General features: G+C 40.3%; 1 long non-coding RNA gene across 2 annotated transcripts; it reads right to left on the bottom strand.

Moving 5' to 3' along the window:
- Positions 1 to 7,574: 7,574 nt before the first annotated feature.
- LOC131380861 (uncharacterized) lies at positions 7,575 to 63,472 on the bottom strand. 2 transcript variants are annotated; one of them, XR_009209102.1, is made up of 3 exons: positions 62,850 to 63,472; positions 18,082 to 19,847; positions 7,575 to 7,853 (listed from the first exon to the last, which is right to left on the bottom strand). It is a non-coding gene; the product is annotated as an uncharacterized LOC131380861 (long non-coding RNA). The 2 variants fall into 2 exon arrangements; XR_009209101.1 differs by lacking the exon at positions 7,575 to 7,853 and adding an exon at positions 13,732 to 15,617.
- Positions 63,473 to 67,226: the final 3,754 nt, after the last annotated feature.

Below are 67,226 nucleotides of genomic sequence, written 5' to 3'. Positions count from 1 at the left end.
TTTCTTAATCCTGAGTTCTAGTTTGATTGCACTGTGGTCTGAGAGACAGTTTGTTATAATTTCTGTTGTTTTACATTTGCTGAGGAGAGCTTTACTTCCAACTATGTGGTCAATTTTGGAATAGGTGTGGTGTGGTGCTGAAAAAAATGTATATTCTGTTGACTTGGGGTGGAGAGTTCTGTAGATGTCTATTAGGTCCACTTTATGTAGAGCTGAGTTCAATTCCTGGATATCCTTGTTAACTTTCTGTCTCGTTGATCTGTCTAATGCTGACAGTGGGGTGTTAAAATCTCCCATTATTATTGTGTGGGAGTTTAAGTCCCTTTGTAGGTCACTGAGGACTTGCTTTATGAATCTGGGTGCTCCTGTGTTGGGTGCATATATATTTAGGATAGTTAGCTCTTCTTGTTGAATTGATCCCTTTACCATTATGTAATGGCCTTCTTTGTCTCTTTTGATCTTTGTTGGTTTAAAGTCTATTTTATCAGAGACTAGGATTGCAACCCCTGCCTTTTTTTGTTTTCCAGTTGCTTGATAGATCTTCCTCCATCCCTTTATTTTGAGTCTATGTGTGTCTCTGCACGTGAGATGGGTTTCCTGAATACAGCACACTGATGGGTCCTGACTCCTTATCCAGTTTGCCAGTCTGTGTCTTTTGATTGGAGCATTTAGCCCATTTACATTTAAAGTTAATATTGTTATGTGTGAATCTGATCCTGTCATTATGATGTTAGTTGGTTATTTTGCTCGTTAGTTGCTATTGTTTCTTCCTAGCCTCGCTGGTCTTTACAATTTGGCATGTTTTTGCAGTGGCTGGTACCGGTTGTTCCTTTCCATGTTTAGTGCTTCCTTCAGGAGCTCTTTTAGGGCAGGCCTGGTGGTGACAAAATCACTCAGCGTTTGCTTGTCTGTAAAGTATTTTATTTCTCCTTCACTTATGAAGCTTAGTTTGGCGGGATAGCAAATTCTGGGTTGAAAATTCTTTTCTTTAAGAATGTTGAATATCGGCCCCCACTCTCTTCTGGCTTGTAGAGTTTCTGCTGAGAGATCAGCTGTTAGTCTGATGGGCTTCCCTTTGTGGGTAACCCGACCTTTCTCTCTGGCTGCCCTTAACATTTTTTCCTTCATTTCAACTTTGGTGAATCTGACAATTATGTGTCTTGGAGTTGCCCTTCTCGAGGAGTATCTTTGTGGCGTTCTCTGTATTTCCTGAATCTGAATGCTGGCCTGCCTTGCTAGATTGGGGAAGTTCTCCTGGATAATATCTTGCAGAGTGTTTTCCAACTTGGTTCCATTCTCCCCATCATTTTCAGGTACACCAATCAGATATAGGTTTGGTCTTTTCACATAGTCCCAAATTTCTGGAGGCTTTGTTCATTTCTTTTTATTCTTTTTTCTCTAAACTTCCCTTCTCTCTTCATTTCATTCATTTCATCTTCCATCAGTGATACCCTTTCTTCCAGTTGATCGCATCTGCTACTGAGGCTTCTGCAATCTTCGCGTAGTTCTCGAAACTTGGCTTTCAGCTCCATCAGCTCCTTTAAGCCCTTCTCTCCATTGGTTATTCTAGTTATCCATTCTTCTAATATTTTTTCAAAGTTTTTAACTTCTTTGCTATTGTTTTGAATTTCCTCTCGTAGCTCAGAGTAGTTTGATCGTCTGAAGCCTTCTTCTCTCAACTCATCAAAGTCATCCTCCATCCAGCTTTGTTCCGTTGCTGGTGAGGAACTGCGTTCCTTTGGAGGAGGAGAGGTGCTCTGTTTTTTAGAGTTTCCAGTTTTTCTGCTCTGTTTTTTCCCCATCTTTGTGGTTTTATCTACTTTTTGTCTTTGATGATGGTGATGTACAGATGAGTTTTTGGTGTGGATGTCCTTTCTGTTTGTTAGTTTTCCTTCTACCAGACAGGACCCTCAGCTGCAGGTCTGTTGGAGTTTACTAGAGGTCCACTCCAGACCCTGTTTGGCTGGGTGTCAGCAGCGGTGGCTGCAGAACAGCGGATTTTCGTGAGACCACAAATTCAGCTGTCTGATAGTTCGTCTGAAAGTTTTGTCTCAGAGGAGTACCCAGTTGAATGAGGTGTCAGTCTGTCCCTACGGGGGGGGTGCCTCCCAGTTAGGCTGCTCAGGGGTGAGGGACCCACTTTAGGAGGCAGTCTGTCCGTTCTCAGATCTCCAGCTGCGTGCTGGGAGAACCACTACTCTCTTCAAAGCTGTCAGTCAGACAGGGACCTTTAAGTCTGTGGAGGTTCTTGCTGAGTTTTTGTTTGTCTGTGCCCTGCCCCCAGAGGTGGAGCCTACAGAGGCAGGCAGGCCTCCTTGAGCTGTGGTGGGCTCCACCCAGTTGGAGCTTCCTGGCTGCTTTGTTTACCTAAGCAAGCCTGGGCAATGGCGGGCGCCCCTCCCCCAGCCTCGCTGCCGCCTTGCAGCTTGATCTCAGACTGCTGTGCTAGCAATCAGCGAGACTCTGTGGGCACAGGACCCTCCGAGCCAGGTGCGGGACACAATCTCCTAGTGTACCGTTTTCCAGGCCCGTTGGAAAAGCGCAGTATTGGGGTGGGACTGACCCGATATTCCAGGTGCCGTCTGTTTCCCCTTTCTTTGACTAGGAAAGGGAACTCCCTGGCCCCTTGCGCTTCCCGAGTGAGGCAATGCCTCGCCCTGCTTCGGCTCGTGCACAGTGCGCTTCACCGACTGTCCTGCACCCACTGTTAGGCACTCCCTAGTGAGATGAAACCGGTACCTCAAGCAGAAATGCAGAAATCACCCGTCTTCTGTGTCGCTGGGGCTGGGAGCTGGAGACCGGAGCTGTTCCTATTCGGCCATCTTGGCTCCACCCCGTCATGTTTCTAATGACATAAAAGTTTGAGTCAGAAGTCCATGTGAAACAGTGTCCTGTGATTGTACCTTAATCTTAGCCAGTCAATGTATGATGCATGAGGGCGTTAATTAGGGAGACAGGGAAGGAATCTGTGATGAATTCAGTGGGAATCCACACCCATAAGTAGAAATCCAGGCTCTAGTACTGGTGTAAGATAATATCATCTTCTTACATTCTTCTTTGGTTTTCTTTTGCACACCTACCTTTATAATCTTGTTAATAAATTCTAGCAGATCATGATAACCAGGACATGGCAGGAAATAATGATTAACTAGTCTGTGTTTATCCTGTCAACTGTACGCTATCTGGGAACATAAGTCCTCATGGAAAAATTTGGCCTTTGTTTATTTAAATCTGCTCCCACAAAGGAAAGGTAATGTATGAGTTTTGCCAAGGCTGCAGGGCTTTTTATTCTTTCCCTGCCCCACCTCCCCCACCCTTCCAATAGAAATCTAAGGGCTGCAGGTTTATTGCTTTTTATTCTACTCAATGCAAAATGAGTTGTCCTTGTTGTCCTTCAGCCTTGTTTTGCCAAGTTTTCATTTGGACTAATAGATGGTCTATTTCAAAAAATAGTGCTCAAAAAGTGATATGGCACCATTAGCTTTGGACTGCCACAGAAAGTTTGGAGAATTTCCTGGGGCCTATGTGTTAATTTAAAGTCGCAGAAAAGAACATGGGAAGGAACAAGAATAGCTGTGGTTATACTCTATCCTAGAGCTGCCAGGGAGGTTAATATTAATGATAATGGCCTCATGCAGGGCTGCATTATGGGTATTTTCTTATCTTAGCCATTAGAACGGTGCTGGGGTTAGGTTTTAATAACAGAAAATATACTCATTTATCTTTCTTGCTATTGAAAAATGTAAGAAAACTCCTAAGAGAGATCATTCTTCTGAGAGTCAGGAAAGGTGCCGAGATGCAAATTACTCAATTTGATAAAACAGTATCTAGTATGTTTCTTATTTATTGTTTATTTTTATTTTTTACAGACAGGATCTCCATCAGCAGTGGTACAATCATAGCTCACTGCAGCCTTGAGCTCCTGGGCTCAAGTGATTCTCCTGCCTCAGCCTCCCCGAGTAGCTGGGAAGACAGGTGCACCACCATGCCTAGCTGTTTTTTTTAACTTTTTATTTTTTGTAGAGATGGGATCTTATTATGTTGCCCAGGCTGACTTAATTGTTTCTTTGATTGAATTGTTCCTTCCTGAGGGTAGGAGGATACCTCTCTGCCTAAAGGTAAGGGCCAGCAGAGGAAAAAAGGCAAACTCCAATGCTTTAGAAGAAACAGCTGAGGTGTTTGGGATTTCAGGTAGTCCTCTTAGTGGGCACTCAGAATCTACAGATAAGAAAGAAAGACAATAAGATTATTGTCAGGTTCTGGGACTTTCATAACTTTTCCATGTTTGTTATTGTGGTCATTCTTTGTGCCTGTGATGAGTACCAGCAAAAGGCTTAAAATGAAAATCTTGGCCGGGCACCGTGGTTCACGCCTGTAATCCCAGCAGTTTGGGAGGCTGAGGTAGGTGGATCACTTGAGGTCAGGAGTTCGAGACCAGCCTGGCTAACATGGTGAATCCCTGTCTCTACTAAAAATAGAAAAATTAGCCGGGTGTGGTGGTGCACGCCTGTAATCCCAGCTACTTGAGAGGCTGAGGCAGGAGAATTGCTTGAACCTGGGTGGTGGAGGTTGTGGTGAATCGAGATTGCACCACTGCACTCCAACCTGAGTGACAGAGAGAGACTCTGTCTCACAAAAAAAAAAAAAAAAAAAAAGAAGTGTCCTAAAATGAAAATCACTGTGGATAGTGTGATAGATAAGTAGATATGGTGAATTAATTCATCCACTCAACCAGTTTTCATTGAGTGCCTATTCTGTGCCAGGGGTTCTTCCAGAGACTAGAAATACAATGATGAACATTGCAAAGACGTGTGACTTCACTGAGCTGACATTCTAGTGTGAGACAATGAAGGAAATTAATAAAATGTAAAGAGTATTGGATGGTGGTAAGTGCTACAGAGGAAGAAAAATGAAGGAGTATATACAACGTTAAAGATGACGCTGGGAGTGGTGGCTCATGCCTGTGATCCCAGCACTTTGGGAGGCCTAGATGAGAGCATCACTTTAGTCCAGGGGTTTGAGACCAGCCTGGGCAACATAGCAAGACCCTATCTCTTAAAAAAAAAAGTTAAAGGTTTTAAAATTAAAAAAAAAATTTAAATATGGTAGTCAGGAAATGCTTTGTTGAAAAGCATTTTATTTAAAATAAAGGTCTGAAGGAAGGGATGGAGCTAACTGTGTGGTTATTTAGCAGGGAGGGTGTTCCAGCCAAAGGAACAGTAAGTGCAAAGGTAACTTCTGAGACTAGGTTAGAAAAGGAATTTATTCACTCAATGTATCTGAAAATTCAAGGGCTCAAGGCTGGCTTCAGGCATGGCTTGATAAAAGGATTAAGAAAACATCCTTTGCTTTGCTTTCCCCTGTGTTGTTTTATTCTGACACAGGCTAGCCTTTTGTGACTGTAGGATAGCTATAATACCTCTGGTTCTTACATCTTTGTACTTCATCTCTGTGGGTAGAGTGAAGGGCTTTGTCTCAGCATTGCCAGTAAAGTCTCATTTTCTCTTTTTCCCTCTGATTGAGTCACTGCCCACTTCTGCACCAATCACTATGGTCAGAGCAAATGCCATGTGCTGATTGTTTTATGTTTGCGTCACTTACTGTACCAGAATGGCATAGACTGAGAGGGTATCTATCTATGTGTCCATTTTGGTGCATAGTTTACAGAGGAGTGGGGTGAAGGGAGGCAAGAGTTCCCTTGAGAAAACTGAGGCCCAGTAGAAGGGTAAATGGATTTTTGGATAGCAAAAACAGCAAGACTGTACCATATCATGTCTTTTAGCTTAAATAAGATCCTTGGCAGAGTGAGATGTATCACAGACAACCTATGAAAAGCATTTCATCTCCATCGAATATAGTTTACTTTTCTCTAAAATGAAGAGGTTAGACTCAGGGTTTTTAAGATTGCATTCTAATTTATGGGCTATGACTCAGTGTATTTTTAAAGATTTATTAAAGGTAAAAAATCAGAATGGCAAATACAGTCTGTTAAAGTGAAGTCAAAATGGAGTATTTGGCCTTTATTATGGCTGTTGATACTTGGCATAAGGGCCAGCATTGAGTATCGGCCTAAAATGCGAGTTTCTTTTTTTCATTTTTCTGAACCTATGGATTATATTGAATTAAAATGCAAGCTTCTTAAAAGCTGATGTGATCAATCTCAGATGCTTCTAATTTACTGTTTCCTCTACTTGATAACCTATAGGAGGAGAGACAAAGAAAGGGTACACCTCATGATCTCTGCTGGGTCAATACGCCACCCGCAGTGGGGATACTGAGTTGTAAGCCGGCTCCAGGAGCACATGTAGCAAAGCTTCTATGTGTTTAGGGGAGAATGGAAGCTCTTCACTCTTTTGTATTGGCCTCTGTGACATTACAATAGCGTCAGCATAGAGTGTCCTGAAGTTAGAAGGCAGCTCTGGGGATTCATTTCTTGGACTTTCTTTTTTTTTTTTCTTTCTTTTTTTTTTTGAGAGGGAGTCTTGCTCTGTCGCCCAGGCTGGAGTGCAGTGGTACGATCTCGGCTCACTGCAAGTTCCGCCTCCCGGGTTCACACCATTTTCCTGCCTCAGCCTCCCGAGCAGCTGGGACTACAGGTGCCTGCCACCACACCCGGCTATTTTTTGTATTTTTAGTAGAGACGGGGTTTCACCATGTTAGCCAGGATGATCTCGATCTCCTGACCTCGTGATCTGCCCGCCTTGGCCTCCCAAAGTGCTGGGATTACAGGCGTGAGCCACCGCGCCCGGCCCGTTTCTTGCACTTTCAAGATCGTGCAGCCCTTCCTTAGTGGTAGATTGGATGGAGAATGGCTGAAGTACATGGCCATTCCCACATGAAGTGTCTTGAGCCTTAGCCTCTCCTCAAGTAGTTACTTCCAACAGCAAGTGACCTTTATAAATATGTTTAATATTTTATATTACTATCAGAGCTCAGCACTTTATATTAAATTTGGAGATGTGTATGTCTGATATTTGGCATTGCATAAGAGAGTAAGGTATCTTCTTCAAGCTTCCTGCGTGATTTGGGCAACACCTAAGCTACCTCCATGTACAATTTCACGTGTCAGCAACAGTGCACTTAGGTAACCCAAAACCTACTTTTGTGCATAATATCTCAAAAATTTCCGTGTTCTTCAGCACAGTACGCGAAGACCACGCCAGACTCAGACTACCCTCCTTCTATGACAGATTCAAGGATTTGTGCACTCTTGTCTTCTTAACCAAATAAAGATACATTTTTATTCAGATTCAGGAAGCCTTCAGGGCCCCACAAAGACCCCTTGCGTTTCCCCAGGCAGTTTTTGTTTTAACTTGGAAGGGCAACACTGCAGCCCTCCAGGAGGAGGCAGGGTCCCTTGAAACTCCCTCCCATACCCATGCAAAACATTCTCTTTATCATGGATTTTATGTGCTTGACTCATCAGAATGGTATTTGTCTCTGAAATAGTTCCCTAAAATAAATTATACTTAATAATCTCATACTACACTGTGATCAATATTGTTCCTATGCTCTGTTATCACAGGCAGTCAGGGGATTCCAAATTGAGTAATAATGACATACTATGTCCGGAATTGGTGGGTTCTTGGTCTCACTGACTTCAAGAATGAAGCCGCGGACCCTCGCGATGAGTGTTGCAGCTCTTAAGGTGGCGCCTCTGGAGTTTGTTCCTTCTGATGTTTGGATGTGTTCGGAGTTTCTTCCTTCTGGTGGGTTCGTGGTCTCGCTGGCTCAGGAGTGAAGCTGCGGACCTTCGTGGTGAGTGTTACAGCTCTTAAGGCGGCGCATCTGGAGTTGTTCATTCCTCCCGGTGGGCTCGTGGTCTCGCTGGCTTCAGGAGTCAAGCTGCAGACCTTTGTGGTGAGTGTTACAGCTCATAAAAGCAGTGTGGACCCAAAGAGTGAGCAGTAGCAAGATTTATTGCAAAGAGCAAAAGAACAAAGCTTCCACAGTGTGGAAGGGGACCTGAGTGGGTTGCCACAGCTGGCTCCGGCAGCCTGCTTTTATTCTCTTATCTGGCCCCACCCACGTCCTGCTGATTGGTAGAGCCGAGTGGTCTGTTTTAACAGGGCGCTGATTGGTGCGTTTACAATCCCTGAGCTAGACATAAAAGTTCTCCACGTCCCCATCAGATCAGTTAGATACAGAGTATGGACACAAAGGTTCTCCAAGGCCCCACCAGAGCAGCTAGATACAGTGTCGATTGGTGCACTCACAAACCTCGAGCTAGACACAGGGTGCTGATTGGTGTGTTTACAAACCCTGAGCTAGATACAGAGTGCCGATTGGTGTATTTACAATCCTTGAGCTAGACATAAAGGTTCTCCAAGGCCCCACCAGAGCAGCTAGATAGAGTGTCAATTGGTGCATTCACAGACCCTGAGCTAGACACAGGGTGCTGATTGGTGTATTTACAATCCCTGAGCTGGACATAAAGTTTCTCCACATCTCCACCAGACTCAGGAGCCCAGCTGGCTTTACCCAGTGGATCCTGCACCGGGGCTGCAGGTGGAGCTGCCTGCCAGTCCCACGCCGTGCGCTCGCACTCCTCAGCCCTTGGGTGGTCGATGGGACTGGGTGCCGTGGAGCAGGAGGTGGCGCTCGTCGGGGAGGCTTGGGCCACACAGGAGCCCATGGAGGCGGTGGGAGGCTCAGGCATGGCGGGCTGCAGGTCCCGAGCCCCACCCCATGGGAAGGCAGCTAAGGCCCAGTGAGAAATCGAGTGCAGCGCCAGTGGGCTGGCACTGCTGGGGGACCCAGTACACCCTCCGCAGCTGCTGGCCTGGGTGCTAAGCCCCTCATTGCCTGGGGCTGGCAGGGCCGGCTGGCTGCTCCGAGTGAGGGGCCCGCCAAGCCCACGCCCACCCGGAACTCCAGCTGGCCCGCAAGCGCCTTGTGCAGCCCCGGTTCCCGCTCACGCCTCTCCCTCCACACCTCCCTGGAAGCTGAGGGAGCCGGCTCCCGCCTTGGCCAGCCCAGAAAGGGGCTCCCACAGTGCAGCCGTGGGCTGAAGGGCTCCTCAAGTGCTGCCAAAGTGGGAGCCCAGGCAGAGGAGGCGCCGAGAGCAAGCGAGGGCTGTGAGGACTGCCAGCATGCTGTCACCTCTCAATACCACTACACACCTATTAGAATAGACAGAATCTAAAACACTGACAACATGAAATACTGGTAAGAAGGGGAACAACACCAACTCTCATGCATTGCTAGTGGGAATGCAAAATAGTACAGTCACTTTAGAAGAGTTTGGCAGTTCTTACCCAACTAAATATCCTCTTAGCATGTGGTTCATATGATCCAGCTATTGCACTCTTTTACTTACTTAATGAAATTGAAAACTTATGTCCACACAAAAACCTGCAGCTGGGTGTTTATAGCAGCTTCATTCATAATTGCCAAAATTTGGAAGCAACCAATATGTCCTTCAGTAGGTGAATGAATAAACTGTGGTATATCCAGACAATGAACTAATATTCAGGGATAAAAACAAATGAAGTTGGCTGGCTGCAGTGGCTCACACCTGTAATCCCAGCAATTTGGGAGGCCAAGGTGGGTGGATTGCTTGAGTCCAGCAGTTCGAGACCAGCCTGGGCAACATGGTGAAACCCCATCTCTAGAAAAATGCAAAAATTATCTGGGCATGGTGGCGTGCACCTGTGGTCTCAGCTGATAGGGAGGCTGAGGTGGGAGGATCATTGAGCCCAGGAGGTCGAGGTGGCAGTAAGCCGAGATTGCACCACTGCACTCTGGGCTGGACTATAGAGTGAGACCCTGTCTCAAAAACAAGCAAACCAGCAAACAAAAAACAAAACAAATGAACTACCAAGTCATGAAAAGACATAGAAAAGACTTAGATGCATATTACTAAGTGAAAGACACCAATCTAAGGAGGATAGATACTGTGTGATTCCATGGAAACATCAACAGTCAAAGATTAGTGGTTGCTAGAGGTTAGGTGGAAAGGAGGAATGAATAGACAGAGTATAGAGGATTTCTTGGGCAGTGAAACAACTCAGTATGATACTATAAAGGTGGATACATGTCATATATTTGTTAAAACCCACAGAAAGCACAGGTTAAGTGAACTCCAATGTAAACTATAGACTTTGAGTGATACTGCGTCATGTGGGTTCATCCATTATAACAAAAGTGCCACTTTGGTGGGGGATGTTGACGGTGGGGAAGTCGTGCATGTGTGGAGGCAGAGGGATTATGAAAACTTTCCATTTAATTCCTCTGTGATCCTAAAACTGCTCTCAAAAGAAAGCCTATTTTAACAATGCAAGTTTTATGGTTCAATTGAGGTGCCTATGAGGACTGTGCTGTGCCATCTCAGCCTGTTCACAGCCTTTCAGACAAGCTTTCCTGGCCCTTCCTTGTGTCTGTTTCTTGAAGACTAGGGAAAGAAAGTGGAGAGGGATGCTTCTTATTTGAGTTTCTAGAAGGTCTTCGTTGAAAATCATTCCCCTTCCTTTTCAGAGTTGGGCAGTAGCAAGGGCAGCCTTCTCGGGGAGGACGGCTAGATAACAGTGGAAGCCCTCTTTACCAGCAGGGCCGCTGCAGCAAGAGTCTACTGCCTGCTGCTGCCAGCCCTGCCCCTTGCTGGCTGAACAAGGAGAAGGATATGTTAAGTGACTGGCTAATAATTGTGGTAATGGCCAACATCTAATGTTCGTACACATTGAGCCAGGCAGAATGCTAAGTGTTTTACAGGGATTGTCTCAACTCGCAAAAGAATAACAGCTAGTAGCGCTGACTGTATGCCAGGCACTGTTCTCAGAGCGTTAGATACATTATATTGATCTAATCACAAGAACAACCTAATGAGACCGTGCCGTTCTTTTTCCTGTTTTACAGATGAGGAAACTGAGGCTTAGAGAAACCAAATAACTTGCTCATTGTCACACAGCTGCTAAGTGGTATAGCCAGTAATTACACTCAAGGACAGCATGACTCCAGAATAGTCTTTTAGTCATAGTTGTGCAGGACACACATAGTTGTACAGGACACTGAATATATATTTTGCCCCCATGTTCTTTGTATACCATATGTTCTTGGCTAATGAGAGCTGGCACAACAGGCTATCCTACTCTCTTTTTTTTTCTGTGAACTTATGGATTGTATTGAAATATCATATACTCCTAATCAATTCAGGTGACTGGATCCCATTATGATTGTGATTGTTAAAAGTTTAGAACAGAAAGCATGAGGCAATGGCCGGGCTCAGTGGCTCATGCCTGTAATCCCAGCACTTTGAGAGACTGAGGTGGGTGGATCGCTTGAGTCCAAGAGTCTGATACCAGCCTGGGCAACATAGTGAAACTCCATCTCTACAAAAAAATACAAAAATTAGCTGGGCATGGTTGCGTGCACCTGTGGTCCCAGCAACTTGGGAGGCTGAGGTGGGAGAATCGCTGGAGTCCAGGAGGTGGAGGTTGTAGTGAGCTGAGATCGCACCACTGCATTCCGCCCTGGGTGACAGAGTGAGACCCTGTCTCAGAAAGAAAAAAAAAAAAAAGCAAAAAACAAAACAAAACGAAAAAAGAAAGCACGAGGCAAGATTGAAGAAGTGGAAGGAGAGGTGAGGTGGTTATTCGAAGGGACTTTATAAGTTGCCACAATCTTGAAAAGTTTGCCCTGTTCAGGAACTGGCCTATAAGTTTGCAGAAACCTCATTTGGCCAGTCCACTGGGAGGCTTAGCTTCTCTGGAATGGGCTGTTAGAAACACCATTGAAAACCCGAGAAATGAAGTCTCTATCTTGCATAGCCAAATAATCTGCCAAAAATCAGGGTCTTTATCAGCATGGACAAAGTTGGGAATGGGATCATTGTCCAAGACTGATCTCCCCAGGTTTAGACCCCAGTTCTCATCATTCCAGGGAGAGGTGAGTGCATCCCCATCCATGAACATAGATGTGGTGAACCCTGCTGCTACTGTGCTACATTATACAGAACACTTGCAAGGCTCGTGCCCCAGCTTCTGATCAGTTTAGAGTCCCAGGTCTTCTATTCCATATTGCTATTTTTTCCTGGTCCCTGATCAGGTAAGGAGAGGGTTCAATATTAATCATGTAATGTAAAAGCCTCCCACTCAAGAGTTGGGGGTCTCTCTCCTGGAGTCTGATATCCGGTCTTTTCAATTTGCTAATTGATGAGCAAGAGAATTCCACACTACCTGCTACCATTGCTGTTCCTGTGAGTTCTCCCCATAATGTGCCTCCAGCAGGTCTGAATGTGAACTCTTCCCCCATTTGCCCTTGTTTGCAGGACATGGGACACCTAGCAGTATTGCTACATATCAAATTGGATTATTATTATTTTTCTCTTTCTTTGAGATGGGGTCTTGCTATGTTACCTGTGCTGGTTTTGAACTCCTGAGCGCTCAGCCTCCTGAGTAGCTGGGATTATAGGTGTGTGCCACTGCGCCCAACTAGTATAGGATTATTTTAATCCCTCTGACTTTCTTTTTTCTATGCTTCTACTGTTGTTCCAGCCCCATTTTCTACAATATATTCTTTCCTGTGTGTTGTAATGCTTCTAATCAATTATACCCCAGTTTTGCTGGCCTCGGGCAGGCTTTCTCTATTCTAGTGTTTTAAGTGCCATTTTTTCTTTTCCAGTTTACTTTGGGTCATATGATTAAACTATTTTTATAACAGAAAAAAATGAATATAATAAAGAAAAACATTAGGGAAAACACTGCTTGAGATGTGTATGCCTTAGAATTAGGAGAGTCAGGCCATTTCATCACTTCTCTCTACTTTGGTTTAGCATTGACATAATGATGAAGAGATATATAATGTTTAAACCCAGCGTTTATGCAAGAAAGAACTTGCTGATTGTGCATCTGGGCATAGCAGTACACATGGAATGCATTAAACTTTGTTTTCTGGCATTGAAGAACTAAACTTTGCTTTTTAACTGTTTATTTCTCTGTCCAAAGGAAAGCTTTTTATATTCCAGCAATTTTGCTATGTACCACAGCAGGAAACTAAAAGGCACCTGAGAAGCTGCAATATGTAAGTAGGAAAATGGAAAGAAATTAAAATTAGCAAACAAGATGTTTTTCTCTGATCCATCTTTCTGCATGTTTCACCATCTTCTTTAGAAACACTGAATTCCTCTTATTACATGACCCCTAACTATAGTGCAACAAGAAGAGTACATTGCAATAATTTTAAACAAGAATAGAAAAGAAAAATCCTAACCAAAAAAGAAATCTACCCAGCAATAATGAAGGAAATCCTTAGAAATCTTGTACTTGCCTAAAAGAACATTACCTTGTGAGCTAAATCTCGTTGAAAATGGAACTTTGATGGAAAAAGTAAACATTGTTTCAAAGCTAACCACATTCGTGTCTTAGCCACATAGCTATTCTTTAAAAATGTACAGAAATGGGGATATCTATCTAACCAGAAATACCAAAGCAGAATGTAGCTATTTCATTGTTTTAGAATTTGATATCTTTTATAAAAGATTTTCTAATAAGATTTCTGAAAAACAAAATCAAAATTAGACACACAACTAGGACTTCCGTAAGTGAAGCAAATGTCATTTAAATCCATTTCTGCCTGTTCTTTTATATTAATTCTTCCTAGACTTATTAAATGCCTTCTTTTGCTTGATTTTCATTTGCTTTCTCTTTTCATCTGTTCTGTTTTCATTTTCTGTCTGAGCTAGATTGGACTTGTGGTCTCTAATTTTAGTATAAGCCTCTCATCTCTCCCTCCTAAATCACTCTATACGTAATTGCTAGAATTTTCCCCCTACAGTACTAGGGCATTCAATATAATAGTCTTCGTGGTCTAATCCAGGTTGTCCTTTCTAGCTGCCCTTCCTCCCACTCTGCATCTGGTCCCCTAAGATCAAGCACAGCCAGTTACTTCCTAGTCCTCAAACTCACCACGCCCACCTTTGTACCATTGCACAGAGCTTTTCTCCAGAGCACTCCTGGTCCTGCATAGAGAGCTCCTTTTCATCGTTCAGTCATAAAGTTAAGCTCCCTTTTCCGATTCTTCCATCTCTTCTGTGGAATTCTGTGATCCTGGACACACCTTGACCTTACTGCAATAGGTACACATTTCAGCTCACAATTTTTTTCTATTGCCCAGTTGAATTTGCAGTTGGAACCCTCATTCTACCTCTTGCTATCTAAGCTCAGACAAATCAGGGTATATTTTTCTATCTTTTCTCTGGAGTTATGTCTAAACCCATGCAGCTTAAAGGGCTTCTACAGACCCAAATGAGATAGGGAATGTGTTCTCAGTCATCACCTATTCTTGGTAGCCTCCACTTGATGCCCATTCTCTGCCTTCTCTCTTCTTTTGATTGTTGGTCCAGACAGGTGACGATAGCATCAGTTTTTTTTTTTTTTTTTTTTTTTTGAGACGGAGTCTCGCTCTGTCGCCCAGGCTTGAGTGCTGTGGCGCAATCTTGGCTCACTGCAAGCTCCACCTCCCAGGTTCACACCATTCTCCTGCCTCAGCCTCCCGAGTAGCTGGGACTACAGGCACCCGCCACCATGCCCGGCTAATTTTTTTGTATTTTTAGTAGAGACGGGGTTTCACCGTGTTAGCCAGGATGGTCTCGATCTCCCAACCTCGTGATCCGCCCACCTCGGCCTCCCAAAGTGCTGGGATTACAGGCGTGAGACACCATGTAGCATCACTCTTATTCTCAGCTTTGAAAGAAAGACCTTCATATTCAGCCAAACTCCCTACTTTGGTGCCCTTCCTGAGCACATGGAAGTGTATATTTCCAGGCAGTGTTGGAAAATGGGAATGTTCAGAGTGCTAGGACTCTTGTCTCTTTTCTGGATTGCTCTCAGAAATAAGAGGCCATTCTGTTAACTCAATGAGGCTGTCTGAGGCCTCCCCGCCCCACCCTGCCCCCCAGATACAGCATGCTGACATTTCTTTTCTGGGGTTGCATTCTTCTATTCTGGGAGCTCTTCATTTTTTGGGGAGTTCATGTCATTCCCCCTTCCCCTGCATACGGACCCTTCTTACAGACCTGGCTGCGTCTAAGTTCCTCAGTTTCTTCTGACTCTTTCTCCTCCCCATACTCTGAGCAGTGTTACTTAGTAGAGAGTGAGACAAGTGCAGGATGGGAGGAGGCATATGGGAAGTCTGTGTCTAACCCCATTTTGTTGTCTCTGAGTTCCCTTGGGGCTACGCTTTTGAAACTCAAAAGCCTTTCCTCTGCTTTTTACTATAATACTGTCTTGCCAAAACCCCATAATACTAAAATGGGGCAAAAGAATGGGGTTCTAAATAAGAAATGGTGTCAATATTTCAAAATATCATCACACTGCAATAGTACTTATTATATTGTTTTAATATAGATTATTTATTTTTAATTTTTATTTTTCTCCTTCCCCAGACCATGAGCTTACATCTTTCCTTTTATTACTCTGTAAATCATGTAATAACACCAGAGAAAAGATGGAAAGTTTGATTTACCGGAATTAGGTATCTTCAGTAGGTAGAATGAGGGTACAGAATATAAACTAAGGCCAGGTGGGGTGGCTCACACATGATGCAAGGAGGGAGGATTGCTTGAGGCCAAGAGTTCAAGGTTACAACGAGCTATGGTCATGCCACTGCAGTCCAGCCTGTCTCTAAATAAAATAAGATAAATTTAAAAAATATAAATTAAGCCGGGCACGGTGGTTCACATCTGTAATCCTACACTCTGGGAGGCCGAGGCGGGTAGATCACTTGAGGTCAGGAGTTCAAGACCATCCTGGCCAACATGGTGAAACTCCGTCTTTACTAAAAACACAAAAATTACCCAGGTGTGATGCACGCCTGTAATCCCAGGTACTCAGGAGGCTAAGGCAGGAGAATTGTTTGAACTTGGGAGGTGGAGGTTGCAGTGATCTGAGATGGTGCCACTGCACTCCAGCCTGGGTGATGGAGTGAAACTGTGGCTCAAAAACAAACAAACTGTATATATATAAAATAATATATATATATAAAATCTACATATATGTAAAATCTACATATGGATGATAGATATATATATAAATTAAATTGAACAATAGAAAAAAATGTGAGCTGAAATATATACCATTGCATTAAATCAAAGTATATTCAGGGTTCCATCAAGGCACAGTACCAGAGAGAGAGAGAGAGTAGGATCTCAGCATCTGGTGAATGAATTGATCAATTACATGATTAATGCTAACAGTTTTCATTTACCCATTGCCTACCATATGCTAGGTACAAGCAAGTCTTCTCGACACTCTTACAAGAAGGCATTTTTTCCCCATTTATACTTGAGGAAAACAACCAAGGCTCAGAGGTAACACCTTTTGTCCCAAATCAAACAAACAGCTGGTGAGTAGCAAATATAAAATTCTAATCCAGATTATGGGTTCGTTTGTGTCCAAATCCTTTATTCTTTCCTCTCGCTCATATTATATAATCAATTTTGTTGAATGTATGAGGTACTTATAGGTGCAAGATCCAGTGTGAGATACGTGTGTGTGTGTTTGTGTGTATGTGTATATATATGTGTGTGTGCATATATATGTATATGTGTATGTATATATGATGAAGTCTCTTGCTTTCTAGGGAATTAAATGTCTTTTCCAATCACCAAAAAAGATTGTTTAAATATATATTTTTGCTGGGGTATTCTTAGAATTTTGGTATTGTCATTTTCTGCGAGGCTATTGATGTTATCTAATATTTACTGCCTTGCTTATTAATAAAAGCCGAATGCACTCTCACAATTTTATACTTAGAATAAGTATGTATTAGAATAAGTAAGTATCTTGGTATATTTATGCCAAATGATGTGATGTAGTTATCATTTAGGCCACTTAGCCATTGGTGGAGATGAAGAAAAGAATAGCTGTGTAAGTTATGTAGGGATAGATGTTTGCTTTTTCTACTGCCTAGCAAGATGGTGGTAGCGATTTTTACAAATAGGTTATATAATTGTGTGTATATTCCAAGCAGCTTGTTTATATTTCCCCCCAGGGTTTAACTTTCTTATATGTCTAAAATACTCTGAGGGGAGAGAGGGAATGCCATAAACTTTTACAATCAGACATTGTCCCTGTTTCCCAGGCAAATTCAATGCACCTTCTGTTGGGTAATTGGAACCTGAGAAGTAACATGAAGTGTTTTTAACAAAACATGAATGAGCTGTATTTATAATGGAATGGCAGAGATTTGGAAACCCAAACTATTTATGTGAGAAAAAGTGATAAAAAGACACAATGAGAGATCAGCATATGTTGACTCAGTTGTAGAATTTGGCATTCGACACGTTAAACATAGGTCAATGTGAGTAAATATTTACAGAAAACTGGTCTCACACCCTTTCTGTTTCTGGGGTAGAGTTCCATTACATTGGCCAGTAATGCACTTTCTTCTTTTCTGGGGCTACTGCTGCTGTTGGGGGTGGTAAACTGAATCATTAAAAATGAGCTGTAAAAAAGTATCTCAGAGTGGTATTTTCTTTTTTCTATTTTGGGTTAATTTGACAGGAAGAGTGCATTTGGGGAGATGTGAGTAAATAGCAATAGCTCATTTTACAACAGGCTGTGAGTCTGCATGTGTGTATTTGTGTGTGTGTGTAAATGTGTCTTTAGAACATCTGCACTCCTCATGTTTTATAAATGCAGTGACCCCACACTTGAAGACACAATAATGAATGATGTCAAGAACCAAAAGCAAAAGCCAAGTTCCATGTTGCTGTGAGGATCCGGTGGCTGTGCTGGGCTGTGCAGTGTGGTAGAAAAGAAGAAGACAACGAGTGATGAAAAAAATCTCTGTGAGCTTTCCCTGCTCATAGTCATTCTTGAAACAATGATTTAGTGAACTTTTTTTACTCATATGAACATATAAATATGCCTTCTGCCCTCTCCACTTCCCTGCCAATCATTCTCATTTCCCACTTTATTGGTTGATTATCATATCTCTAAGAATTCTTGGGTTAGTTTTTTTTTCTTTTTCGTGTGAGAACAGTGGTTCTTAATTTTTTTGGGAGTCACATACTTTTGAGAATCCCATGAATAGTAGAATTTTTCTCTTAAGAAAAATTCATAGGCTGGGTGTGGTGGCTCATACCTGTAATCTCAGCATTTTGGGAGGCTGAGGTGGGAGGATTGTTTGAAGCTAGGAGTTCAAGATCAGCCTGGGCAGCAAAGAAAGACCCTGTGTCTAAAAAAATAAAAAAATAAAATAAATTAGCTGGGTGTGGTGGCACACACCTGTGGTCACAGCTTCTTGGCTGAGGCAGGAGGATCACTTGAATACAGGAGCTCGAGGCTGCAGTGAGCTATGGTCTTGCCACTACACTCCAGCCTGGATGACAAAGGGAGACCCTATATCTTAACAAAAAAAAAAAAAAAAAAAAGAAAGAAAAGAAAAAAGGCAAATTCACAAGGACTCAGAATATCAGGAAGTCCAGAGATTCCCCAGAAGTTCAATCCCCACTGTTCCTTGCCTGCTTATAACACCTTTCACTTGCTACTTGGCAAACTGCTTCTGTTTCTAAGGTCGATTGAGCAAAGATGTCCTGTTTCTTCTGTATGATAAAGAAGCAAAAGAACAGAGCAGGAAAAGTGAGTTCTTTCAGGCTCAGAGTCCCTTGGTAAGAGTCTTTCTCCTATGTTATTCTATGAAGAGTTGTCTAATGGACTCTTCTTTCTACCAGGTAATGATGATACTGATACACTGGAGTAAAAAATGATTACTGAGTTGGTTTTCCAGAAATGAGAATACATTGTGTATAATGCTATGTACCCTTTACCATAGACCATCTTGAACCCAAAGTATATATTTGCAAGATGGCATCCCTATCAGATGAGGTCTGTGGTGACAGAGCTGAAAAAATTAACTGTTTCCTATGGGAATCTTATCTCTGAATAGACAACAGGTCTAGAACTAATAGAAAAAACTAAATGTCTATGTTCCTCAAATAAAGAAACATCTTAAAAATATCATAGGTATTCAAGATTGCATGTCTACTGACTCCAGTTTGAAAAATGCTGATTTATAAAGCCAAAGTATTATTCCAAGAAACTGTTTTTTTGTTCCAATTGTAAGTGGTGAGAGTTCTTTCGTTTTGTGCAATAATGGCTCCCCAAAGACATCTATATTTTAATCTATAAACATGTTACCTTACATGGCAAATGGAACTTTGCAGATGTGATTACGTTTAAGGATCTTGAAACAGGGAGATTATTCAGGTGGGCCCAATCTAATAATCTGAATTCTTATACTTGGAGAATCTTTCCAGGCTTTGGTCAGAGAAAGAGATGTGACGATGGTAGCAGAGTCAGACATGTGCTTCATCACTGGCTTTGAAGAGGGAAGAAGAAGGCTGCAGGCCAAGGAATGCAGCTAGCCTCTAGAAGCTGCAAAGGCAAGAAAGTGGTTTCTCCTCTAGAGCTTCCAGAAAAAGCCCAGGCTGGCTGACACCTTGATTTTAGTCTAGTGAAACCTGTGTCAGGTGTCTGACTTCCAGAACTGTAAGATAATAATTTTTGTTGTTTTAACTCACTAAGTTTGTGGTACTTTGTTAGAGCAGTAATAGAAAATTAATACAGTTTTGTTGTTAAAACTGTACAAGATTTAAAAATATATATTGTTAACATGCAAAAAATAAATAAATAAAATTTACAAAATTCATTACCTCTGAAACGATGTCTCTGGATATTCCAACAGTCCTTGGTTCTGAGAGTGAGAGACACTGCTGTATTTAAATATTTAAGGAGATGCCAGGCACGGTGGCTTACGCCTGTAATTCCAGCACTTTGGGAGGCCGAGGCAGGGGAATTGCTTGAGTCCAGCAGTTGGAGACCAACCTGGGCAACATAGCGAGACCTCCCCTATAAAAAACAAAAAATTAGCTGGGTGTGGTGGTACATGCCTGTAGTCCCTCTGCTCGGGAGGCTGAGGTGGGAGGATCGCTTGAACCCAGGAGATTGAGGCTGCAGTGAGCTATGATCACACCACTGCACTCAGCCTGGAAGACAGAGTGACAAAATTAAATTAATTAAAAATAAACAAATACTTAAGAAACAATTGATAAAAGGATTCATAGATCTTTCTTTTTACCTATGCTTTTTTTGAGCAGATTTGTAAATTATTTAATTCATTGTCTCAAATTTGGTGGGCTTATTTTATGAAATAGGTATCTTTCCTCATATGCCAAGCCACTTTCCCTTATAGTTATTTAAACTAATCATCTCTCAGAGCTCAGATTTCCAATAGTAGCCTATAAATGATGCATCATAGCCTTTAGTAATGCATTTTATAATCATCAGAAGCTGTGCATTTTTTGCATAATTCAAAGTTTTTCTGTTTAGTATTAAAGTAGCAGATTGGTTTATTTGCAGTGAGATTCTTTCATCTAATAAAAACATAGCTAGTTTTTCTAAGTAATACTTTGAACTCTAGCTGTGTTATATCTTGGAATATTTTACTTGTACCCTGTGGAAAAATATGCATCTCATTCAATCATGTTGTCTTCTCTCTGTCTAAATTTATTGATACATTGATTTTAAAAACACTCATACACACACAGAAATAGGGAGAGAGAGAGAATATATACAATAGGTCAAGAAAGAATTTGAGAGGTTACCTCTTTCTTCAGGCAGGACTGTATCTGAAGGATTCTGAATAGCTAAATATCTATCCTAGGAATGGAAATGAAATTTTTTCCCCTAAGGGAGCTCTAAATATATTTCAGTCTGCTCATTTGCAAGAGTCATTTACATTGATTTCCATGAACCATTCCTAGGTCTATTCTTCATATAACCCTTGACTTATCAAAACCTCTCTCCCTCTCTTTCTCGCTCTCTTTCTCCTATTTATTATTCATTCAATTCATACTGAGTGCCTACTCTGGGAATGGTCTTGTGCAAGGCATTATGAGAATCTCTGAGAAGTGAAACATATAGTTCTACCCCAAATAACTTACACTCTACTGGGGAAGCCAGAGTTTGGGCGTAAGGAAAAGTTAAATGACTCCACAAGAGATGCTTATAAGATATCAGACAGTGAAGTGCAAATGAAGGATAATAATAGATAGATATGAGTAATGATGATGGCAGAATAAGCATCTGTTGAGTACCTGCTGTATGCTAGGCCCCTGTGTGTGTTGTCTCTTTTTAATCCTCAACAAACTTTTGAAATAAAGATTTTTATACCCATTTATATAATTACAAAATATTGGATTTGAGTATTCAAACTGACTCAGCTTTATCTGAATCTAAAACTCATGTTCATTTCACTGGGCTACACTTTCTTTGACCTTCACAGAAGGCAATGCAATGCTCCCTGTGGACTGAAATGTTTCTGGAGGAAGTAGCAATTGTTAGATTCCTATATCAAGCATCTACTCTGTGCCAGGCACTTGCTAGATCTGTACTCCCATTGTTAAAAATGAGGAAACTGAGGCACAGAAAGGCCAAGTAACTTGCCCACAGGCACGTATTAAGAAAGTGGTACAGCCACTATATAAATCCCAAATAGTCTGATTCCCAACATAATTCTGCCTCCGCTTTGTGCTGGATATCAGAGACATAATTTTGAGTGGCACAAGAAGGTTTTCTTAGTCCTTATAGAGTAATATGGAAAGAAATGTATATGATGAAGTGTGATAACTATTTTGACAGAGGAAGTAGAATGCTATGGGGATACAGAAAAGTGTTCGTAATCTAGACAAGAAGAAAACAGAGAATGCTTCCAAAAGAGGTTTTAAGTCAAAACCTGAGGGATAACTAGAAGAGAGCCAGGGAAGGAAGAAGGGAAGATGGGCAGTTAGTCACAGCCTATACCCTAACTCAGTGATTCGTTCACAAAGCAGCCAACTGCTTCTATTAACTTCTTCCCCCAATATCCACTGGGTTCACTCCTTAATTTCATTTAGGTCTTTATTCAGATGTCACCTTCTTACTGAGATCTCACCACCCTATTTAAATTACACCACACCCCCACGCTACCAATTTCTCTCCATGGCATTCATTTAACTGCCTATTTTATTTATTTGTTGTTTTTTTAAATTGTCTCTTCCCTCCCATATGAGTATGTGCTCCCTGAGAACAATTTTCTTTCTATTTTCATTGCTATATCTTAAGCACCTAAGACAGTGCTTGCAACATAATAGGCTGTCCATAAATACATTTGGGCTCTCCATAAATACTTTCTGAGTGAATGTTGAGTGGATGAACTAAGAGTTCCATAAATTCCTGACTTCATGATTGCTGTCGCATGTGACTCAGGCATACTTTCACTCAGGTTTCTCAGTAAACACTTCCTGATGTCCTTAGAATGTCATGCTCCATTCCAAATACTCTGGGAGGCCCCAGGCTATGTGGTGGGCAGGTCCCTTTCACCAGGGTGCTTTTTATCTCCCTAAACTCAATAAAACACAAAGAGAATTTTCTCCAACTTTGTGTAGTACAGTGGCTTTTAGTTTCTGTTTCTATCCATCACCTGCACAGTGACAAAGACTCTCTTCTGTGCCAACTTTAGTCAGGGTCCTTTGAAACTTCTTCTCGTCTAGGCTTCTAATTTGGCCTATTGAGCCCCATTTTTGCAAATAGTCCTGCTAAGTCCTTCAAGAATCTCTCATCCTTACCAATTGTTGATTCACTGACCTCCTCACTCTCCTCATTGGGTATAAATCTCCAGCTGTCTTTGCAATAATTAGGAGTTGAGTTCAATCCCTCTCCTCTTTTGCAATAGTCTTGAATAACATCTTGGCTGTTTGTAACAAGTGTGTGGTGCAAAAATTTTTTATTTGGCAATGTTCTTTTTTCAATTTTATTTCCATAAAGTTTATTTCTGCTGGGCATGGTGGCTCACGCCTGTAATCCCAGCACTTTGGGAGGCTGAGGGGGGCGGATCACGAGGTCAGGAGTTGGAGACCAGCTTGGCCAACATGGTGAAACCCCGTCTCTATTAAAAATACAAAAATTAGCCAGATGTGGTGGTGCACGCCTGTAGTCCCAGCTACTCGGGAGGCTGAGGCAGGAGAAACACTTGAACCTGAGAGGCAGAGGTTGACAGTGAGACAAGATCACGCCACTGCACTCCAGCCTGAGCGACAGAGCAAGGCTCCATCTCAAAAAAAAGAATAAATAAATAAATAAATAAAGTTTATTTCTAGATCTCTTTGCTCAATTAGTCCTCTGAATCTCATCCCTGTGGTACCTTCCTGTGTTATGGTGTTTGTCACACTAAAATTTAATAATATGCTTTCTGATTTTTGCTTAATTAATAAGAACTTTGGCGTTTGGTTGACTATATATGTTTAAATATGAGTATACTATAAAAATATTTAATATATCAGAGCCACTATATGTAGCCTTGTTTGTCTATGTCAATAAACTTCTATTATTTTCTCAGGTAGTTTGCTTTATAAACATAGTCTGACAGTTGGTACTTTGCTTCTTTTTTTAATATTCAGATGAAGGTACTGAAGCAGAGATTCCAAAGCCTGTTTTCTGATTGCAACAGAATCTAAAGACCTTAGAGGAGGCTAGAGTAACTCATTTGATCAGAGAGAAAGAGGAGAGAGGAGACAGAGAGAGAGAGAGAAAGAGAGAGAGAATGAGAGACAGACTGAGTAGAATGAGAATATTAGGTGCCTGACTAGGAAACTGCAGAACAAGGTGATTACTCCTTCACCCTTCCCCTCCCCTCATGGAGTTGCCAAAGAGACTTGAAGTTGTATTGTCCTGGTGATGGACCACTGTGGTTATGGTTACTGTATAACTTTTGAAAATAATTTTTGGAATCATTGGTTTGCCAAGTAAAGTCCATTCATGTGCTATTATGTCATTATACCAGCAGAAGAATGGCATACTAGAAATAAAAACTGGAAAGAAAACTTGAAGTTAATGTCTAATTTCTGCCCACGTGATGTGATTGGACCTTCTGTATAATGATGACCATGCTTACAGCAGACTGGGCAGACCAAGGTCAGAACAGCAACCTGCTCCCTGCTATCACTTCTATTATAGTCACCTCATTTCGGCCCTTGGACACAAAGCAAACTTTATCTGGAATTTTCCTAGCTGGTGAGACATCCACTCAAGGATTTTTTTTAGGTCATCTATTTCTTGTTTCTCCAATATGGAGTCAGGAAAAAAATGAATTTAATTATGAGCCTTTTGATTAATCAATTAGATGTTTCCTTGGTCTTTGAGCAGAAAGTTAACATGGAATTCCTGAAGGTCAAATGCATAACTCTGAATAAAATATTGAAGCGGGTTTCAAGTTTCATAACTATTGAATTTTGAGATAAGTGTTTCCATATGTAAAGAAGGAATAACAAGGGTGGAGTGCACAGTAGGAGCAAAAAGTTGCTGAGTCACATAGAGGCTAATGTTCCCACACTAGGATAGGAAGATGTTGGTGCATAGACAACAGTTTGTCTGCGAGTCTTTTCCAGGGTTACTGGGCTGCCTAAACCAAACCACCCCTTCAGGCTTACAATAGTATGATGTTCAGCGATTCAACTCTTAAGACTCTTCCTTTTGACTCATGTCATGCCTTCCCCATAAAGATCATTTCATGAATGGTTTGTCTGTGGTTCAGAGAGAGACATGTAAAAAGCTTAAATAGTACTAGGTAGGGTGTAGGATTAGTGAATTAATTCAACACATATTTATTGAACATACATTATGTGTCAGTCATGTTTTTCTCTAGGAATTGGAAATAGAGTTATGGGTCCCTGCTCCATTGAGCTTCTATTCTAGTGATAACTGGGGAGTGGTGAAGAAGTCAGACATTCAGCAGATAAGTCAATGAACAAACATGATTATTTCTGAAGGTAATGTTTACCAAGGAAATAGGCCTGGGGGTTACCACTGAAAGTGATGAAGGGAAGGTGGAAGTGAAGCATTCCAGGCGGAGGGAGCATCATGTGCAAAAATAGCATGTGCAGATGAGAGTGGCTTCCATCCTTTTTTTGGCAGCTTCAAAGGCTTCTAGGAGCCATGGCAGAAGCTGTGAGACAACCAGAGGGCCCTGAAGTCAGTTGATGTTTCAAATCTAGGGAAACACGAGGGCCCTAGGCAGCATAGCCCTAACTTAAGAAAAAGAGGGTGATTAAACATCTTGTGTCTTCTTTTGCCATTTTTGCTATTTTACCTCCTCTCTCAGTCTCTACCCACTTCTAGGACAATCTCATCTTTAGAGGTAGCTGCAAACAAGTCCCCATGGAAATGCTGAATAAAAGTATTTGAGGAACTTCTGTAAATAACTTTGAGAAATGATACCATAATTTCACTGGGCTTAGAAAAAAGTGCTACACTGTGGAATAATGAGTTTTATTATAGTACGTTAAGCAACTGATTCTCAACTGGGGGTGATTTTGCTCCGCTGTCTCCTTCCCCCAAGAAGGCATTGGTAATGTCTGAAGACACCTATGATTGTCACAACTTGGGACATGAGACATCTAGTGAGTAGAGACCAGAGAGACACCACTAACCATGTGATAGCACACAGAACAGTCTCCCTACGACAAAGAATTATCTAGGCCTGCATAAAATGTTGAATCAAAGCTCTTGTAGTTCTTCTTACCAGCATAGATTTAATCTTTCACATCAGTCTCCGGTGTTGTCAGACTACAGAATGGGTTCCGTTTCTGGAGATTATTAGTCTTCTGGATCCATTATTGGGGCTCAAACCCCGGCTCCTGACTTATCAGAGATGTGACTAAATGTCTGTGTGTGAGACCTTGAGCAAGTTGGTGAGCATTCTGTGTCTCCATTTCCTTATCTGTAAAATGGAGATAATAATAGTCCCTACCTCTCAAAGTTATTTTGAGGAAACTGTGAAGTGATGTATTTGATTATTAACAGGGTCTAGCATACCACGGTCACTCAATAAACATTAAATATTATTATTATTTCCTGCTGCCAAGGCTTGCTTACTGAGATCATGACTGGCAACTATCAGATTTGGGTGGAGATCATCAACATTAGCATACCCTGTCCCACAAATTCATTCTGGATCCTTTATCAGCTAGTGGCAGCAAGTATTTATGGACTGCCCAAATGTATTTAGGAAAAGCCTGTTATGTTGCAAATACTGTCTTAGATGCTTAAGATATAGCAGTGAAAATAACAGAAAAAAATTGTTCTCAGGGAGCATCTATTTGTATGAAAGATAATAGACAAAAAATAAACAACAGTCAAAATATGTAGTTAGGTGAATGTTGGGGAGAGAAATTGGTAGTGTTGGAGGTGTAGTGTAATTTAAATAGGGTGGTGAGGAAAGACCTCCGTAAGAAGGTGACATCTGAGTAAAGACCCAAGTGAAATTAAGGAGTGAACCAAATGGATATCTGGGGGAAGAAGTTAATAGAAGCAATTGGTTGATTTGTGAACCAATCAGAATTAGGTTATGGGCTGTGATTTTGTTGACTAATTGCACATGCTCCTTTCTTCCTTCCCTGGCTCTCTTCTGCTCATTTGGAAACATTCTCTGGTTTTCTTTTTTTTTTTTTTTTTTCTTGTCTAGATTAGAAACACTTTTCTGTATCCCCACAGCATTCTACTTCCTCTATCAAAATAGTTATCACACTTCATCATATAACTTGTTGAATTTTCTTTCCATGTTATTCTAGAAGGACTAAAAAGGGCTTCTTGTGCCCCCAGAAATTATATCTTTGATATCCAGCACAGTTCCAGTAACCTGCCAGGCATCCTGCTGGATAGGGAGAAGGATGAAAAATATGGAGTGGACAGACCTGGTGGAAGTTTCCCCTTGAGTGCAGCAACCTGATGACCCCAGAGAAAAGCAGTAGACACATTTATCTTTGACTTGAAAATAGAGCTGATGTTTTAAAGCCTCAGTAAAGTATCTCAGCTATTTGAAATTTGCATGTGTTGTTGCACCACTGTCTGCTGCAGCTGATTCCTGAAGCATGATTCAAAGTGAATTTGAATTGCCTTTGGTATCTGCTATAAGGCTTATTAGACAGCTTTTGGGGACAGGCCTCAAAGTGAAAAAAGAAGTATAGTCCATTGCTGAGCAAGGAAGAGTATTTGAAACTGGCTTGGTTCAGAAACAGTGGCTACCTCTAAAGTGTCCTTCTCAGAGGCATGCTTAGAGTGACCAGCCATGCAGCAAAGACTTGCCTTTCAACAGCACATGTTATCTGGCAGAAGAACTCTTCATTACAAAGAGCAACAGCTTCCAGTGGCTTTTTCTAGAACTGTCCAGAAGCTTGAGTTTTCTCATTGAAAGATCAGGATCCTAATCTTTTATTAACTCTATGCCTATGCAGTATTTTTTTTCTGTGATTTTTATCATGGAAAGAAAGGAATACGTCTTCTCAATATTTGGATCTTTTTCTTAGATTCCTGCCATCTTTTCGAAGCTTAATGATATGGACAGTTTAAGCCCCATTGTCATATTTGAATTTTCTACTCTCTGAGAATAGTGATTTAAGAGGCTCAACTCTCACAAGAAAAGTCTCTGAGGAAATTGAGCAGAGATATGAAAAATAAATTGTCATTTGTTTATAATAAAATTCAATTCACTTTAATAAATTTTGTATTAGAAGCTGCCAAATCTAGTCTCAGCTTCCTGTTTCTCCTGCAACCTGGACACAAAAGCATTCCATTCAACCTCCCCTTCTAGTGACTGACTTTTTGCCAGGAACTCCCAGCATGCACTGCCATCTGTTCACCTCTCAGCTGTTTGAACCCACCTTCCTTCCTAAATTAATATGAGAAAGCATCTTCTCTATGTCAGTCCTTTCAGCTACTCCTTTATGCAACAGCTAACTCCAATCTAATTCTAAGTATCAGGATTCATCCATAATTCTCTAAGAAGACACAACAGTAACAAAACTGGAAAACCAAACCTATCTAAATATATGTCCCAATCAGCTGCTTAAAAACAGTGCAGCTATCTTAAAGCATGTATTGCAAGCAGAATATCTGAATCCAATTAGATTATTTGATATCAGACCTGAACTGAAGGACTCTTTAGAGGCAAATCGTTTTTCTGTTCTTTTCTTCAACTACTACTGGGCCATCCAGGCCCAAGAGTTCTCAGCTCAAACGTTTTGGGGAGATAAGTTCCGAGATCAATTCAATAGCTGCTCTTTTTTTTTCTTTTCTTTTCTATTTGGCCGTTGGGTAAAATTAGCCACTTGGTTTTTTTTTTTTTTTCTTTTTTTTTTTTTTTTTTTTGAGACAGAGTCTCACTGCGTCATCCCGGCTGGAGTGCAGTGGTGCAATCTCAGCTCACTGCAAGCTCTGCCTCCCTGGTTTATGCCATTCTTCTGTCTCAGCCTCCCAAGTAGCTGGGACTACAGGCACCTGCCACCACGCCCAGCTAATTTTTTTTTTTGTATTTTTAGTAGAGATGGGTTTTCACCATTAGCCAGGATGGTCTTGATCTCCTGACCTCATGATCTGTCTGCCTCGGCCTCCCAAGTGCTGGGATTATAGGTGTGAGCCACTGCACCTGACAGCCACTTTTTTTTTTAATGTCAGGAGCTTCTTATAAATATATCTCTTTCGTATTGTGTCTCTGTCAGGTTTTGGTATCAGAATGATGCTGGCCTCATAGAATGAGTTAGTGAGGACTTTTATTTTAAGGCCAGGCATGGTGGCTCATGCTTGTAATCCCAGCACTTTGGGAGGCCGAGGCAGGCAGATCACCTGAAGTCAGGAGTTCAAGACCAGCCTGGCCAACATGGCGAAACCCTATCTCTACTAAAAAAATATAAAAATTAGCTGAGCGTGGTGGTGGGTGCCTGTAGTCCCAGCTACTTGGGAGACTGAGGCAGGAGAATTGCTCGAGCCTGGGAGGCAGGGGTTGCAGTAAGCTGAGATCGTGCCACGGCACTCCAGCCTGGGTGACAGAGTGAGACTCTGTCTCACAAAAAAAAAGAATGAGATCATATCCTTTGCAGCAACACAGACAGAGTTGGAGGCCATTATCCTAAGTGAATTAATGCAGGAACAGAAAGCGAAATACCACATGTTCTCACTTCTCAGTGGGACCTAAACACTGAGTACATTTGGACACAAAGAATGGAGCAACAGCCACTGGGACCTACTTGAGGGTGGGGGGGTGGGAGAAGGGTGAGGATCCAGAAAACTGCTTATTGAGTACTATGCTTATTACCTGGGTGATGAAATAAACTGTTCACCAAATCCCCGTGATACACAATTACGTATCACTGAACCTAAAAGTAAAAAAAAAAAAAAAGTCTCTTTGGAAATTAGAGAAGACAAGACTGAAGGAAAAGAAAATGGAGGAAAAATCCAACTCTTCTTGGATATTTCTGTCTTCTCTAGAGACACTGTGCAAATAAAGATGAGAAAGGAAAGACACGCAGTTGTAGAAACTGGCTGGGAGAAAACCTAAGTGTATTAGTTTCCTAGGGCTGCTGTAACAAAGTACATGTGGTTCTTGACATCGTTTGGCTGTGTCTCCACCCACCCAAATCTCATCTTGATTTGTCGCTTCTATAATTCCCACATGTTGTAGGAGGGACCCAGTGAGAGATAATTGAATCATGGGGGCAGTTTCCCTTATATTGTTCTCATGGTAGTGAATAAGTCTCACAAGATCTCATGGTTTTATAAGGGAAAATCCCTTTCACTTGGTTCTGATTCTGTCTTGCTGCCTCCATGTAAAACGTGCATTTCACCATCTGCCATGATTGTGAGGCCTCCCCAGCCACGTGGAACTGTGAGTCCATTAAATTTCTTTTACTTTATAAATTACCCAGTCTCGGGCATGTCTTTATCAGCAGTGTGAAAACGGATTAATACAATTCCCAACATATTATGGTTCCACTTACAATTTTTCAACTTTATGATGGTGCAAAAGTGACACATTAAGTATCTACATCTGGATAAATCCTTTATAGGTTGAAAATATTGTGACATAACCCCATCATAAGTTGAGGGGCATCTGTGCTACAAACTGGGTGGCTTAAACAACAGAAATGTATTGACTCACAGTTCTGGTGGCTGGAAGTCCAAGAGCACAGTATTGGCAGATTTGGTTCCTTCTGAAGCCTGTAAGGGAGAATCTGTTTCATGTCTCTTTCCTAGCTCCTGGGGATTTTCTGTCGATTTTTGGGATTCTTTGGCTTTAGATACGTCACCCCAATTTCTGCATTGATATCCACATGGCATTCTCCCTGTGTGTGTGTATCTTCTTCTGTGTGCAAATTTCCCCTTTTTAGTAAGGACACAGTCCATCGTCCTATTGGATTAGGGCACTCCTTAATGACCCCATGTTAACCTGATCATTGGCAAAGACCCTATTTCCAAGTAAAGTTACATTTGCAGGTATTGGGAGTTAGCATGTCAACATATTTTAGGGGGAAATAATTCAATGCATAACACTAGAATTGACTGGAGCTGAATAAGGCCATTGTCTTCTTTCTGAATTGAAACTTTAATAATGGAGGAGGTTTCAGGCTGCTTAGTTGTATAGATTGCAGCATGAATGTCTTTCGTTGCTTAGCATTCTCATCAATCCACCAAGGCATACTCTGCTCTCTTCTACATGTCTTACATTGCATTGTTTCTTATATAAATTTAAAAAAATTATTTTGTTGCTATCAGTGTAATTTTTTCCCAGAAAATGGCTACATATGGGATGTGGCAAAGATAAAATAAAACGCAATTTTAAGCACAAGAAATTGATCCAAGTCTTATAGTACTTAGGAGTGTAGAAAATAGGAGTTGCTTTGGGTCTTCACTGGCTATTTTTCCAGAGTTTCCCTACCCACTGTCATGCACACATCTACAAGACGCTAAAGCACTCACATGCATTCACGTGCAGAAACTCATACATATACCGAAACGTGTAGTTTTCCAACAGAAGTTCTTACATTGGCTCTAGACAAGACTACCTGAGCATTGGCTCCAATTCCTCCTATATGGCAGTAACTCCCTTCATATTTCATTTGTTTTTAATTTAAAAAATAATTACCTCTTACTGGCAGATGACTAAATGCCCAACCACCTGTATGCCAGCAGTAGAGCAAGAACAAGATAAATTGCTACTGGCTTCCCCAAAAGAAAATCTACTTTATCTCAAACAGCTGAATTGCCAGGTGGAGTTGAGTAAACTGTGGGGTTGCAACACAGTTGAGGCACAAAGTTCACCACTAACGTAAAACAGCCAACTCAGTTCTGCTTTTTAATGTCTTCTAAACTGACGGAACTGAGCAATATAAACAAGAGTGAAGCAATAGCCTCAGACAACTAATGAGTGAACAGCTATTTTATCATGTTTATGTGAAGAATACAATTTTATCTACTTGCCCCCAAATTTATTGGGAAATAAAGGCCAAGAAGAGAAAAACTTTGTGGAAATTATTAAAGAAATATTGTTTATTTCCGGCTAGGTGAAATGATTCACAGTCTTACAGAGTTAGAAAGACCTTTTAGAGAGCAACTAATTCCAGCTGCTTGTTTTCTTAGGTAAGGACACAGGAACTTGGGTAAATTAAATGGCATGAAGCTGGTTTAATGCAAAGTTTAGAGAGTTTTGGATTTAAGTCTCTTTGTATAATGGAGATAAAAATACATAGGTTATATGTTTTTATGAGGATTAAGTGAGAGAACACAGAGTTCCCAACTTGTCACTTTGTGAGTTACCTTCCCTCCTTTGACCAGGTTCACCTAGCTAATTAGTTACAGAGAAAAGATAATCTGTCATTTCTTAGTTCACTGTCACCTCTGCCTACTGTTATCTTGGTGTATGTAGGACAGGATTCCTGAAATCCTCAAACGAATGAACTTTATGGTTAAACTAAAAACATCTTTTCAGTTTGTTGTTACCAACGGCCCTACCAACAACTTTTACCAGAGCTGCTAATAATTAACCGAAGGGAATGACTGGATGGAAACTTTGTTCTGGCATCCCCAGAGTGTACCTTGCCAGAAGTGGCGTGAGAGGCAGCCAGATTAAGAAAGAGAAGGAAAAGCCAGAAGCCTGCAAACACACGCATGTGCAATTGAACATCTTGGCTCTTGGACACTCAGAGCTGCAAGACATCGAAGTGCTTTCTTCATTTGTATATTTACAGATTCGGGACTTCATCAGGGCCCAAACTCAGAGCGGTAGACCAGTGCCCTGGGTTTTCTCAGTGGCATCTTTTGCTCAGTAAATTCATTAGTGACTTTCTGTAGCCTTACCCGGATCACAATCTCTGTTTTAACACTGTGACCTTAGTAGGGGGTCTCACAAAGTGGATTTTGGAAGAGAATGGAGAGAAATGGAGTGGGGAATCATGGTGTTTGAGCATCAAGCATTGTACTGTTGATGATCTGGTGCTTGGCATCTCTTTGTAAAGGTGGAAGATCAAAGAATACTTAAATTAGATATGAAAATAGAAGGAAAAACTAGCAACCCCTAACTTCTCTCTAAAACACTAGTGATGAAGAAATTATTTGCTATGTGCCAGTCATAGGCAGCTAGTGAGGGCTGCTTTTGTGGCTCTTTCACTGTTATTTTCCATGCATGAGTTTGGATTAGGTAGAGCTGCCATGTTGTTGGAAGCTGTCTCTTTCCCAGAAAGGATTAGAATTCTGCTCCATCATTTTGTCAAAAAAGCCAGTAATTTTTCTCACCTAGTTTCAGAATAAGAGGTCAAAATGTGCTAGGGCAACATGAGTTGTTAGCCTTCCAAGCCATCAAATATTCAGAGGCTGTCATAGCCAGCAACAAATCCCCCGGGCCCAGAATTGTGCAGAAGGTGTTCCGTGATTCCTGGTTGAACAAATGAGTGATGGAAGAGGCTACTTGTGAAGACAGTTGCCCTTGATTTAGATGACTTTCACCAACCTTGGCTAGTTGAGTAGATATATTTATGGTATCCTGTTAAATTCTTTATTTACAATATCCTGTTAGAGTCTGTCTTCTAAATCCAGACATCCAAGAAAACAAGCCAAAATTACTGAAGAAACAAATAAGATGATTGACTTAATTTCAGTTTTGCAATTGAAATTAAATATTCTATTCTAAAGTTGTAGAGAAGTAAGTTGGACTCTCCTCTTGTTGCAAACAAAGATATTAATATTCCCATCGTAGGGTTGTTGTGAGGATTAATGAGTTGGTACATGTTTAGAACAGTGTCTGCCAATAAAAAGGGCTCTGTAAATGTTAGATATTTTTTATTAATTTTAATGTCATGGTTTGAGCATGCTTTTAGGCTAGCTTTTCAATCTTTTTCTAATTTCTCATATAGACAAGCATATATATAGTTTTTGCATAAATGCATACATGTTATCTCACACATATAATTATATATTATTTAGAGAAGTATATTAAAACTTTTGCTTAGCTTCTACTTCCCTCTCTTTCCTCCTTTGCACCCCTCTCTGCCATGTAACTCTTGTTTGTGACTTAATATGTACTTTTACATTGTTCCCCTTGCTCATATCATATATACACATTTTACACTTACACACATGTATAAGGGAAGTTTTGTTATTTTTTTATGAGCATTGCATAATGTATACTTTCTGCATCTCTTTTTTCATGTAAAGCGTAACTGTACAGAAATCTCTTATAAGTAGAAATTTAGCTCTAATGAGTCTAACTCTTTGGAATTGCTGCCTAATAATCCATGGTGTGGATGAGCTGTTACCTATTCAGACATCCCCTATTGACTGGCATTTACTTTGATCCCTGTCCCTTCTCCTTTCCTTGCTGTTATAAACACTGACATTAGGTGCCCTTTTACACATGCTCTATGTAATATTGGTCTGGGAGAGTTGCCAAGGAGAGAGATTGCAGGGTTAAATGGTGCATGTATCTTCAGTTTTTTTATGTCTGCTGAGAAATGGCTTTCCAAAACAGTTTTTACAATTAAATTTTTCTCAGCATGTATGAACATCCATTTTGCCATATACCTACCACTAATAGAGGTTATTGGTCATTTCAATTTTTTCCAGTCTGATGGATATAAAAATATATATATCATTGTAACTTTAATTTACATTTCCCTGACTATGATTTAATGTGAGAATATTTTCATTTGCTTGTTGGTTATTGCCCCTATGTAAATTTCCTATTTGAATTCTTTATCCTTTTTTTCCATTAGTTTATTGTCTTTGTTTTTGTCAATTTGTAAAACAAAACAAAAAACACAAAAAACCCAACTGTTGTTGATGCCACAAATATTTCCAAACCTATCATTAGTCTACTGAACTTGTTGTGGAATCTTTCTTTTAACAAAATGTTTTAAATTCTTAAACGATCAAGTAAGTCTGTCTTTTCTTTTATATCTTCTCCATTTGGACAAGAAAGCCTCCTTCCACCTAATAGATTATACATATATGTATATATGATATGCTAGATTTTCTCGAAGTATTTATTTTTTACAGTTGTCTTTAATCCAGAAGGCATTTCTTTTTGTAAATGGCATAACATTGGGGTTTGTTAAAAAAATCAGTTGAGTAGCTAGTTGTGCCATAATCAATCAAATACATATATAAATGTGTATGTATATATGTATTCATATATGTATGTGTATTTCCATATATGTACATGGATATATCCATATGTGTGTGTATATGTATATCCATGTATTATGGATGTGGAATATACTTTCACTGGAAGAAGTCTGGTTCAGTTTGAGAAGAAGGTGTTGAGTATGGTGTCACAGGATCAAAATATTTGAAAGAGAGAATTTGGAAGCTAAGGTTAATTTGGAATCTATAATTGCATGTAGCTTTCTTCCCCTCCACAACAGATTCAATTCTCTCAGACTCCTGAATCAAATGGCTGGTGGAGCCCATAAGTAGTAGTAGAAGTCAGTGAAACTAAATAGAAGATCAATAATTGTATATGCACATACATATATTAATATATGTATATATAATACATGTATGTATGTGGAAATGTATACATGTATATATAATACATATATAGAGAATAAACATATACATATATGGAGATTATACACACAGAGATTAAATATATACACATAGAGATTAAATATATACATATATATCTCTATATGTATGTGGTATATACATATATGTCTCTATATGTATGTGGTATATACATATATTCATATATATATATCTGGTATATACATATAGAGATATACATACCTTACATATGGAAATATATATATGGGGTGTGTGTGTGTGCACGCATATAGTAAACATATATATATACACACCCACACCATATGTATGGATGTATGGATATATATGATATATATATGTGTATCTATAATCTCCATATACATATGTGTTTATTTTCAATACATACATATAGTCCGGGCATGGCATGGTGGCTCACACCTGTAATCCCAGCACTTTGGGAGGCTGAGGCGGGTGGATCACTTGAGGCCAAGAGTTCAAGACCAGCCTGGCCAACATGGTGAAACCCCGTCTTTACTAAAAATACAAAAATTAGCTGAACATCATGGCACATGACTGTAATCCCAGCTACTTGAGAGGCTGAAGCATGAGAATCACTTGAACCCGGGAGGCAAAGGTTGCATTGAGCCGAGATTGTGCCACTGCACTCCGGCTTGGGCGACAGAATGAGACTCTGTCTCAAAAAGAAAAAAAATGTATAGATATATATCTATGTATACAATTCCACATACATACATGTATGTGTGTGTGTGTGTATATATATATATATATATACACACATTCATATATATGTGTGTGTATCTATACATTCATATATATATGTGTGTATATACAATTGTTGATCCCCTATTTAGTTTCACTGACTTCTGCTACTGCTTATGGGCTCCACCAGCTATTTGATTCAGGAGTCTAAGAGAGACTTGAATTGGTTGTGGAAGGGAAGAAAACTATGAGCAATTATAGATTCTAAATTAACCTTAGCTTCTAAATTCTCTCTTTTAAATATTTTGATCCTGTGACATTATACTGACCCTCAAAGTGAGCCACAGTCTTTTCCAGTGGATGCATCTCTTGTATCACTTAATATGACTAGCCATTAGAGAAGTTTCTTTGTGTTCAATTAGATACTAAAGACTCTATGCATCTCATGACCATGTACTCTTTCTGTAGTAAGTAGCTAGAGAAAGCAGCAGGGTACCATGTTGCTTATCAGAGAAATTAATATATCCATCTTCTCTCCCCTCATTTCTTTTGCTCAAATGAAATTTGGTATTTTGATAACTGAGACACAATTTTACTTGTATCTGTATTTTGATAACTGGACACAATTTTACTATATCTATACTAAAATTTGAATATCAGTTATGGGGATTTGCTAGCAATTATGCCAACAAAATAGTAGAATTACATCCACGCATATCAAAAAAGCACGACTGACATATTTAGAAACATCTCCTATTAATCCAGGTTCATTTCAACCTGAATTCTATTTAAAGTCATGAAAAAAAAGCAAGACACAACAATTATTTAATCTGAAATGTGATGTACAGTAATGATTCTCCTTCATCCTAGGACAACACATTTCATACGTGTAAGTGACTAAAGGGCAATGACTCTTTATGGATTTTCCCTTTGGTGACCTTTACAAAAAGTCTAAGGTAAAGTTCTAACTCATTTCATTCCACCTCCCCCTCACTGCTCTAAAAGAAGTATTGGGGAGGTGTCATTTCTACAAATCAAGTTCTGACTCAGTGCCAAAAAATTTTTAAGGAACAGAATTCTATATGCAGATTGCCTAGCCCAAGACAACTTTATAGTCACCAGGGCATTTTTTTTGGAGATGGGAGGGTGCGGTTCACTGTTAAATTTTATTATTTTATGAAACACAGCCTTTTCTCTTTTTTTTTCTGTACTTGAGAAAGCAGATTTGCTTTTTGTCATCACATGAACTTATGGAATCATAGAATCTTAGGATTGTAAGGGACATTATAATGTAGCCAACATTAGAAATCAGCTGCTTTAAACGCTTGCTAAATGCTCCCACTCCCCAACCCTGCTGCATTTTTTTTTTCCTTTAGCTGAGAATTGATTTAAGGGAAGGCAAGATTCTGTGAATGCCTGAACTGTGTTTCATGTCCTACTTCTGTCTTCCTCTGCACTTTGTTTAAATGACTTTGCCAGGAGGACTTTCCAGAGGTGGGGTTTTGTTCTTGAACACATGTGAGAACGCATTCTTGCCCTACATTCTGAGGGGAGGTGATCTCGGCAGGGATTTTTTTGCTCATGGAAGAAAAGTATATGAGTGCATTTTTTTCTACTGGGCACAGCTGGTAGTTCCCTACTGACTGGTGTTTGCTTTGAAGTCACGTAGCAAAGGGGGTTTCTGCCAATGTTTACTCATTACACATTCAAATATGACACCCTGACGCCCATTCACAGTAGAACTTCAATGTTGCTAGCCGATTCTCTTGCCAGAAACAGGAAGTTTATTCCCAGAGTGAAAGTTGCTCTCTTTGCAAATGCAGAGGGTTCAGTGCTCAACAGTCATAGTTGAGAATTGTTGATTTTTAAATATTAAATTTATTGAATTATTTAATTTTTACATGATTTAAGTGGACTGCTTGGCTCATTATACCTAAAATAATTCTTAGTCAGTACTGCATTTATTAAAGAATAACTTTATGCTACAAGGAAGGGAGGTTGACAACCACTTTATACATCATTACCCTGATAGAACTCAAATAATTTTATGCCTATTTGGGGCCCCTCCCTGTGAAAGGATGATATACACCTGCCATACTGCATGTGGGCAATGCTGTGACTTGCTTTGGCCAATGAAATAAGGGTGAAAGCCACTTTCTATCAGAAGCCCTAGAAGCCAGTGTGAAGTCCATCAATTGCACTTTTCACACTGCCACATTACTGGCAATGATCCAGATAGAGGCTGTTCTGTCAGCTAAGTCCTAGAGTAAACACAAAGCAGACCAAACCCACAGCAGACAAGGAACATGAACAAGAAATCCAGCTTTATTATAGTGAGCTCCAGAGATCTGAAGGCCATCTATTACTGCAATACAACCTAGCTCATTCTGACCAATGAAGATTGTACGTTGGAAAGAGCAGAAAGATCCTAAGATAAATTCTGGATCTGTCATTAAATAATGATGCGAACTTGGACGTTTGGAAAGTACCAATGACTTTGACAACTTGAACCTCAGTTTCCTCTTGTGAGAAATGGACATAATAACCATTCCCTTCTTGATCGTACAGAACGGTATGGGGCTAAAATCACATCATTTATGTTATAAATAGTACACTGGAAAGAACTATTGCCTATATAAAAGTAAAGCACTACAATTATAATTTGCTCTTTTAGTGAGTTGCATGTACTGATCTTCACCTCTTTTCAACTTTCTAGTAAATACATGTTCTGAAGTGTATCCTCATTATAAAGTTTTAGAAGTAATCAAACACAGGTAGTCATACTTTCCTGAGAATGGCACTCCTGACTATAGTGGGCCATTCTTTTTTAAAAATCCAGCTTTGAGATGAATGGATACACGTGGATTGCTGCTGAGACATATGGGATATATGGACACTTGCCTGGCCAGGCCAATCTGCCCGACTATCTTTTCTGAGCCATGAGCATATCATGTTCTGGCCAAACTGCTTTTGCATTCTGAAAGAACATTGTAACAGACAGAGAATACTGTTATATTATTTATTTTACCAGGAAGAATTAGATAGTGAAAAGAGCATTAGCTTTAGAAACAGGCAGACTCAGCACATAGTAGTCACTCAATAAATATTTGTTGAATAAATAAACAAATCAGTTCAAATCTCACCAATGATTTCTAACTGTGTGGTCTTGTGCAAGATATTTAACCTCTTTGAGTCTCAATTTTCTTATAATTCCTACCTCAAAAAGTTTTTTTTCTTTAAAGATTAAGGAAATGGTAGATATACAAGGTCTATCAAAGTACCTAGTATAGATTGAATAAATGTGAACCTTTAGTTAATTAGCCATGTTCTTTTCTGGAGTGGGTGACCAATTTATAGAAAAAAAGAGTGGGCTTTAGGGCTTGTTTGCAGGGCTTCATTGGTGAATGAAGTCTCTAGATTCCTTCCGAAAAAATCAATAACATTTTGACAAGACTATACCTTCTTTGCCACAGAAGCAATACCACATAAGTGCACCCAAGGAAAGCATTTCAAATGCTTTTGATACACAAAAGCTTCAAGGACTCTGCCTTTGAAAAGCTTTCCTAACAAAAGGAACCACACAGCCTCCCGTGGCCTGGTTTCTAGATTGGTTTTCCATCTCCTCTCAACCGTACTGCCTTTATCTCTCAGTTCCTGTATCTGCCTCTTTAATATACTTGCAGGTGCTTGAAAGACTCTTCTGCAGGTGTTTCTTAGTATCAAACTTAGGTATTTATATGAGCAACAAAAAGGTAGATGGCAAACTTTTAACTGATCTGCATCAACAAAGGAAGAAGAGAAGAAGCATTGGCCGGAAGCCTATTATATACATGCTGCTTTTCCAGATATTTATCATTTCATTTAATCCTTACAGCAGCTCTGTGAGATACATGGCTTTATTTATTTATTTTTGCTGTGCTGATTTTAAAATGAGGATAACAAAATACAAAGAAGTTTAGGAACTTGTTCAAGGTCACATAACTAGTAAGTGGCGTAGCTGGGAGTTGAATGCCAGTCTGTTTTTTTCCAAAATCATGTTCTTTTCCTCACATTACCCTTCCTCACTGTTTACCGACTATTCACTACCTCAATGCATGATGCAGCAAAGACGTCTGACAGCTTGCTGTGTTGTGGAGAGAGCCTTCAGAGCCAGGGGACCTGGGTTCTTGCACTGATAATGTCGTTTACTAACTATGTGGCCTTGGGCAGGTTACTTATCATCTCTGAGCTGCAAGTCCTTCATTAGTAAAAAGAGAAAAATTACCTCTTTCAAGGCAATGCCATTGTGAGAACAAGAGACAGTATACGTAGAGTGCCTGGCATAGGGGAGACATTCAATTAATGGAAGTTACTGATTTAGGCTTCCTTCACACACTTGGCAGGCTGTATTTGAAACTCCCATTTTCCATGACCCCCCAATTTACTTATACAACCATATCTTTTCTCCAGCCCTACTGTTTCACTTTTGTCTCCTATAAATGCTATGCTTTCTGACCACCTGTATTAGTCCATTTTCACGCTGCTGATAAAGACATACCCAAGACTGGGCGATTTACAAAATAAAGAGGTTTAAAGTACTTACTGTTCCACATGTCTGGGAAGGCCTCTCAATCATGGTGGAAGGTGAAAGGCACATCTCATATGGCAGCGAACAAAATAAGAGAGGTTGTGCAGGGAAACTCCCCTTTATAAAACCATCGGATCTCATGAGACTTATTCACTATCATTCACTTATTATTATTGTTACCCTTAATAAATGAATCCCTGAATAGGATGACGAATTCTACATAGCTGTACCTAATAAGTGTCCAATGGGTGAAACAGATATGAGTATTTGAAAGGAGGTGAAAGCAGGGAGATTGTTTTCTTGTTAAAGTAACTGGGACAAGACTGAAACTTAATCACTAGACACTGTAAAGTCCACCAGGGCAGAGATTGGGCCTGCATTTCTTTTTCTTAGCATTGTCTTTTTAGGACCTAGGACAATGGGTAGCAAGCACAAAATGGGTGTTGAATAAGACTGTGTTGATTGAATAAAGGGAAGTTTGCTCTTAAAAGATGGATTTTGAATGAGTATAAAGGAGGCTGAAGGAATGCAAAAGGTGACTTGAAAAGGTAGGGTGGTGATATGGTTTGGCCATGTCACCACCCAAATCTCATCTTGAATTCCCATGTGTTGTGGGAGGTACCCAGTGGGAGGTAATTTAATCATGGGGGCGGGTCTTTCCTGTGCTGTTCTCGTGATAGTGAATAAGTCTCATGAGATCCGATGGTTTTATAAAGGGGAGTTTCCCTGCACAACCTCTCTTATTTTGTTCGCTGCCATATGAGATGTGCCTTTCACCTTCCACCATGATTGAGAGGCCTTCCCAGACATGTGGAACAGTAAGTACTTTAAACCTCTTTATTTTGTAAATCGCCCAGTCTTGGGTATGTCTTTATCAGCAGCGTGAAAATGGACTAATACAGGTGGTCAGAAAGCATAGCATTTATAGGAGACAAAAGTGAAACAGTAGGGCTGGAGAAAAGATATGGTTGTATAAGTAAATTGGGGGGTCATGGAAAATGGGAGTTTCAAATACAGCCTGCCAAGTGTGTGAAGGAAGCCTAATTCAATAATCCATCAATGCAGAGACCAATGGTTGTCCTTATTATAAATTAATTATAGTACTAACTCATCTACTTACTGTGGGAATTAAATATTACATGTGAAAAGCCTGGCACAGAGCCTGGCACATAGCAGGCACTCAGAGAATTAGTTTTTTTTACTAATATCAACTTATTATTTATTACTTATGATGACATTTTGGTAAGTGATGTGAGCAGAAGGTACATTGTGCAGATCGGAGAAACAGACCAAAAAGAGAGTGGATGCTGATATTTATCAAGAACCTATAGGTATAAAGTACTGTCCAGGCCCTCCAGAGGACACAGAAATCAAACTTCCTCCTTCTGCTTCTTGTAACACCAAGATGTCCCTCAAGGACCTTATTGCCAGGTGTAGAGTTAAAGTCTGTGCAATGGATGTACTATTAATAGCCAGTTTCATAAGTTGATCTTGGGGGTCCCTTCCCATGACATCTCCCAACACATTGGTTTCTCTTTTGCACCCAGCTGCCATCCTATGGATAAAAATGGGAGTAGGAACAGGTAGGGCCTGGCCTTTATCCAAATGTGTCCCAGTTACTAAAGTAACTAAATTATGTGATCAATTTGAGATTACAAGATTAGACTAAAATTTATTTGGATATTTTTCCTGTTGGTAGCAGGTCTTGTGAGGAGGAACAGAGAAGTTGTAGACTAAAGAAAGAACAGTTTTAGAACAGGTGTTCTCTGCATAGTTGAGTATTGCCTTAGCTATTTTATGACCCACCATGTGAGTATTTCAATAACTATAATACAAAGTAGAAAGTGATAAACATAGAGTACATAAATGCCATGGGAATCCAGAGGAATTATTTCAGCTAATTCAGGAAAGGCTTTTTGGAGGAAACAAAACTGGAGCTGTTTTTCTCTTCAACACTTGCCTTTGAAAAATTTAAAACATACAGAAAAATGAAAACAAATCATAAAATGAACACCCATATACCCTTCAGTGAGATTCAACATTTAGTAATCTCTTGGTATATTTGTGCTCCCTCTCATTATACAAATATATATATTTGTATATATAAGATACAAATTTTATAATTTTTGGCACCATTTGGGAGTAAGTTGCAGACATCATGACACTTTGTTTCTAAATACTTCAGAGTGCATTTTTTTTTTAGTGAACAATGACTTTCTCCTATGCAACCACAACATCATTATCATAATCACCAAAGAAAATTGAGGAACCACAACCAGAGTTAGATTTTGGAAGAAAGGTAGAGTTTGGATTTTTGATAACAGTGTTAAGTGCCTCTTGGGTGGAAGACACAGGATGATTCCAGGCACAGATACAGGGACCTACTTTAATCCCTCCATTTGATGAGAAACTGCTCTAGACCAGAAAGCTGAAGTGATTTGCTAAAGTTTGGAAAGAGCTGGGACCAGAAACCACATTTCCTGATTCCTTTTGCATTGCTCTTCACTACCCTCCTCTTCCGGCATCGCACTAAATTTAGAATATGACACTTTTGGTTTCTACACAGCAGAACCTTTAACTCAGTCTCAGTTTAAAAGACGTTTTATATGGCGCCTTTCTGCATGGATTTCCAAGATGCTGGCAATTCAAATCCTGCCAGTTCTCTTGGAAGATCAAGGTTTAAACAGGGGAACAAATAGAAGTAGGAATGACTAAAAGCACAAGTCATTGAAAAAGCCAGGTGGAATGTTCCAGGTTGCCCCCCAAAAAGCAGCACTGTTACTTGCTCTGACTTCCACGTTCTCACCCCTTGACCTTTATGGCCTGGGTCCCCTCTCATTTTGCTTCCCACTGAAAGAGAAGAGGAGCCAGCAGAAGCAGGGATATGGCTGAGCTGTGAATCAGGACACTGTACGCTGATCTGTCTCCACTCCCGATAATCCCTGTGACTTTAGACAGTGAGTCTCACCCGGGGCCATTTTGCCTTGGCCATTTCTGAAAACACTAGGTTGTCACACCAGAAGGACTGCTAGTGTCATCTACTTGGTAGAAGCCAGGGATGTTGCTAAACATCCTACAGTACACAGGACGGCTCCCCACCCTGAAGGATTATACAGTCCAAACTATCAATAGCACTGAGATTAAGATACTGCTTTATACAAACCATTCATTTTCTTCAGGCTTTAATACACTCACTTTGAAATGGGAACATTTGGGTTGGCTCGGTGGTTTTCAATCTTGAGCGTGCTTTAGAATCTCCTGGGATGCTTGTTTAAAAAAATGCAGGTTACAGCCAGGCACGGTGGCTCACGCCTGTAGTCCCAGCACTTTGGGAGGCTGAGGTGGGTGGATCACTTCGAGACCTGCCTGGCCAACGTGGTGAAATCCTGTATCTACTAAACATACAAATATTAGCCAGGCATGGTGGCACACACCTGTAATCCCAGCTACTAGGGAGGCTGAGGCAGGAGGATTACTTGAATCCAGGAGGTGGAGGTTGCAGTGAGCCGAGATCATGGCACTGAACTCCAGCCTGGGTGACAAAATGAGGCTCTGTCTCAAAAAAAAAAAAAAAAAATTACTGACCCCATCTTTAGAGATTCCATAGATGGGAGGCAGAGTCCACACACTTTGAGAAATGCTACATACACTGATGGTTTCTAACTTCCTTCTCAGCCCTCGCATTTTCTAATTCTGAAAATGCTGATGGGTAAGAAATGTACTTAGAGTTCCTGCCTGAACAAAGTATGAACATATAAATAGGAAATGATAATCCTCTTTAGGCTCTCACACACACCTATACCTCCACTCTCCTGGGCCCACACAGAGTGGCCAGGGATTCATGTGCTGAGACTGGAGGCCAGTTCTTTCTGACCTTCCTTTGAAGTCTATGAGCCCACTGACACCTTGTATGAATAATTCTGTAGACACCAGTTATTCTGGAACACCTCATGTGATAGAACAGTGGGACACAACTGACACTCCTTTAAATTCAAATCTCAGCTCTCCAAGCATCTTCATTTCAGCAGAGGTACCTTGTAATGTAAAGCCATCAGCTGGCATTTTCAGGTTTGGATTGGCTGCTTTACAGACATTATCAAATAAAGCATAGACCTGTTTGATTGTTTGTTACTTATGGGATTTGGAAAGGAAAAGAAGGAATCTTTTTGAACTGTATGTCATCTTTGGGGAAGGGCAAGGTTGGGTGTATTGCTACTGCCAGCAAAAGCATGACTCCATGGGTACTAATAGCCACTGAATTGAACATATTCTATGTGTCAGATGAGGTGCTTATATAGCATCACTTAAATTTCATAGAGACCTGCAAGAAATAAATTAATTTTTCATTTTCCAGATGAAAAGACTAAGGTTCAGAGAGATTTAGTAACTTGCCCAAGATCATACTATTAATACGTGTCAGAGTCTACTTATTAACCCAGGTCTGTTTGATTCCAAAGCTCATCCTCTCGTAAATATGTTTAAGTTCCTTATAAATTCTGGATATTAGACCTTTGTCAGATGGATAGATTGCAAAAATTTTCTCCCATTCTGTAGGTTGCCTGTTCACTCTGATGATAATTTCTTTTGCTGTGCAGAAGCTCTTTAGTTTAATTAGATCCTGTTTGTCAGTTTTGGCTTCCGTTGCAATTGCTTTTGGCATTCTTGTCATGAAGTCTTTGCCCATGCCTATGTCCTGAATGGTATTGCCTAGGTTTTCTTCTAGAGTTTTTATAGTTTTGGGTTTTACATTTAAATCTTTAATCCATCTTGAATTAATTTTTGTGTAAGGTATAAGGAAGGGATACAGTTTCAATTTTTTGCATGTGACTAGCCAGTTTTCCCAGCACCATTTACTGAATAGGAGACCCTTTCCCCATTGCTTGTTTTTGTCAGGTTTGTTGAAGATCAGATGGTTGCAGATGTTTGGTGTTATTTCCGAGGTCTCTGTTCTGCTCCATTGGTCTATATGTCTGTTTTGGTACCAGTACCATGCTGTTTTGGTTACTGTAGCCTTGTAGTATAGTTTGAAGTAAGGTAGCATGATGCCTCCAGCTTTGTTCTTTTGCTTAAGATTGTCTTGGCTATGTGGGATCTTCTCTAATTCCACATGAAATTTAAAATAGTTTTTTTCTAATTCTGTGAAGAATGTCAGTGGTAGTTTGATGAGAATAGCATTGAATCTATAAATTACTTCAGGTAATATGGCCAGCCACCCCATGTGAAAGTGGGCAAAGGATATTAACAGACACTTCTCATAAGAAGACATTTACGTGGCCAACAAACATATGAGAAAAAGCTCAACATCACTGATCATTTTGAAATCCAACTCAAAACCACAATGAGATATCATCTCATTGCAAGTTAGAATGGTGATTATTAAAAAGTCAGGAAATAATAGATGCTGGCGAGGCTGTGGAGAAATAGGAACACTTTACACTGTTCGTGGGAATGTAAATTAATTCAACCACTGTGGAAGACAGTATGGCGATTTCTCAAGGATCTAGAACCAGAAATACCATTTGACCCAGCAATCCCATTACTGGATTTATACCCAAAAGAATATAAATAATTCGACTGTAAAGACACATGCACACGTATGTTTACTGCAGCACTATTTAAAATAGTAAAGACATGGAACCCACCCAAATGCCCATCAATGACAGACTGGATAAAGAAAATGTGGTTCATGTACACCATGGAATACTACGCAGCCATAAAAAGGAATGAGATCATGTTCTTTGCAGGACATGGATGAAGCTGGAAGCTGTCATCCCCAGCAAACCAACATAGGAACAGAAAACCAAACACTGCATGTGCACACTCATAAGTGGGAGCTGAATGATGAGAACACATGGACACAGAGAAAGGAACAACACACACCAGGGTCTGTTGAGGGATGAAGGATGAGGGGTGGGAACTTAGAGGACGGGTCAATAGGTGCAGCAAACCACTATGGCACATGTATACCTGTGTAACAGACCTGCAAGTTCTGCACATGTATCCCATTTTTTTTAAAGAAATAAACAACAACAAAAAAATAAAAACTAGTTCAGAAAAAAAAAAAAGCTCATTCTCTGTCATTATTTCTAAATTGCTCTTGTGAGGATTGGAGTTGACCCTGGAAGGGCAGAGACAGGGAAAGTAGAGGTCATAAGACATAAACAGTTTCACATGTGGCCTGTCCCCGAAGCATCTCTGTGTGTATGTTCCTGGGCTTGATTTTTGCTTGGAGCTTATTTGGCTATTTCGGGGTAAGATGAAATGTTTATTTATTTAATCATTCCTTAAATATCCAAACTTCTTTCCTAATATTAGTGTCTTCTAAGAAAGGAGAATATTAAAATTTTTTATATAGATGGATTTATTTTTCTAAGACCTCTCATCAGAATTACTGAGTTAGACTCTCTGGGTCTAGATTTTTTGATGTTTTATTTTGTTTTTGGTCTATCATACTCAAAACTTCCACTAACAGGGTCATTATTCTTTCTTTCAGTTAAGATATTTTCTCTAGAAGGCTTCAGTCTAAATGTAAACATGGTACCTGGAAGTGGTGGCACAGTGAGTCACCACCTCTGTCAATATTCTGGTGTAGGCAGGTATCAGACCATGTCTTGTGAGAAAGCAACCCATAACAGGCATAGAATGATGTAAAGATACATTTAGGAGAACTCCACCCATTTTACCCAACACTTGGTGAAGAGACAGAATCTAGGTGGGTCCTTCAGTGGGACTTCAGTACTTCAGTACTCTTGGTACTGAGAAAATGGGGATTGGATTTTGGAAATAAATAAATACTAAAGAAGTTGATTAGAAGGAGATGCTGATGGTGAATTTCTTTTATTAAAATAGGTTGATGGCAAGGTCATTACAATATGTTTTAAAGGGATTTAATACTAAAAATTAAAGTTTTATCTCTAACTTATTAGATGCACTTTTTAAAAGAAATGAAAATCACAGCCTTTAATATGGTTTTGCCACTGAAAGGATAATAGCAAACTTCGCATGCCTTCTCATCAGCTTGATCTTCCTTTTTGCAAATAAGCATGTATTCACCGTTGGCTATAACATACTTTTTAGTTAAAACGGTTAATGCTGAGGCTTTTGTTATTTTCTTTCTTGTATTTAGAATCTTTAAACTGACAGTTCATTCCTTTCTGCTTTATGTTCATATCCGTGTAATAGCGCTTACCATATCTTATTGCAATTTATCTGCTGTGCATTTGCTTCAAAATATGGTGAGGAATTTCTCAGGAACAGAAACTGGGTACCATTTATTTTTGTATACCCACTGAATGGAGTGAAGAAAGCATTCAACAAACGGGTCACTTGACCAAATGAATGCATTTATTTTCCAGTATAAGCCAGGCCTTGCTTTGATGGGGTCTTGTTGGCCACAAACTTATTAGAAACACAAATCAAAATATTTCCTGTCTGTACATGAGGGTAATGCCATCGATCTGCTGTTAGTATGGAATGACAACACAGAGTGGGGTGACTTACCAGGAGCAGTCATGGATTAGTAGAGATTAAGCTACATATCTAATCCAGGTTTCTTATAGTCACATGCATTTCTGACCATATCTTTTACTATTTTAGGACTGGATCTTTAATTTTTCATTTCTTTATTTATTTGGAATATAAAGACAAAACATGTTTATTGTAGAAAGATCGAAAATAAAGACATCTATCAGTCAGAGTTCTTTGGCTATAAGTAACAGAAACCAATAAAGAGCTAATTTAGTCAAAAGAGAAAATTTATATCTTTACTTTTTAGATAAATGGTCTTGCTCTGTCACGCAGTGCAGTGGTGCAATCACAGCTCCCTATAACCTTGAACTCCTGGTCATAAGCTATCCTCCCATCTCTGCCTCATGAATAGCTAGGACTGACTACAGGTGTGTACCACCACACCTGGCTAATTAAAAAAAAAATTCTTTTTTGTAGAGATGGAGTCTCGCTATGTTGACCAGGCTGTTCTCAAACTCCTGGCCTCAAGCAATTCTCCCACCTAAGCCTCCCAAAGTGTTAGGATTACAGACAGGAGCAACTGTGTCCAGCTCAAAAAAGAAAATATATTAAAAGGATGTAAGAGTGTTTCCTATCCAGAATGAACAGGAAACCAGAGAATCAGTTTAGAAATAGGACAAAAAGAAGGGCAGCTCTAGGCATCAATGTAGTAAAAACTTGACTGCCTAGTTCAGGTGCAATAGGATTGAATGAAATCTATCATTTGTGTGTGTGTGTCCCAGTGTAGCTCAGCTAAAAAGTCTTATTAGCTCATGTTAGGATGCAGCAAGCTCTTTGGCTTATACTGCACTAATAAGCAAAAAGATTTGGCTAAGGAACTGCCAGAGATCCTTTTCAACTTCCCTTACGGGGAGCAAAGAACCTCAATTATTATCATCAAGATCCATAAGTGAGGAAGAAGTGATTCTCTAAAAGGAAATTGGGGGTATTAGCAGAGAGCAGAAATGAGCTGGTAGAGGGAAAAAGACAATTATTTAAACTATAATTATGATATCACATAATGATAACATTTAGTGTTTTTTGTTTTCTTTCCAGACTTTATTCTAATCATAAGAACCAGATTAGGATTTTAATATACATAGTTTCATGTCTCACTTAAAAAATTTCAATATATGTCATGAGCATTTGTCCTATTAAACATACATCAAAATTATCCTATCAGCAGTGTAAAATTTCATCTTTTGGCATTTCATCATACATGGAACTACTCTCTAGAAAGATATTTGGGCTATTGTCAGCTTTCTACTCTTGTAACACAAGTACATGGTAACATAGTGGAACAAAATGGGCTTCGGTGACTGGGAGAATTGTATTTAAATTCCAGCTTTACCGTTGCCCTGTTAAGTGCTCTTAGGTGAAATGTCTAACTGCTAAGTCTCAGTTTTCTTATTATAAAATGGGGGTACTAACTCAGACCTTACGGAGTTGGACGTGCTGAGTTTGAGGTGATTATAGGATATCCGAGTATATACAGATTTGGGCAAGAGTTCTAGACTGGAGGTACAGCTTTTTATTTTTTTTGTGACGGAGTCTCGCTCTGTCGCCCAGGCTGGAGTGCAGTGGCGCAATCTCGGCTCACTGCAAGCTCCGCCTCCTGGGTTCACGCCATTCTCCCGCCTCAGCCTCTCCGAGTAGCTGGGACTACAGGCGCCCGCCACCACGCTCGGCTAATTTTTTTTGTATTTTTAGTAGAGATGGGGTTTCACCGTGGTCTCGATCTCCTGACCTCGTGATCCGCCCGCCTCGGCCTCCCAAAGTGCTAGGATTACAAGCGTGAGCCACTGCGCCCGGCCAGCTTTTAAAAAAATCTGATTTTAGGGGACATTTGAATTTCTAAGAGAGGATGAAATCAGGTAAGAAGAGACAGTAAAGACAGAAGGGCCATGAACCATGGATTCAAAGTGACCTGAGCCATAGGACAATGAACAAATGGTAGAGGACTGAAAGGGGAATTATGAAAAATGTGTGACAAAGTCAAGGATGTTGCTTTAAGAAGAGAACAGAGAGGCAATGGTCAGAGAGGTACAGATAGGAAGAAGAAATGGTAAGGGGTCAAGATTGGAGGAAGAAGAGACACCATCTGATACAACAGTGAGGTACAGTAATGCAAGGGCTGAAAATGGCCATTTGATTTGGCATTTGAAAGGCCTTTTGTTTCCTCAACTGGGACAGTTTCCCCAGGGTGGAGGGTCAGAAGCTAGAGAAGAACATACTCTAATTGCAGAGTATGCTTTTGAAAAGTTTATATAAACAAGGGAGAAGAAAGGATGGAGAGAAATTAGAGATGATTAAAGAAAATTTTTATTTTTGAATGATGTAAGAGATTTCAACAAAGTTTTAGGCTGGGTGGTGGGAGGGGGTGAATAAGAAGACAGTGAAGAGGAAGAGATTACAGACGTGAGAAAAGAGGGAGGAATTCACTCATTTGTTCATTTCTCCATTTGTTTATTTATTCTACAAAGTAGAAGAAAGTGCTTACCATTCATTAAGAACTGTTGTACACACTGTGTATATATAGTAATGATAAAGGCAAGTTACGGTGCTGCTTTTTTTCTTTCTTTCTTTCTTTTTTTTTATTTTTATTTTTTTATGAGATCTTTTTTTGTTTGTTTGTTTTTTGTTTTTTTTTTTTTTAATTATACTTTAGGTTTTAGGGTACATGTGCACAATGTGCAGGTTTGTTACATATGTATCCATGTGCCATGTTGATTTCCTGCACCCATTAGCTCGTCATTTAGCATTAGGTATATCTCCTAATGCTGTCCCCGCACCCCCCCACCCCCCACCCCACAACAGTACCCGGAATGTGATGTTCCCCTTCCTGTGTCCATGAGTTCTCATTGTTCAATTCCCACCTATGAGTGAGAACATGCGGTGTTTGGTTTTTTGTCCTTGCGATAGTTTACTGAGAATGATGTTTTCCAGTTTCATCCATGTCCCTACAAAGGACACGAACTCATCATTTTTTATGGCTGCATAGTATTCCATGGTGTATATGTGCCACATTTTCTTAATCCAGTCTATTGTTGTTGGACATTTGGGTTGGTTCCAAGTCTTTGCTATTGTGAATAGTGCCGCAATAAACATACGTGTGCATGTGTCTTTATAGCAGCATGATTTATAGTCCTTTGGGTATATACCCAGTAATGGGATGGCTGGGTCAAATGGTATTTCTAGTTCTAGATCCCTGAGACTGGTACCATTCCTTCTGAAACTATTCCAATCGATAGAAAAAGAGGGAATCCTCCCTAACACATTTTATGAAGCCAGCATCATCCTGATACCAAAGCCAGGCAGAGACACAACCAAAAAAGAGAATTTTAGACCAATATCCTTGATGAACATTGATGCAAAAATCCTCAATAAAATACTGGCAAACCGAATCCAGCAGCACATCAAAAAGCTTATACACCATGATCAAGTGGGCTTCATCCCTGGGATGCAAGGCTGGTTCAACATACGCAAATCAATAAATGTAATCCAGCATATAAACAGAACCAAAGACAAAAACCACATGATTATCTCAATAGATGCAGAAAAGGCTTTTGACAAAATTCAACAACCCTTCATGCTAAAAACTCTCAATAAATTAGGTATTGATGGGACGTATCTCAAAATAATAAGAGCTATATATGACAAACCCACAGCCAATATCATACTGAATGGGCAAAAACTGGAAGCATTCCCTCTGAAAACTGGCACAAGACAGGGATGCCCTCTCTCACCGCTCCTATTCAACATAGTGCTGGAAGTTCTGGCCAGAGCAATCAGGCAGGAGAAGGAAATAAAGGGTATTCAATTAGGAAAAGAGGAAGTCAAACTGTCCCTGTTTGCAGATGACATGATTGTATATCTAGAAAATCCCATTGTCTCAGCCCAAAATCTCCTTAAGCTGATTAGCAACTTCAGCAAAGTCTCAGGATACAAAATCAATGTACAAAAATCACAAGCATTCTTGTACACCAATCACAGACAAACAGAGAGCCAAATCATGAGTGAACTCCCATTCACCATTGCTTTCTTTCTTTTTTCTTATTTTTTTTTTTGGAAACAGGGTCTCACTTTGTCACCCACACTGGAGTGCAGTGGCACAATCTCGGCTCACTGCAGCCTCAACCTCCTGGGCTCGAGCAATCCTCCCACCTCAGCCTCTTGAGTAGCTGGGACTAGAGGTGTGCACCACCATGTATGGCTAATTTTCATGTTTTTTTGTAGAGATGGGGTTTCACTATGTTGCCCAGGCTGGTCTTGAACTTCTGAGCTCAAGCGATCCACCTGACTTGGTCTCCCAAAGTGCTAGGTTACAGGCGTGAGCCACCATGCCTGGCTGGGTGCTGCTTTCATTGGAGGTTCTAGCAGGAGAAAACAAACAATAACCACAAAAATAACAAAAACACGATAATGACACCATGAAGGTAACTGAGAAAAAAATAATGAAAAAATAAAAGGTGTACACAGGGCATCAACATAGATTCACAGTTTTGTAATGAATGGCTTCTTTAGATTGGATGTTCAAGGATGGCCTATCTGAGGGGTTGATATTTGCCCTGAGAACTATATGACAAGACAGAGACAGTCCTGCAAAGATCAGTAGGAAGAGACTCCAGGTGATGGGAGGGGATAGTGCAATGACTCGAAGATGAGCTTGGCATGCCTGGAGAGGGTAACAGATAAAGAAAAGAGTTGGAGATGTGATTGGAAAGGAAGGAAGCTGCCAGATCCTAAGGGATTTGTAGGCCATGGTTTATTCTGAATGGGATTAGAAGCCATTAGAAGAAAGTAATATGATTACATTTATGTTTTAAAAGGAGCATTCTGGCTGTGGTAAGAAGATATAGTAGGAGGCAGGAGCAGAAGATGGGGGCCAGTTAAGAAGGTGTCACTGTAGTCAAAACAAGCAATGATGTGGCTTGGAGTAGAGGGGGAATGATGAGAAATCAGGCCCTATTTCAGAGCAGAGTCAAAGGACATGCTTACGGATTGGATGTGAAGATGCAGCACCTGAGAGAAAAGAGGAATCAAGAAGGGTTTATTGCGGGGGACTTGAGTGAATGGCAGATGATTTTCTTGAGATGGGGAAGAGTTGGCAGGAGGGATGTGAAAATCAGGAGTTCTATCCTGCACATAGTAAGGGGGATAATTAATGGCTAAATGACTGCAGAAACATATTTACTGCCAATCTTATCTCTTTTGCAGTTGTACCTACAAGTCTCTGGGTTATTGAAAGCATGTAAAAACAATTCAGAATATCTACCTTGTGACCTCACCCACTTTCCTGTGCTTGTTTGCCCATCCCTCTGCTCTCTGGTTTCATACTCCAGCTTCTGACTCAGCTGCCTGGTTCCAGAAAATTATTTATCCTTTTTCTTTCTTAAATATATATATATATTTTTTGAGATAGAGTCTCCCTTTGTTGCCCTGGCAGACGTGCAGTTGTGCAGTCTTGGCTCACTGTAGTCTCAACTTCCTTGGGCTCAAGTGACCCTCCCACTTCAGCCTCCTGAGAAGCTGGGACTACAGGTCTACGCTACCACATGCAGCTAATTTTTTAATTTTTTGTAGAGACTGAGTCTCACTACATTGCCAAAGCTGGTCTCAAACTTCTGGGCTCAAGCAATCCTCCTGCCTGGGCCTCCTACAGTACTGTGTGAGCCACAGTAACCAGCCTATCCTTTTCCTGATTTGTTATTCAGGTTCTTATCTGAGTATCAGCTCTGCATACTCCTTTTATCTCAGCTTTAGCCTTGGCTTCAAGATACTCTATCACAGGGGTCCCCAACCCACAGGTCATGGACAGTTACTGGTCTGTGGCCTGTTAGAAACTGGGCTACGCAGCAGGAGGTAAATGGCAGGTGAACGAGTGAAGCTTCATCTGTATTTACAGCTGCTCCTCATTGCTCACGTTACCGCCTGAGCTCTGCCTCCTGTCAGGTCAGTGGCAGCATTAGATTCTCACAGAAGCGTGAACACTACTGTGAACTGTGCATGTGAGGGATCTCAGTTGAACACTTCTTATGAGAATCTAATGCCTGATGATCTGTCTCTATCTCCTATCACCCTCAGATGGGACCATCTAGTTGCAGGAAAACAAGCTCAGGACTCCCACTGATTCTACATTATGGTGAGTTGTTTAATTATTGATATTTCATTATATATTACAACATAATAATAATAGACATAAAGTGCACAATAAATATACTGTGCTTGAATCATCCCCAAACCATCCCCCCAACCCTTCCCCAGTCCATGGAAAAATTCTCTTCCATGAAACAGGTCCCTGGTGCCAAAAAGGTTGGTGACCACTGCTCCATCAGATATCACCGGGTGTTTTTTATTCTGTTTCACCATTCCATAGACCCAGATCCTAAAAACCATTGCTTTTCAGTACCCCTTCCTTCTTAACCAATGGGAGGAGAATTCAGCTATTTATACTCTGTTAAACTACTGGGTAGATTCAGACAATAGTTTACACATTCTGTGATTGTTATTATTCTTTACATCCTCCTTTGTTATAAGTATCAATTTATACTAATTCCTTGTTAGGGTTTTTAATAAAAATATCTGCATTAAGGTGTTCATTAAGCTGGTATGCTGACACCTTCATATTCTAAGACACCATCTTTTCTTACTTGAATCTTTCAAAAACCTCGTAACTGGGTTCTCTTTGTCCAGTTTGTTTCATTCTCCACAGTATAGCTGGGGTAATCTCTACAACATGAACTTGATCCTGGCTAGTCTTCTGCTTGTGGTTCTCCATTACCTAGGATACAGCCTGCTAAGACCTGCATGCCTTAGCAGAAACACTGACAATCTCTGAAGGGCCCCACGTGTGCTCTCTACATTTTCCAGCCTTTCTTGTAGTCAGCGAGGACTTTGTGGCTATTTCTGGCAATCAGGGGATGAAATGAATGTGTTACTTTTGGACCTGCGCATATAAGAGGTGGTGTGCCACTTCCACACCCTGTCTTCACCTGCTGTGGGGATCTTGAAAGCCACATGTTGAGATGGAAATATCAAAACATAGTGGGATCCTGGGTGTCTCAGTTACATCATGGAGAAGAACTGCCCTGGAATATCACCTGACCTGCATTAGAATTTATTTGACAGAGAAATAAACTTGTGTTTGTTGAGCCAGCAAACTTTAAGGTTTCGTTCCTGCAGCACAACCCAGCCTACTTGGCTAATGCACATGGCTAACACAGCCCTGCAGGCTCAAACTCCAACCCATCTCTCTAGCTTGTCTGACTCTTCAGGCGTGCAAGGCACTTTCACTTCCTCCAAGTTGCCATGTTTTCTCCTGCCTCTGGTTGTTTCCCACTTGCTAGGCAGTGTCTGCCTCTTCCCCTGCTACTTCCAACACATGCATTTTGGTGCAGTTTTACTCATCCTTAAAGTCACAGGCTAACTATCACTTCCTTAGGGAAGCCTCTGGAACCACCTCCGTTCTATAGCTTGCCATCCTCTTGTTCATTACACAGCCTTGCAATTGTATTTAAACAAACGTTTGTCCTGCTAGACTATCAGCTTTTCCAAGGTCCAGACACTGTCCTCCATGGTTTTATTTTAAATAGGATTAGAAGCTATTGAAAGGAAATAATATGATTATATTCATGTTTCAAAAGGATCATCTGGCTGCTGTGTGCCTCTGGATTGCCAGGCCCTACTTACATTTAGTAAAGGCTCAGTAAATATTTGTTGAATGATGAAATGGTTGAATGAATGAATAGATGATTAGCAGGAATAAATAAAGGCAAATAGGGAGGTGATTAGCAGGAATAAATAAAGGCAAATAGGGAAAAGATTATAAAAAGGGGAGATGTAGTAATGAACAGGATCCAACTTATGCAGCAATTATGGTTGGTCTAGGTTGGGGGCATTCTGGGTAGCCATGTGAAATACTGATTATAGCTGGACCTTCTCATCTTTGCTCTGTGATACCACCTGAATTATTTGAAGAAAATTCAAATCTTTCCTCCTTAAATAAATGAATGCATAGCCTTTGAAGAAACAAAGCTAGAATATTACAACAGATGCAATTTCTAGTTTTGCTCTTTGTTTTAAAATATGTTTTCTTTTTTTTTAAGAGGCAAAAGTCTCTATATTGCTCAGGCTGGACTGCAGTGGCTAGTCACAGGCATGATTATAGCATACTACAGCCTCGAACTCCTGGGCTTATGGGGTCTTCCTGCTGCAGCCTGCAGAGTCGCTGGGATTATAAGCATGGGCCACTGTTCCCAGCCAATATTTTCTTTTCTTGAATGAGTACACAGGCAATGGGAGTTGAGGTTGCAAAAGGGGAAAACAACTTCTTTTAAGCAATTATTTTTGTTTTTACATTTTCTCTTAGGACTGGCCAGGTTTCAAATGCCAAGTAATATGGACAGCATATTTCATATTCCATGGCTATTTATGGCTTGGTAGCAAAACCTTAATACAGAATACACATACGTTTGATTTGAGATACTTAGAAAATAGCTTTTTCTAATTATCTGAAAATCAATGCTCAGGATATGTTTTTAAATTTGAGCTTTTCTTCCAAAAGTTTCCTTTTTTTTTTTTTTTTCCCTGGGACACATAGAATAAACTTTTTCAGTGTTGGGAATGGAGGGAGTTTAATTTACATTGATCTTTTCTTCAAACTTTAAGTGTTTTTTTGAATTGTTATTATTTTTTAATTTTCTACAGACATTCAGCCTTGAGCACTGGGAAAATTCCATTTCCCATTCCCTGTTGAGAATATGATGGTGAAAAGTTATTAGTCTTGACAACTCTCCAAGATTTTGTCACTGGCTTGGGATATTAGGCTGATAAAAACCCACGCATCTCAGAAGGAGTGGGTTGATTCTGAAGAACAACCTAGGGAAATGCTTACATAAACACCCAGTGCTGGGGCTGGTTGCTCACACGGTGTGTCTATCTCATACCTCTATAGACTCTGACTGATGAATGCTTTGCCCATCCCTTTGCCACACAGGGGCTGAGACAAGTCTGAAACGTAGCTGCCCAAGCTTTGGAGCAGACTGCCTAGGAATAAACAATGCTGGAGGCACACCATGTGTAGCTTAGAATCTCTAGAGGGGTTTGAAAATTTTTGAAGGAGAAAGATTTTTTTTTTCTCCTTTCCGATCTGTCTAGAGATTCAGCAGGATCCCCACAAAGTAGACATAGAGATGTCAGTAAGAACAGAAGGTTGCTGGTTTCATTCTCTGTGATCTAGAACTGCCAACTCTTGACATATTCCACTTTAACCTGGCTAAAAGATTTCTAACGTAATTTCCAGGGCTGTCAAGAACAATTTATGTGTGTGTGTGCACGCGTGTGTGTGTGTACCTATGTTTTTTTACATACACATTTTCATCCTGCAGGGACAATTGTGTTTGGGCTTGTAGATATAAAGGTCTGTTTTTCCTCTGTCAGGTTTTGGGTTTTGTTGTACTCAGCAGGCGTTTTGTCTAGAGCACTGACGCCTTAATGAAAAACAAAAGGTAAATTCATCAAAAGAGACAAGATTACTGGAATCATAAATGGAGAGCATCAGGGAGGCAAGCAACAATCATAATAATAAATTGCAGCTATCGTCCACAGAAACTTGCTTTTCTAAGGTACTTTTGATAATTACCTGTCAATGTTTCAGTTTTAACACCCTCTCCTTGAATTGATGGAGTCTATTTATATCATATGAAATTCTTGTATTTGCCTCTTCAAGTACATTCTATTCCCAGGCATGAATAGGGTTAGGGTTATTTTATTTTTCTAGGAGGGGAAAGTGGCATTGTTGAATTTGATACATGCACACAATGTACACATTGCTTTCTGGCGGAAGGGAGGCAAAACGAAACAACAAATAAACATCAGCCTGGCCAGATACAATGGCTCATGCCTGTAATCCCAGCACTTTGGGAGACTGAGAGAGAAGTATTGCCTGAGTATAGAAGTTTGAGACCAGCCTGGGCAACATAGCAAGACCCTATCTCTAAAAAAAATAATAATAATTAACTGGGCATGGTGGCACACACTTGTAGTCCCAGCTACTTGGAAGACTGAGGCAGAGGAATTGCTTGAGTACAGGCATTACAGTGAGCTATGATCGTGCCACTGCACTCCAGTCTGGGCAGCAGAGCAAAATTCTGTGTCAAAACCAAACCAAAACAACAACAACAACAACAAAAACCAGCCTCAATAGACAAGCAAAAGAAGATAATGGAAGCTTGGATGGTTTGCGGGCAAGTTGTGTTTGTGTTTCCAGCAGAATGCATTTGTTTCCCTCTCTCAAGTTGTCTAACATAGGTTATGTGTAAACTCAGTTTTTCTGTCAGATGATGTCTTAAAGTTTAGATGAAATATCAGTCCAGGGAACAAGGCAGTTGGGAAAAATGAGTCAGTGAAAATCTATGTTAGTAATATAGAAACTTCAGAGATGATAATTTGTCTTCATTTAAAGAGTGTCCCAATATTAACGGCTTAATTTACTAAAACCACAAGCATCTAAAAAGCATGGATGTCCCATTGGTTTAGTCCTTCTCTATGACTTAATTCACAGAAATGAAAATGAGGGCTGGGTGCAGTGGCTCATGCCTGTAATCCCAGCACTTTGGGAGGCCGAGGCAGGCAGATCACCTGAGGTCAGGAGTTCGAGACCAGCCTGGCGAACATGGTGAAATTCCGTCTCTACTGGAAAATACAAAAAAAAGAAAAATTAGCCAGGCGTGGCGGTGCGCGCCTGTAGTCCCGGCTACTCAGGAGGCTGAGGCAGAGAATTGCTTGAACCTGGGAGGTGGAGGTTGCAGTGAGCCAAGATTGTGCCACTGCACTCCACCCTAGACGATAGAACGAGACTCTGTCTCAAAAAAAAAAAAAAAAAATGAAAATGGGAGAAACGGTTGCACAGGAGAACATGGCAGAGAACCCTTACATTTCTGTAAGCGGATGAGGGAGACTCAAATCACGAGATATATATCCTGGTACCCACTGTGCTGCTGTGACTTGGAACAACTTGTGTGTCTGTTCTGAAACTCAATTTCCTTATTTATTAAATGAGAACATTGGGCCAGATCCTATCCAGCTCTAAATGAACTCATTTTTCAAAAGTTCACTTAAAAAATTCTTAGCATCCCTAATTCGCCACACAGTGTCTGACATAAAATTGGGGATAAAGGCCAGGAGTCATGGCTCATGTCTGTTATCCCAGCACTTTGGAAGGCAGAGGTGGGCAGATCACATGAGCTCAGGCGTTTGAGACAAGCCTAGACAACATGGTGAAACCTCGTTTTAAAAAAAATACAAAAATTAAACTGGTGTGGTGGTGCATGCTTGTAGTCCCAGCTACTTGGGAGTCTGAGGTGGAAGAATCGCTTGAGCTCAGGAGGGTGAGGCTGTAGTAAGCCATGATCAATCTACTTCCCTCCGGCCTGGGCAACAGAGCAAGACCCTGTCTCAAAAACAAAACAAAACAAATAAACAACAAAAAGCACCAGTGTTTAATAAACAAACAAATGAGTGTTTCCCTTAGACATCATTTACTTGTTCAGGTCACAGGTTCAGTCCATTAGATGTATGATCTTTCAGAATTATAAGGACTGTTTGGTAAGGATAACACATTTAATAACTGTACCTTTTACCCACTCCTTGCTATGTGTGGAAGATAGCCTCTAAGATGGGCTCAAGCGACCACCACATCCTGGGATTCATATCCTTGTTTAATCCCCTTCTCTCAGGAGTAGGCTGGATATAATGACTCACTTCTAACAAATAGAATACAGCAGAAGTGATAGGTTTTTCACTTCTGAGATTAGGTTACAAAAAGATTGAGACTTCTGATTTGTTCTCTCTGTCTCTCTCTCTCTTTGTCTTTTTCTTTCTCTCAACATTTGTTCGGGGGAAAGCCAGCTGCCAGCTGGTTGTGGCTAAGGAGAGACATACATGGCAGAGAACTGATGTCTCCAGACAACATCCAGCAAGGACTGAAGTCAGCCAACAGTTACATGAGTGAGCCTAGAAGTGGATCCTTCCGTAGTTGAGCTTTGAGATGACCACAGCCTAGGTAGACACATTGATTACAGTCTTTGCAGAAACTCTAAGCCATGCCCAGTTTTCTGACCCATAGAAACTGTGAGATAATCAATGTTTGTTGTTTTAAACTGAAAAATTATGAGGATAATTTGCTGCACAGCAATAGATGAAAAATATGTACAACAAGCTGAGTTAGACAGATAATTTAAAATGCATATAATCTAAATAAGATATATAACAAATATGCCAATAACTGGCTGGGCGCAGTGGCTCACGCCTGTAATCCCAACACTTTGGGAGGCTGAGGGGGGCAGATTACAAGGTCAGGAGATTGAGACCATCCTAGTTAACATGGTGAAACCCCATCTCTACTAAAAATACAAAAAATTAGCCGGGGTTGGTGGCAGATGCCTGTAGTCCCAGCTACTCGGGAAGCTGAGGCAGGAGAATGGCATGAACCCAGGAGGCAGAGCTTGCAGTGAGCCAAGATCGCGCCACTGCACTACAGCCTGGGTGACAGAGTGAGACTCCATCTCAAAAAACAAACATAAAAAACAAAAAACACCCAAAAAACAAAAAAACTATTATGTACAGTTGTACATAATACCTATTATGTGCAGTTGTACATAATACCTATTATGTACAGTTGTAGTAGTCATAATTATCAGTTTCTACAGAGAGCTTATGGTTTACCCCAAGCTGATAGATATCTATATCCATCTCTCTCTCTATATATCAATTTATTCCTCACAATAACACTGTGAAGTACATGACATGACTATCACCATTTTACAGATGAAGAAATAGAGTTGCAGAAAGAGTAAAGTCATACTTTAGTAGTAGGTAGTAAATGTAGTAGTAGGTAGTAGGTAGTAGTAGGTAGTAAATGTTAGATATTTGATTAAAAATTTAAACCCACTTTCCCAGTTTCTAGTCATAGAAGTAAAAATGAGGGGGCTGGTTGCACAGAACAATGTGGCAGAGAACCCCAACATTTCCATCAGAGGACAAGAGAGCCCCAAATCAGGAGATACATGTCCTGGTATGAGCTATGCTACTGTGTAGCTTAGGACAACTCGGTTGTCTGCTCTGGGACTCAAGTTCCTTATTTATTCAATGAGAACATTGGGCCAGATCCTATCCAGCTCTAAATGTTTGTTACCACTAAGTTGCACTGTACCCGTAAATGAGACAAGGAAAGTATCATGAAGTGATAAGAGGTTCAAAAGGAGTGATTGCATCCAGTTTGACAGATAAGAACAGAACCTTATAAAGGAGGTGAATTGCAGATAGGGAGAATTAAGCTTAGTGAAATGGAAATAACATCATAAATAGAGTTCCCTGTTGAGGGGATCACAGAGAAAGCCCAGAGGAAGGAAAAATAAGCATGTGATTGAAATAGGTCGTCGTGCAATCTCTTAGTCACATTACTCTGTCCATTAGTGTAGCCAAGCCCAGGAGGAACGGGATACAGAATGGCATAATTATCCTGGGGCCAAATTAGTCAGGAAAGTCTTACTAGTGGGAGAGCAGTATTTAAGTGAAGTTGTCATCTCACTGGTCCTTGCTTATCCCTTATGCTTCTTCTCCTAAGTCTTGAATTCATGTCTTCTATTCTCTGTGTTCTAATTCTATCTTATATTAATTCCATTGTCTCTTCAAGGTGAGACCCACCACTTCATCTAATGTCCCCTTTCCTATAGCCCTTGGAAGGCAACAGATAAAACAGAAAAATACCCAGGCTTCCAAATGGAGTATAAAAATATGATTTCTGGGCATATGAATACCCACCTGATATCCCATCAAGGTAGTCAATTCTCATATTTTAAACAGTTGGGAATTTCCCAAATGGTCACTCAGTGATTCTACAAAGGTACACCTCAACTCGATGGAGCTGGTATGTTACCAGCTGTTCTCGTGTGTTAGCTAGTTAACGCAGTTGCTAGAATTTTCCAGAACCTTGCATTTTATATTTTGTTAATTGTGTATAGTCATCACTCAAACTTCCCCTGATGTTTATTCATTTCTTTGGTAATCCTCTCCTTGCTTACTAGTGCCCGCTTATTGCATGCTATTCAGCTCGCCTATACCCAGCATAGACTGAGTGAAGCTCATGACGTCAGCCTGCAGAGTGAGAGGAGACTACGACTTTCCATTTTCTTGCCCAGTGTGGTCTGGCTGCTAAACGGGTTTCAAGGCTCTCATTCCATTTGACAATCTTGGATCTCAAGAGTTCAATTCGGATGCAGTGTCTCATTTTTAGAGGTGTTACATTTGCATAATGTCACAACTGGGGATATCAGTAGCTCAGGTAAATCAAATAAGTTTGCACCTCTGCACAAATGAAAATTTTCTCCCTTTCCCCAGGCTCCCATCATCCTGTTATAACCATTCCTTTGGCTCTGGCTTTTTCTCAGGCCTCCTCACCATATTGCATCTCATGCTCAGAAATAACTGGCTCTGTAGTCATTTCCTGCCCCACCTGTGTGTGCCTTCCATAGAAATACAACGTTTGTATTTCTATGGAAGTAAAAACAACGTTTGTTAGCTATAGTGATGGTGAAAGGCAGGAACTTCAGCTTCAGATGACCTGGGCTCAAATCCTGTTTCTGTACCATACAAAGCCAAGCCACCACCATCTCCTACATGGCCAGCTGCAGTAGTCTCCTAACTGGCTTCCCTGCACTCTTTCCCACCTCTAATTTTTCTCTCCATGGACAGGATAATCATTTCAAACAATTTACTACCTTTTAAAATTTAAAAACAATGCATGAATACAGTTAAAAAATAAAGCCAAATTCAAAAGTGAACACAGTGATAAGTAGGTCTCTCTACTAAGTCAGCTCTTTATTCCTCAGGGATCTCTTCCTATAAGCAACCACATCTACCACTTGATTGTATATTTTTCAGAAATAGTTTATATACATATATGTATAAGACATATAATATGCATTTTTGATAATTCATTTCTTCTATATAGGAATGCTTTTAATATGTAGACTTGATCATAACATACAACAAAAGCTCTCCATTAACCTGAGACAAATGTCCAAAATTTTTAACATGGGCTTCAAACTCCTGCATAATCTGACCCCTCTCTGACCATGCAAACTTATATCATTCTCCTCTTTATTTTCTGTTTTTCACACTGGGCTTATATTAGATACTCAAACTTTTAATCTTACCGCCTAAGACTCTTTGCACACGTTCTTCTGTTTGACCAGAGTAGTTTTCTCTTTGACATGGAAAGTGTGGTTGCCTCTTCAATATACATCACATCTACGCCTAGCAGCCATATGTTTGGATGAAATGGATCCACCTTAGGATACAAAAGTATACAAATTTCATTTTCCATACCACATTGATTGGTTTAGGCAACCACTGGTTAGAAGGATTGGTTTGGGGGTGGCTTAATCAGCATAAAAAGGGAACTCTGTCTGAATGTGAACAAAAAAGCTCTAGTTATTGTTGGTAGACATAGCATGATAGAAACCAAAGGACTGAAACCAACGTATAATTTGGAAGGACAGTTAGAGTCTCTAAGAAACAAAGCCAGAGCTTTGATCAAACTGCATCTGACGCTGTTCTTAGTTACCAATAAATACCTGTTAGTGTTTTTAAAGCATATTTGCATTGTTAAAGCATCCTGATATACCTCTCCTTTCTTGTATTTGGCTGACTCTTACCCAGTCTCCAAGCCTATGGTGTGAGCGCCTGTAGTCCCAGCCACTCGGGAGGCTGAGGCAGGAGTATGGTGTGAACCCAGGAGGCGGAGGTTGCAGTGAGCCGAGATTGTGCCACTGCACTCCAGCCTGGGTGACAGAGCAAGACTCCGTCTCAAAAAAAAAAAAAATATATATATATATACATATATATATATATATATATATATATATATATGTATAAAACTTTCTCATAGTGGCTTTCTCTGGCTTTCTTAGACTAAGTTGGTCTTTCTTTCATTGGTTTTCCTTGCCTTGAGGTCTTTTTCTCCTATATACTTGTCACAATTGTATTGAGTGATTATTTTTTAATGTTTTTCTCCCCCAGTAGACTGTAAATTAAGTGGAATTGGGGCCATGTCTGTCTGGTTCACTGCTCTAACCCCAGGTTCTGGCATGTGCCTCACACTTATTAACTGCTCAATAAATATTTGTTGGATGCAAAAATGAATGAATGGTAGAATTTAGTATGGATAACTTGATTTTTCACAATGATTTGTAAATAAAAGTTAAAAATGTTCCTGTAGATTGAACTATAGATTTTCATTATTTTGTTTTGTTTTGTTTTGGTAGAGACAGGGTTTCACCATGTTGCCCAGGCTGGTCTTGAACTCCTGGGCTCAAGCAATCTGCCTGCCTCGGCCTCTCAAAGTTCTGGGATTACAGGCATGAGCCACTGCATCCAGCCTGAACTATGGTTTTTTAGTCTTTGGTCTAATGCAAGCAAACTATCCTGAGTGCCGACGATAGTTTACTAGCTGAAATCCACTTTCTATTATTGAATCTCTGTGGAGAGGAGGTGTGGGTGACAGTTAAGAACACCATTGCAGTGCAGATCAGAATCCTGGTTAAGAAACCTGAATCTTCCATGTACTGGGTGTCTGGTTTGGGGCAAGTTACTGAACTTCTTCAAGCCTCAGTTTCTTTATTTTTAAAGTGCAGATTATAATGGTATTTGCCTCACGGGTTCATGGTGAAGATTAAATAATGTCATACATGGAATATGCCTATCTCAATAAAAACTACTCACATACAGTATTTTTATCATATAGTAAATATAATAAATAGATTACGTAATAATACTTAATACACATAGCTACTGGCTATAACAGTTGAACCTCAGTTTCCAGGATTACAAAATGAGATTTATCTTAATTCTACTCCAGGGCTTTGAAAGACTTTGCTTATGAATGATTTAATATATATAGAATTGACTGAATGTTGGATTTTTAATTATTTCTGCTTGATTCAGATTCTTGTGTAACCGCATGATTTTGAACAGCTACTGTTCTTCGAAAAAGAAAGTGGATTTAAAGGAGTATTTATATTGATGTATTGTTGGTTGTTGAAATGTAAATAGCCCTGAATGTGCCACTCACTGGGAAACGACAGTGCTTTTCATAATGGACAAAATAGCCTTGTTTCACTTTAATAACCTGCTTGTGGTCAAACCAGTCATGGGATTCCTTCAACACAGCAGAATGCCTGCTATTGTCATTTACATATCAATGAGCAGACATTTCTCTGCTCATTGCTATTACACAGCACTGCCATTTCCCTAACTTGGGGACTGTGCTGAGTTTCTATGTGAAATGCACATGTCTTTTTCTTTCATCCAGACACGCATATTCCAAGCATAGGCAACAGCTGCTGAGGCAGTTACACAACTTATCTATTGTGTATCTGTAGAAGTTGGAAGGGTAAGTAATACATTGCCCACCCCCAGAATCTTATGGATCTATATGTGTATATTTATTTTACAGAACTATGCTATGAACAATCATTCTGAGTTTCAAAGTTGTGTGCAGTAGATGCGTAGGCTTAAATGAGAAAAAAAGAATCCCAGCTTTGCTTACACAGGAAATTCCGACTTTAAAATTCAGAGGAAAGAGCCCCCAAAACTTGTTTCCTCTGCTTATTGCCTCATTCCCACAAATGCATTTTCCCAGAGTTAGAAATAGCCCTTCCATTTCACCGACTTGGAAATAAATGGCAGATTAGTCTCTCCCTTAGGGGCCACTGAGGGAATTGAGGTTGGATGCAGAGTGTGTGATTCTAGACTGATGCCCAAGGCAGCACAGGAAGTGAGGACTGCTAACCCAGGGATCAACTCTAGCCCTCTGTAATGAGTGCTAGCATCATGCTTTCAATAATCTTTTTAGGTGACCTTAATCGCCGCTGCTGAATTAAACAGTGGTTTCGCCCCAGAGCCCGGATTTGGGCCTGGATTTTCTACTCAGACCAGTTCAGGGGGCATACAAAGCTGAGGAAACAGTCTCTGTCACCTTATCATGTCAGTGGCAGCCGCCCTCCATACTGTGAAAGAACCGATTTGGGTAAATACCTATGTGTTCCCAGATTTTTTTTAATCGAAAATTAGTTATCAAGATCGTACTCATCCTTAGAAAAACTGTGAGGAACACACACTTATATCTCTACCCCCCGCATCCATATGAAATAATATTGACCATGCTTGTTATCTACTTGGTACTGTTCTAGATTATATCTAGGAATTAAATCATCTAACTCTCTCTCTCTCTTTGGATAGAGTCTCACTTTCTTGCCTAGGCTGGAGTGCAGTGGCGTGATCTTGGCTCACTGCAATCTCTGCCTCCTGAGTTCAAATGACTGTTTTGCCTCAGCCACTGGGGTAGCTAGGACTACAGGTGTGCATCATCACGTTTGGCTAATTTTTGTATTTTTAGTAGAGATGGGGTTTTGCCATGTTGGCCAGGCTGATCTCGAACTCCTGAGCTCAAGCAATCCACCTGTCTCAGCCTCCCAAAGTGCTGGGATTACAGGTGTGAGCCACTGCCCCTGGCCTAAATCATATAATTCTCTTCTCCAGCAATACAATGAGGCACATACTATTATTATCTAAGTTTTCTGTTCATCATCTGAGGCAAGGAAAGGTCCAGTAATTTACCCATAGCAGGAGCATAAATGTGAAAAGCACATATCTATCTCCTTCATGCAGAGATATATATACTAACAGGAGGCAACCGCTGTTGAGGCAGTTAGCCAACTTCTCTATTATGTATTTGTAGAAGCTGTGATGGTATGAGATAAATTGCCCACCCCTACTGTCTTACTCAGAGATAGTATAAGGTGGAGATATTAATGATAAGAATAAAAATTAGCATTAACTGAGTGCTTCCTAGGCCAGGCCAGCACTCTTCTGTGGGCTTTATGTGTATTATCTTATTCCTCACAAGGCCCAAGGAGAGAGTTATTCTGAAGATCATTTCAGGGCAACAATATCTAAGGCAGACAGAAGTTAAATACTTTGCACCGAGTCATACATCTAGGAAGTAGGAGAGCAGGAATTTGAACTCCTGAATTTGTGTGCTTAGCCACTAATCAGTAGTTCCTTTGGATGGTCAAACTCTTCCTCTAGGCCTCTGGGAGATTAGTATGGGTCTCCACGGCGTGCTGGAAGCCACGGATATGAGCTAACCTATCAAGTTGCTTCTTTCTCTGCCAAACCTCAGGTTCTTCCCAGTCCCTCCTTCTCATATCTCATTGCCTCCGTCCCACGCTTTCCTTTCCAGTGTTCCATTTCTTTAAGAGCTGGCCTGGGCTTGTTGGCAAAGGGCCAATCTGAGAACCTATTTCATAACCACATATAGTGAGAGCAAGTGAGTTAATATGTTCCAGATACTTACATATTTTTGGAATAGAATCTAACCAATATAATCACAACTTATTATCATTCACAGGCAACAATCATTCTTTTATTCATTCAGTAAACATTGAGTGACTGTGATGGCCTGGGCACTGTGCTAGGTCAACATTAGCTTTTGTGACAGGAGCATTTTGGAAATGCAATGCCCCATTCAT

The sequence above is a fragment of the Hylobates moloch genome, unplaced genomic scaffold, assembly GCF_009828535.3.
Source record: "Hylobates moloch isolate HMO894 unplaced genomic scaffold, HMol_V3 SCAFFOLD_12, whole genome shotgun sequence".
NCBI classification, from domain to species: Eukaryota; Metazoa; Chordata; class Mammalia; order Primates; family Hylobatidae; genus Hylobates; species Hylobates moloch.
The sequence above is the reverse complement of the archived record's forward strand: the minus strand, read 5'-3'. Positions and strand labels throughout refer to the sequence as shown.